At 32.8% G+C, this 72,089-nt stretch overlaps 8 protein-coding genes and 1 long non-coding RNA gene across 11 annotated transcripts; 2 read left to right on the top strand and 7 right to left on the bottom strand.

Moving 5' to 3' along the window:
- Window positions 1-4,429: 4,429 nt before the first annotated feature.
- On the bottom strand, window positions 4,430-6,659 carry LOC110722576 (transcription factor bHLH14-like). The gene has a single exon (XM_021901841.1). The coding sequence runs from the start codon at window positions 6,637-6,639 to the stop codon at window positions 5,500-5,502; it is 1,140 nt and encodes a 379-aa protein (XP_021757533.1). The 5' UTR covers window positions 6,640-6,659; the 3' UTR covers window positions 4,430-5,499.
- A 13,045-nt stretch (window positions 6,660-19,704) lies between these two features.
- On the top strand, window positions 19,705-21,260 carry LOC110722774 (homeobox-leucine zipper protein ATHB-12-like). The gene is made up of 2 exons (XM_021902067.1): window positions 19,705-20,373; window positions 20,492-21,260. Exons 1-2 carry the CDS (start codon window positions 20,068-20,070, stop codon window positions 20,816-20,818), a joined length of 633 nt encoding a protein of 210 aa, XP_021757759.1. The 5' UTR covers window positions 19,705-20,067; the 3' UTR covers window positions 20,819-21,260.
- Window positions 21,261-21,460: 200 nt separating this feature from the next.
- Window positions 21,461-27,541, bottom strand: LOC110722773 (mediator of RNA polymerase II transcription subunit 10b-like). Of its 2 annotated transcripts, XM_021902066.1 has the most exons (6): window positions 27,181-27,541; window positions 27,021-27,101; window positions 26,800-26,902; window positions 25,904-25,993; window positions 25,628-25,723; window positions 21,461-21,742 (listed from the first exon to the last, which is right to left on the bottom strand). In XM_021902066.1, exons 1-5 carry the CDS (start codon window positions 27,390-27,392, stop codon window positions 25,652-25,654), a joined length of 558 nt encoding a protein of 185 aa, XP_021757758.1. In that variant the 5' UTR covers window positions 27,393-27,541; the 3' UTR covers window positions 21,461-21,742; window positions 25,628-25,651. The 2 variants fall into 2 exon arrangements, with proteins under 2 accessions (XP_021757758.1, XP_021757757.1); XM_021902065.1 differs by lacking the exon at window positions 21,461-21,742 and having other exon boundaries at window positions 25,277-25,723; window positions 27,181-27,540.
- Window positions 27,542-40,436: 12,895 nt separating this feature from the next.
- Window positions 40,437-44,641, bottom strand: LOC110722771. 2 transcript variants are annotated; one of them, XR_002511636.1, is made up of 6 exons: window positions 44,303-44,641; window positions 43,771-43,857; window positions 43,275-43,327; window positions 41,509-41,715; window positions 41,372-41,422; window positions 40,437-40,718 (listed from the first exon to the last, which is right to left on the bottom strand). It is a non-coding gene; the product is annotated as an uncharacterized LOC110722771 (long non-coding RNA). The 2 variants fall into 2 exon arrangements; XR_002511635.1 differs by lacking the exon at window positions 43,771-43,857 and having other exon boundaries at window positions 40,440-40,718; window positions 44,303-44,637.
- Window positions 44,642-45,346: 705 nt separating this feature from the next.
- Window positions 45,347-48,683, top strand: LOC110722770 (cytochrome P450 78A9-like). The gene is made up of 2 exons (XM_021902064.1): window positions 45,347-46,614; window positions 47,699-48,683. The coding sequence occupies exons 1-2, from the start codon at window positions 45,607-45,609 to the stop codon at window positions 48,308-48,310; spliced, it is 1,620 nt and encodes a 539-aa protein (XP_021757756.1). The 5' UTR covers window positions 45,347-45,606; the 3' UTR covers window positions 48,311-48,683.
- Window positions 48,684-50,048: 1,365 nt separating this feature from the next.
- LOC110722769 (methionine gamma-lyase-like) lies at window positions 50,049-53,418 on the bottom strand. Its single transcript, XM_021902063.1, has 2 exons — window positions 52,215-53,418; window positions 50,049-50,868 (listed from the first exon to the last, which is right to left on the bottom strand). Exons 1-2 carry the CDS (start codon window positions 53,005-53,007, stop codon window positions 50,288-50,290), a joined length of 1,374 nt encoding a protein of 457 aa, XP_021757755.1. The 5' UTR covers window positions 53,008-53,418; the 3' UTR covers window positions 50,049-50,287.
- Window positions 53,419-61,802: 8,384 nt separating this feature from the next.
- LOC110722575 lies at window positions 61,803-62,795 on the bottom strand. The gene is made up of 2 exons (XM_021901840.1): window positions 62,526-62,795; window positions 61,803-62,431 (listed from the first exon to the last, which is right to left on the bottom strand). The coding sequence occupies exons 1-2, from the start codon at window positions 62,578-62,580 to the stop codon at window positions 62,100-62,102; spliced, it is 387 nt and encodes a 128-aa protein (XP_021757532.1). The 5' UTR covers window positions 62,581-62,795; the 3' UTR covers window positions 61,803-62,099.
- Window positions 62,796-63,195: 400 nt separating this feature from the next.
- Window positions 63,196-68,680, bottom strand: LOC110722768 (embryogenesis-associated protein EMB8-like). The gene is made up of 8 exons (XM_021902062.1): window positions 68,105-68,680; window positions 66,772-66,900; window positions 66,511-66,642; window positions 65,379-65,521; window positions 65,105-65,202; window positions 64,916-65,010; window positions 64,492-64,545; window positions 63,196-63,856 (listed from the first exon to the last, which is right to left on the bottom strand). Exons 1-8 carry the CDS (start codon window positions 68,531-68,533, stop codon window positions 63,638-63,640), a joined length of 1,299 nt encoding a protein of 432 aa, XP_021757754.1. The 5' UTR covers window positions 68,534-68,680; the 3' UTR covers window positions 63,196-63,637.
- Window positions 68,681-70,328: 1,648 nt separating this feature from the next.
- LOC110722767 lies at window positions 70,329-71,148 on the bottom strand. The gene has a single exon (XM_021902061.1). It carries the CDS (start codon window positions 71,029-71,031, stop codon window positions 70,549-70,551), a length of 483 nt encoding a protein of 160 aa, XP_021757753.1. The 5' UTR covers window positions 71,032-71,148; the 3' UTR covers window positions 70,329-70,548.
- Window positions 71,149-72,089: the final 941 nt, after the last annotated feature.

The raw sequence follows: 72,089 nt of genomic DNA, 5'->3' as shown, positions 1-72,089 counted from the left end.
ACCGTCAACGGTCGTAAAGGGGTGGTCATTATTTACTTGGTCGAAAAAAAAATAATTACGACTGTTTGACGGTCGTAGATTTATTGCGACCGTTTTTATTAATTTCAACGACCGTAAGGGAAACAGTCGCGACCGGTAAAAGAAGCAATCGCAATTTTGAAAATTAGCAACCGCTTTTGGCCGTCGCTAAAATAAAAAAAAAAAGAAAAAAAGAAAATTCGTCCCCATCCCTGCTCTTCACAACCACGCCTCCCCCCCCACCACCACCCAAGCCAACTCCACCCACTGCCCCTTCCCGGCCAACCACCTTTACCCACCACACTACACACCTCGAAAACACCACCCAGCCACCACGAAAACCCCAACCAACCACCACGAAAACCCCATCCACCACATATATTAATACACAAAATTAACCAAATTGAAATTAACGAAAATAAAACACAGATAAAATCAAACCCAAATTGAAATTAAACAAAATTATCAAACATAAACCCCAAAAGAACGAAATATTAAAACAAAAAATCAAACAAAATTAACCAAATTAAAATTAACGAAAATGAAACCCAAAAATAACAAAAACCAAACGAACCAGGAAAAATCAACCAAACACGGATAAGATTAAACCCAAAAAATCCTAACAAAAATTCAAATGAATTTTTTTTTAAAAAAAAGACAAAATTTGAATGAATAAAACATGGAAATTCGAATTAATAAAAGTAATAAACCACAAAATCGAAAATAAAACAATTATCAAACCCAAAATCAACAAAAAAAAATCAAACCTAAAATAAAATTAACAATAATCAACCCAAAATTTGAAACGAAAATCAAACATACTTAGTAATATTAACAAAAATCAAACAAAAAAAATCGCTCAAAAATTCAACCCAACAATTATATCCAAAAACAATAAACCCACAACAATCAAACCAACAAATTGGAACAAAAAAATCCAACAAAAACGAAATAAAACCCTCATAAATCGGAAACAAACATAAATTTAACCCACCTTTATTAATATTTTTCCTCTAATGGTTCATGTGGTCGCATTCGACCACAAAAATTCCAGATCTGGAAGAGGAAAGAGATCGGGGATAAGAGGAAACAGAAGTAGAAGGGGAAACAAATCAGGGTAGGAAAAAGAGGAAAGAGAGAGAAGGGGAGAGGAGAGAGGCGTGAGAAGAAAGAGAAATGAAAAACATGAGAGAGGGGAAGAGGAGCGGCTGTACACTGATTAGGGTTAGGGTGTGCTCCTCTTATATATTACCCTTTTTTTTAAAAAAAAATAGATCTTTTGCGACCGGCATTATCAGTTGTAAATTTGCGACCGACTCTTAAACGGCCGCAATTGTGGAAATTTGCGAACGACTCTCAAACGGTCGCAATTGTAGAAATTTACGACCGCTACTAACGCTCGCAACAGCAAATCTGCGACCTCTTTCAAAACGGTCGCAAATTTCATATTTTGCGACCGTTTTGATGACGGTCGTAACAGTCGCAAATTGGCCGAATTTTAGTAGTGAAATTTAACAATTTTGTACATTAGTGGGTAACCGGACCGGTTCCCGGTGGTTCCAATACCAATTCCGATCCTAAATTTTAGGACCCAGTTGAAGTGGTTAGAATTCCAATTCTAGATTTTAGGACCCAGTAGCAACCAATTCCAAGTCCGGTTCCTAAAATTTTGACCGGGTACCCATTTTGCTCGCCCCTAATTATAAGACTCAGAAATGTATTCCATAAAATTAAAAGACTTTTCGACACCGGGGCCTCGAAACCTCCAAAATTTATCAAAAAGCATGGATATAAGACTTCAATTTTGGAATTTTTTTTAACTTTTTTTCGCCTTAAAAATAAAAATTTCCGAAATATTTTCCATGGTCACTAATACCTTCCGGGAATCCAATTGGGTGGGTGGAACCATCCAATTTGCCTTTAAACGGTCAATTTACCATTTTACAACTTGCACCGATTTCATTAAATCAAGCCTACCACGAACATTTATGACAATATATAATGATCATATGTGGATCCAAACGACATTATATGACCCCGAGATGTATTCCCTAAAATCTCAAGGCTTTTCGACACCGTGCCCCGAAACCTCCAAAATTTCTTAAAAAGCGTGGATATAAGCCTTCAATTTTGGAATTTTTTTACATTTTTTAGCCCGGAAATAAAAATTGCCGAAATTTTTACTATGGTCCCTAATACCCTCTGGGAGTCCAATTGGGTGGGTATATCCATCCAATTTGCCTTTAAACAACCAATTTACCGATTTGCAACTTGCATCAATTTCATTAAATCAAGCCTACCACGAACATCTATGACAACATATACTGATCATATATGTTTCCAATCGGCAATATATGACCCCCAAATGTATTCTCTAAAATCTAAAGACTTTGCAACACCAGGCCCCAAAACCTCCAAAATTTCTCAAAAAACGTGGACATGTTAGCCTTTAATTTTGGAAATTTTTGACTTTTTTTCGTCTAGAATAAAAATTGCCGAAATGTTTGTCATGGTCCCTAAAACCCTCCGAGATTTCAATTGGGTGGGTGGAACTATCCAATTTGCCTTTAGACGGCCAATTTATCGGTTTACAACTTGCAACGAATTACCGGTTTACAACGACCAATTTAATTAACTTGCACCGAACCTGACTTGAACCGAAATTAACCCAAACTCGTTTTAACTCGTCAAAACTTGTATTTAACCATACTTGTTACTAACCTGGCATGAATTCAACCTGACTAGTTCCTAACCCGACCCGAATTTAACACAACCTGTTACAAACCCGACCCGAAATCAACCTGACTTGTTATTGACCTGACCCAAATTAAACCCGACTTTTTATTGACCCGACTCAAATTTTACCCGACCTATTACTTACCCGACCCAAAAATTTAACCCGATCTGTTACTAACTGTACTCGAAATTAACACGACTTGTTATTGACCCGACTTAAATTCAACCCAAATTATTCCCGACCCGATTTCAAATCACCTTAAATGCAATGTAGACCACCTTATTATTGTTGATCAAATCATTTTGTTTAGGGAGACCAAGTTAGTTCAAGCCAGCAAAAAAAAGGAGTATCATCCTCAAATTTAAAATTTAAGAGTTAAATATAGTATATATTTGTTGTATGGTCAAAGGAGATAATTATCTTCCTAAATTAAAGACTATAATTCCCTATTATATTGCCATACTATATTATAGTCAAAGGAAATAACTAGCTTGATAAAAATGATAATTATCTATTTATACTTAGTTGAACCCGAATATGACTTGACTTGGAAATGACCCGACCTGATTGTAACCTGCAAATTATTGACTTGAACATAACCTGACTTGAACCCGAGAATGACCCGACCTGATTATAATCCGCAAACTATTGACTTGAATCGAACCCGACTCAAACTCGAGAATGACCCGACCTGATTCTAACCCGCAAATTATTGACTTGAACCGAATCCGACTCGAACCCCAGAATTACCCTACCCGTTTTAATGCGTGAAAACCCGAATTAAACCCGACCTATTGTTCACCCGACCCGAATATAACCCGACCCGAACTCGATAAGAAGTATGACCCAACGTGATCCGACTCAAGCATGACCCAACACAAACTCGACCCGCATAGTTTATGAAATAAATCCAATTCGACCCGAACCGAGTTGACCCGACCCACTCTTACCCGACCCGTTTACCGAAATTGACAACTCTAGTCGCTACCATAAACCACGTAGATTATACGTTTATTTGACGTCAAAAACAAAAATTATGCCAGTTATTAAAAATTTAAAACAGCGTTATGGCATAAATCGAAAGAATTGTTGAAAGGAATTGGCAACAGGAAATACAAGAGCAGATCATTATTGCCATCATTATTGGAGTATATGATTAATAATATGTATTACAGATTTACAGTAATTTAAAGATTGCTTTTTTGTTTGTCTAATTAGATGAATATAAAGAGCAGTTGGACCTCTCTAGTCTCTACCACAATAATTGATTAAGAATCTTAGTGACGTGGGGTGTCGATGGTTCGTTCATCATTATAATTTTTGAAAATTTCATCATTTGGATCTTAATTTTATGTCATTCTCGGAGGAAGTGAGTTTTAAAAGATTGTGCACGCGTTAGGTTAGGTGGATCATAAATGGAAAACCTTCTTCATTTCACCTTATCAATAATTTTTAGAGTAGAAAAATTAAAATTTAGGTGAAAGCCAATAAACCTTGACGAAGATACTCAATAATAATGTCCAGTTATAACTTAGAATATACTCCGTATCTGGATTGGGACTACTAAGCTTGATAAATACTCCCTCTGTTTTTAAATAGTTGTTCCATTTTTTCATCACGGAGTTTTAAGAAAAAATTGGATAAATTAATAAAATATGGAGATAGTGGGGTAGGTGGAAAAATAAAATTGTAAAAATCAAAAGTAGTGGAGAGAATAGAAGGAGAGAGAATATAGAATTAATATTGTTGGGTTCAATATGTGAGAGAAATTAATTAAATATTGTAAAAGTTTTTCAAATAAAGAAATGGAGCAAGTATTTAAAAACGGCCGGAAATGAAAAATAGAGCATGTATTTAAAAACGGAGGGAGGAAGGTGTAATTTCAATGAAAGAACAAAAGGAAACAAAAATTGTAACCTTGCTAATTCACAAAAAATTTCCTATAATTGTAATTTCTATAACATTTCCTAGGAAGTTACCTAATAGAGCACAATTAAGATGGGTAAAATCAATGATGAACTACTCTCATCTTTGTCCATCTTTTTTTTTTTTTTGAGAACCGTCTTGTTCTTAGTTTAAATCACCAAAGATAACACTCTCTCTTATCATCCAAAATAACGAATTATGTCGGTTTTCTTCCATATATGAAGATGGTTAGTTTTTCTTTAATCATGGAAATATTATTATCTCAATAATTATTTATAGGTTGAAATGTTGAATACTCTTCATACTAAATCCATCTAGCTAGAAATTGAACGATCAACAAAAAACAATCCTTTTAATAGTTTCATAATTAAACAGGAGCATAAGCTAGCTAGGATTGGAAAGAAAAACAAAAAATAAAAAACCATAAAAACGTAAATACAATGATTTCACAGTAAATCTTGGTAAGCCCTATTTATATAAATATTTAGGGATGATAAATATCACTGAATTTTATTAAAAAGGCAATTTTATTTTATTTGTATGAATTACTTATTCAGTATTTAGGGGTTACTTACTCATAGATAATCTTTGACCAAACGAATAACCCATGAATAATTACCCTCTACAAGTAATCTCTGACCAAACGAGTGACCCCTGTAACATGGTGTGGCTAGCTACATATAAAAAATTAAAATAGAATAAAAACATGCATAAACATAATATCATTACATAAAATTATAATACAGTACTCTGTATATAGATTGATTGAAGGATCGATTCAAGAAACCATGCATACGTCATAAAAATGGTTACAAAACTTATGAATACTGCAGCCTCTGACGAATAGCATTAGTTAAGCTATCTTGAGTACTAGTTAATTCATCAGGATACAATGGCATCTTAGCAATAATATTCTGAAATACAACCTCATTCACATGTGATATTGTTGCATAACAAATTTCCAAACGTAGGTCTTTCAACACATTCATAACTCTTGCTTCCGGATGATCCAAACCCATCGTTCGAGCTCGAATTACCACTTCCTTTCCTATCGATTTCACTTCAACTTCAACCTCTATTGGCCATCCCTTAGTAGTAGGATGATGAGGAAGCAGATCTTGTAAATGTGGGGAAAAACTACTATTAATAGTACTTACAGATGGCCGTTCTTGAAGTTTCTCTTCCAGATTTCTTACAGCAGATTTCAGCTCGTTGATGTAAGTGACTGCATCTGATAGCAGAGATGCTTTATCCATCTTTGAGACGTAGGGAACCACTGAGCGTAGCGTGTAGAAACATTGGTTGAGCTTGTTCCTCCTTTGCCTCTCTGCCTCTACATGATTGGTACGATGCGCATGCATTACAGGTGGCGTCACAGCTTTGCTGTGAGATCTGGTAAAAATTGAGAAGGCGAGCTCAATTAAGCTCCTATCTTCTTTGATCTCATCCATGGATCCGATTTCAATGACTCCACCTGAAGCAACAGGTACAAACACCAGGGTCCGAACATAGTGCTGCAAAGCCTCCCTCGCCCTCTCACAACCCGAGTTATTGATCAGCCACAGATAAGACCCTGAAGTCATGGCTTCCCCAATTACAAGATTGTAATTGTCCTCAATAATTAGGTGTTTTCCTATTGAATTTGCATAAAACCATTCTGCATCTGACGTCATAACAATCTCCTCGTCTAGGCTGCTCCTTATGGAGCAGCTTCTCAAGTAACCGTCGGAACATGCTAACACACGGCGGCTACTGATGTTGCTAGCCGCCGGTGTTGTCATCATGTTCTCGACACCGGGTGTTGTTTGCCATAACATTGCATATAACAACCCTTGCCTGCTCTCTACTATAGTTTGGAGGCGTTGTTTAAAGGACATTGATGAGAAGTTTATTTGTGGATTAAAATTTAGGCAATCAGGTGAGGATGAATTGGAAGGAGATGTAGTGCGTGGTGCCATAATAAGAATTTTAATAATATTATGATCAAATAAAAATAGATCTAATATATAATGAATTAATGATGGTATTAATTAAGGAAATTTGATTACTTACATATAGCTAGATAGATAGATATAGAATTGTAAATCAAATAGAACTCTTAAATGATATGATGAGGAAGGGATGAAATAGATAGTTCATACTTCGTATCTATTTATATGGATGCATCATGCATGCACCAAAAAATATGTGAATAATTTTCTCGTCTTCACACTTTGATTTTACTTAATTACGAGTAGTATTCATATTGTTGACTTGTACGTGAGCTTGTGAGGTGGTCAATACTTAATTACGAGTAGTATTAAGTAAAATATAATTTAAAAGGTCATTTTTCAAAAAAGTTGATCATTTAAAAGATCTTTTTTCACAATTTTGTCTAAAATACAATAAGATTAGGATAAATTGACAAAATTTGAAACATAATCCTGTGATATCTTGTTAGTTTATATTTTCACATACTATTATTAGAGAAATAAAGAATTAGAATTATGTACTATTATCAAACGTGAGATCCAAAATTTTTTCACAAAAATTGTCCCCATTGTAGTTGTTATAATCATATAGATTATATAACCGTTGAATTATGAAAACGTAATTTCATCCTTAAATTTATAGGAAGACTTTTCAATGGCTACAATGAAAATGTAGTCATTGTAACTATTTTAAATCTTGAACCTTAGAATTTTACAGATAAATCTAGTTCGTCCATTTAATTCTTTGACATAAAAAATATAACCGGAAAAAAACTATTTGTATTTGTTACTCAAAAATATGGTTTTCTGCCATTTATAGTTTCTCTACCTCCTGGACATCTCCATCGATCAAATATGCATAAACACAGATGATTATGTAATTAGAATTAATAAAGTATAATTGGATTTTTCCCCACCCAAATTGAACATTCATCGTCATCAAGGATCATCCTGCCTTAAAAAATAAACCACCCAACTCCCATCATCCCATGCAGTACATGTGACTATGTGAGGAACGGTAATCTATTGTCATAAGATAGTAATCGCAAATGAATGAATGATAAAGCCAACAAACTAGATCTTAGCTCTATTTGTTTTTTCTGGGAAAATCTTGAAAAAAAAAAAAAGCAATTGCTAAGAAGAAGGGAGCAAAGCAATGTACAGACTACAGAGTAAGATAGACTGATGGAGAATTGGAAACTAAAAGAACGTGCAGCAGTTTTTTTTTTTAGTCAAACTATTTTTTTTTGGTTTAAACCACAAAGTCATCCAATTTAAGGTTTGGATTAGTCAAAAATTAATGAATGGTTGAGATTTGATCACTACAATAATTTTATTGTAGCCATTTTGAAAACTATCCTAATTTATAATTCCACCCAAATAAAAAGCTTTGATATTTGGTTAAGTTTTCAACCATTTACAAAGCAGCAGCTTCATAAAAACTACAGAGATCAAAGGAAGTGAAGGGTAGAATAGTAACTGAACTATTTTCTAATAGCAGTATAAAATCAAATACTTATACTTCAATAAACACCGTAGATGAGTATTATTTGTAAGATATAAAAATATTCTAAAATTGCAAAAATATGAAACGAAGGTAGTAAAAAAAAATGTAAGGCTTTGATTTAAACATGATAGGTAACGGCTACAAAAATTACGTGGCTATTATAAATATGTCTACATTTATGCTTAATTGATACTCCGTAATAACTATATTTGTAAGTGATCAATATAATACATGTATGGGTAATCTTTTAGGGATCAGATCGAGAAAGTGGTGCGTTTAATAGTACTCCATAGAAGATTGGCCAATGTCAATGGCTTCCGGCCAAGCTATGTGACCTATGTTGTGACGAAGCAAGTACACGTCAGCACACATATAATGTAGGAAATACATAGGAAGTAATTATCATTGAATGTTTAAAACGTGAAATACATAGGCTGTTATTGTTGATTGTTGAAAGACTTGAAACAATGACACTTAGAAAACTTGAAATTAGGGGCCAAATTTTGTGACAAGTCCGTGTTTCTATTTGATGGCAGCATGTATTATCATGAACGACAGGGAAAATCAGAAGCTTTGTGCTAATTTTCAATTTCCAATTTCCTGTTTTCTTTCAATTAAGTCAAAATAATCAAAAGATGCTTACGAATTAACTTGGACATGCACCGTTGTATAGTTGTATGCACTTGTCATATCAATGTGGTTTATGCGCAAGTGAGTCGTGCTTAGCTAGAATAGGCTAGAAAAAAGTTATGCCTAGTTAATAGGATTACTTAAATATAAACCTCATGTACAGATTATGGACCATAACCACGTGTTAGACAAACTGAATTAATTAAACATTGCAATTATTTATGATAGTTTTAAGAAAAGACAAATATATTAAAGCTTTATTAAATTCCAATTTGCCTCTTCTTTCTTTTGCAAGCGAGTAGGAACTAGGAAGGTTATTCAAGCACAAGTCTGGAGCCCACATATAAAATATGGACAACTCAATCATCATCAACTAAGTAACTAAGAACTATCAATTTGGGTTCCCCTAGTTTAACCATTGGAGCTAGAAAATACAATTAGGTTGCTTAAGCAAATTTGCTTGGAGAAAACTTACCAAAAAAATTGCTTGGAGAAAAAATTACCCAAAAAAAAAAAATCAATAAAATGAAATATAAAACGTTAATTAAGGAGGCGTGATTCATTTAAATTGTATGCTAATAGCTAGCCATTAGAGTTCAAATTAACTACAATGAAAATTAGCTAAAAAATTTATATGGCATGCTAAGCTAATTGTCAAATTAGCTTGTCATTGGACTTGTAGATTTCACACAATTTATGGTGAGTAAATTACCTATATCGAGTAAATATGAACAAAACATTTTTCAAATAAATAAGAACCGACTGTATAATTATACTTTATCCGTCCCAGAATAAGTAGGACGTTGGACTTTTTCACTATTTATGTATTAGATTTGACCATAAATTTTTACTAATATAATAAAAACATACATATATTGTCACATAGGTATTACTTTAAGGAAAATTTTATACATAACCCTTAGGGCTATGTATAAGCATTAAAAATTTCTTCCCCTCCTAGATAGAACAGGCTCGTAGGCAATTCAAACATTTGGACTCCTGCGTATCCCTTTAAAAAGACTCCGGGAAAGAAGAAAGATAGCTTAGCTAAAAAAGGCTAAATACTCTTGATAACTGTTTAAATTTAGAAAATCATGACAAATTTACACTAATACACTGATCTACAAGTGTTTTTGTCATGAATTTCTAATTTTATACAATTTCCAAGAGTATTTTTAATTATACCATTACCCTTAATTTAATGTTTAATTTTTTTTTACGTACTATTTATAAATTAATTTTTATTAATATTTAATTATATAAAACAAAAACAAATTAGTAGATTGACATATGTGTACAGCTGACTGTGTTATTTATTGTGCGACAGTTGAAGTGCTCAAATAAATGACACAACAACCTATCAAAATAAACAAGAGGTTCAAACATCAAATTTGGATTGTTAAAGTTAGGTCGAATCGAATGTTTGGCGAAAAATAATTGTAGCGCCATATATTCCATTTGGATGTGGTCCATGAACTTCGAGTCCAATTAATATATTTGACCCAAAGAAATTCACTAATAAGCCCAAAAAGAGGATATACATTTAATATATTTGGCCCATAAAAATTTACTAATAAGCCCAAAAGGAGGATATACAATTAATATATTTGGCCCATAAAAATTCACTAATAAGCCCAAAAAGAGGATGAATTAATATATTTGGCCCATAAAAAAAGTAGTAATGTCATTCGTTCAGAGCAACTGAGCAAGTGGTTCGATATCAAATTGTTGCCTAAATTGCGCTATCAAAGGAATCAAACATTTGATCGAAGGCACCAAAAGTAACTAAATTCGTATGGTCTTTAATTAAGCTCTACATCATTCAAACTTGTCTGAGATCAACCTTGCTAGTTGTTTTGGGTGTTTTTGTCCCTCGAGAGAGTTACAGCTTCAAGACTGATCCGACTGCGCCTGTACCTGCAAAACAGCGGAGACTTTGACGATCAAGTTAGAACGTGTAGGAGAATGTGAAAAAGGTGAGGAAAGTAAAGAGGATCATTTCGGATTCTGAGATTAGGTGTTTTCTCTGATTTAAGAGAATGTAAGGTATCTTGTAATAAATTGTAGATGTCCCCAAAATAGGGGTAATCTCCCTATTTATAGGTTCATTGGGAAATGTGTCCCTGTTGGACTGCGTCAAATTACGACTTTCTCGGGATTTTGGGCCCTTGAAGGCCGCCTTTTCTCCCAGCTTCTGGAGATGACACGTGTCAAATGGGGATTGGTCTAATCCGGACTAATCGGGGCATAACACGTGTCACGATCTGGTTGGCCCACGTGGCATGGTAAAATTACCCAAAACACTAGTCCTTGATTGATCAAAGTTATAAGTCAAATTCATGTCCCATCACAATTAATTAATTTTAATTATTTACTTTCTATTTAAAATCAGTTGCTTTAATACTTATTAATCGAATAAGGTTAAAATTAACGATCTTGGATACTTCAGAAGGGAAGCTCTAACCACTTGAGCTAATCTCTCACTCTCACCAAAACAAGTGTTAACTTGTCGCAAGCATTGATTGCCTCTTGTCTATGCTTTTTTTGCCCATTCTCTAATTTGAAATAAATATGTGTTGCCACATATTTAAATGCCATTTTTTTGCACTTGACTTCCATCTTTGTCATCAAATAGACAAGAGTGTTTCACGATTCGATGTCAAAACATTGAACGTAACTATAAACCTTTCAGGAAACTTGATTTAGGTAGTCAATAGACATATCACTTTTAAAAATAGCATAAAGAATTTGTTCTCACAATAGATGTGCCATAATTAACCATCTCCAGATCTCCCATTATTTAGGGTTTGTTCACATTTACTGAATCGAATTGAACTGATGATTGAAATTGAACTGAATTGAACTGATTGGAGCTTAACTGAACTGAACTGAGCTGAGCTGAAATGAATATTTTATTAGAGAGGGAAATTAGGAGCTGAACTGAATTGATTAGAGCTGAGCTGAACTGAACTGGACTGAACTGAAATTAAATAAATGTGAACAGGCCCTTGGTCTCATTCTTTCAATATAACCAAACAATTGTCATTTTAATTTTTACATGAAATCAAGTAGTCACTTTTACCTTCCTCCTTTTTACCTTATACAGTCATTTGCAGTTAGCCAATTACCATGGTACGAAGTAACAAATTACCCTGTATATTCGAACCTCCGTGGAAAAACAATGCCAATGTTTCATATGTTCATATAATCATTCAAATCTCTCACCAATTTTTTAAGTAAATGATAAATGCTGGAAAAATGGCATTAAATTAGATCAGCCTTAAATTTGCTCCACACCAACCCTACATGGTAATTTATTTACATTTCTTGTCTTTTTTCTAAATTTGCTCAATTTGAAGGAAACCAATTAAACCTAAAAATGTACAATTGAAATATTGCACTTCTTTGCCTTACCAACAAAACAAATGTTACCTATGAATATATGATTAATGATACTCCCGTTATTAGTTATGCGCCCACAAAATTTAGGTCCTAATCTATTTATTTTTCTTACCCCCCTATTATTTTTGTCCGTTGCTTTTTCCTATCAAGTATCAACACTTTAATTCACGTCGTAGTCATTTATTTATTTAACATTGCAGAAAAACGATGAATTATGCTAGAGTCGTTCATGTGTAACACAACTATGCATTAATGTTGAATTGGATTATTGCACTCGCCATTTATTAAATGTTTAGATAGTTTATGATTTATTCATCATGTATATGCTAGTAGGAATTAGCTAGAATCAAACAGTTTGTGAAAAAAAAAGAGAAATACAAGCCTTGATGATGTTCCATGCATTCCAAACATTTATGCAATGGATCAATGGACAACGAAAGACGAATCAACCTAGATCTACAAATCATGTTCTCAAATCAATCAAGCCATAATAAACATTAAAAATCATTGACAAACATATAGGAAAAAATAAAATATGGTGACCTATTAGATGAGCAAGATGTGATTGTAATTTGGCGTTATGTAAAGAAATTAGAAATTTATTGATCTTATTGTGAAACCCTAATAAAGCTAAGTCAAGATTAGAAGAAGGGATTGATCAATTAAGTAAAAATAAACAAAATTATAATACAGAGTGGTGGATTTCATCTAATGTGACTCAGTTGATCATTAAAGTCTTAAAAGGTGATACAAAGTCTAATATCGTTTACATCATTTATCTTTTGTGAATCACTCAGCACAACAATTTTACAGAGTAGAAAATTGTAATCAAGTGTGGTGAAAATGAATTAGAATGAGTCCATATATAAAGGACAAATAAAAAGTGTTCATTATAAGCAGCAGTTGAAGATAGACAGTAGAAATTTTGATCTGGATCTGATCAACCCAAAACATTATTGGCCAAAAAAAAGCTGAAAATGTATGTATATGATTGAATGAAACTGACAACGCTCAGATTTGGTTCCTTTACTCTCAACTTTGTGCTTTTTTAAATTTTCAAAGCAAAATGATGGAGCAATCATGAAATGTAAAATACTTAGTATAATTTATTTATTTTTCATTTTTTTAAAAAATAAATGTTGGTTGGTGTAAAAATAAACAAGATTCGATCCACGATTCCACATAAACATAACGTAGCAACTGAAAAAGAGAGCAAAAATACAATTACAATTACATTAAACATTGCTATATAAAGTATCAAGTATGAATAAATTGAGGCACTTACCCAATTAAGTAATACAGTAAGATGAGTTGGTGATTCAAAGAAAGAAAACAACGAACTAGTAGTTGGGGGGAATGAAGCCTGGTCCGACAACACGAAATCATCATCTATCTCATACGTTCCATTTAGATTATTATGTAATAATGATAGATGATAGATAGTATTCATGTTAATGTAAGTGTTATACATATATATATATATATGGCTGGAATGAGTAATGGATTGGTGTCGACGAGCCAGACAACATTCCCCTCAACATAACAACCACCTTAGATGGATCATCTTCCGATCCTTCGTTCAGAATATAGATAAGATATGCTACATTTATTCTCCTGTATATGAATATGAGAATATTTGAAATGAATAATAAAAAGACAAATAAAAGACAAGAAGAAAAGTGAGCAAATAAATAAAGGAAGTTAGTCACACTAGTGACTAGTGAGGGTTCAATAATGGAAGAGGTTGCAGGAAAAAAAAAAAAGACAAAATTTAAGGAAAGACATACATGGGATGCGTATATACTATATAGTGAGTTTAGTTAGTAAGACTAAAGAGTAGGTATGTAAAGGCTAAATTATCCTGTCTAGGGTAAACTTTATCGATCCATTATCATATGATCTAGCTAATCTAGTCGATTATTAAATTGATACCTAATCATACCATGTAAAATACAAATTTAATCTCTCCCTTTCATGTTAAGTTGGAATTTAATGTTGTAATGCATATATACACACAAGCTGAAGCCTTCATAATCAAATAAATTATCTGTTGCATATGTAATATTGTATAGACATTATTATGCAATATAATAAGACAGGGTGTTTTTATAGCTCGATTGGTTATTTTTTTGGATGAGTGACTAATTATTGCAAACGCTTCATATATTTCATACGTATAAGAGTTTGTTCTGATTTACTGATTGAATTAAGCTGATCTGAACTGAATATTTTATGAGAAAAAGAAACTAGGAACTTAACTGATTGGAGTTGAGTTGAGCTGAACTGAAAATAAGTTGAAAAGAATAGGCCCTAAGCATATGTTTTGAGAAGTAAAAAAATAAAAATAATAAAATAAAAAATACTTGTATAACTTGTATTGATCCACAAATAATGTTAAAGTTTGAAATATCAACAAGAAAATGAATATATGTTGTGTTGTATAACTTGTATTGATCCACAAATAATGTGCTACTTCAAAGTTTTACTCAAAATATACACAAAACAAATGGTATTCCTTTAATTACTTATTATGTAATTAATACCTAGTGTGAGTAACAAAGCCTTTAAATTTTAAACCAACTTGACAGACGACAATAAGTTATATACCACAATAACATAGCATGAATTAAATTTAATTTAAGTTTTCTGACCACTCTAAGTGATTTGAACATCCTTGTAGTTGAGAAAACTTTGCTTAGATATTATGCTTTAAAATTGGGGAATGAAAGTAAAGATATCAGACCATTGACAGATCGATAAACAATTGGTACTTGAAAACATATATTTCGAATTAAGGCATACAGTATGTACAGACGTACAATACTTCTTTGCTCCTTAAATTCTTAATTACGTGGAAAAAAGTAAACATAACAACGACTACTAGGCACAATAATGAATAATAATTATTAGGTTGTTCTTAATTAAGTTTACCAACTAAATTGGCTCCCAAATTGAATTTTCTCAGGCTTTAAACGTGAATGTTTTTTTTTCCCCAAACAACCGTTTATACATATTAAATTTCCAATTGCAGCAGTTTAGATTCGTTATAAGTTGTTTTAATTCCATTGTAAGGCTGTAATTAAACATTAAACAATTGTCTTTATTAATTAATTGTAAAGGCTAGCTTAAGTATGAAATATACTACTTCATTCTTTTTTTTTTTAGCTGAATTATATTTGAGTTTCGATATTATTTACACATTTTATTTTGATTATTATTGGTTACTAAAAAAAATAATAAAAAAAAAAATAAACTAAAGTCATGTTAGATCTCATTAGATTTCTTTCAATGTCTAATTTTCAAAAAACAACATACATGTTAGTAATATACGCTACTGCATAATACTAACAGTATATGTTTGACTTAAAATACGTGCAATATAATGCACAATTTTGACGTCAAATCATACAACATAATGTATATTAGTCAAAGTTAATATACAAAATTAATTATATACTAGTAGTAACATTAAGGTGTCGATCCTTTATTCAGAAAGGAAGAGTATAGAGTAATACGGAGTACTTGGTATTAATGATCTTAATAAACGTAGTAAGAGAAGGAAGAGCAGTTGTAAAGTGGAAACGTAAAGCCACCTTTTTTACGCGAGCTTTTGCTCCACCCAAAATTCAGCTTTTTCTTTGATGATATAAAAGAAGATTCTCTGCACAAACACAAACAACCCAAAAACCTATACCTAATGTTTGTGCATCAATTAGTGTTTTGTCATCTTATTACAATTATTTGCATACATACATAAAAAGTTATAAGCAACTAATTATATTGATTTACTCGTAATATTGTTAAATTTTCAAAAATTATACCATAACATACTACTAATGCCATTTTTATGGACATATGTATACACCTTAGGAGTGAGAGCATCCCTAAAGTGCCTTTAATAAGTTCCTTTAATAGGAATTGATCCCACAACTACGGAATTCTGAGATATGATTGATTAATCTATTCTTACCACTAGACCAAAACTACTTACATAATATTCTTTAATATGGTGACATTCCAAGGCTATTAATTAATTACTCGATAAGTTACAACAGGAAATTAAACTAAGATGAATCATGCATAACGATAAGAGCAAGCTGCCACTACCATAATTGAGGACTCATAATAATGAACAAATCAGTACTTGACAAACCTAAAGGAAACAAATTCCTCCGAGAGACGTACGGTGCAGCGTGCAAATTGTATACAACTATACAAATATAAACCATTGAGAATAATTTTCAAGTTTAATCGGTCTAGCCCTATTAGACAAAACTAAACCAACAAGATACAAAATATACTATTCAGTAAATTTACTACAAGTATGGTGCAATGTGCACCCTGACACCCAATTCAACATGTTTATATGAGCAGAATGCCAGAATCATGCATGCACTGATGCTGTGATGCACATATAAGTGTACGTAGATTATGGGGCAAATTTTATTTTAGATAATTTCAAAGTTAGAAGCAACTTTTCAAATTTACTAGTTCAGCATCTTTGTTTGAATTAGTTTATTTAATATTAATATGTTTATTTACCCCTCTCGAATCTCTTCCTTAAATTGTGTGTTCATGTAATATGTTAAATAAAAAGTAAGAAGTATTTTTATTACTATATTTTTTTTCAGGGTAAAAGTGAACCACGTGGTCACCCAATTGCACAAATTTACATATTAAATCACTAAAATAACAATAAGAATAAATTTTAACATGCTTAGATAAGTAATATTCTTGTGAATACATAGAGCACAACCTAAACACCCCCTCCATCCCTATACTGTATGTAATCTCAATTTCACTTTTTAAAGTCCAAATAATTAAATTTGTGCACCTTGGTAGCACAATTGTTGTTGAGGAGATAAATAGATAATGGTGTAGTAAGTTGAAAATATTACCAATTAAGGGACATCCATATATATTAATTTAGTATATATGAAACAATGCAAGCTTTTTGGAATGGGGTGAGTAGGATAATGAGACATGTAAAGGGAGTAGACATCTAACACTTAAAGATTTTATGCATAGCATTAGGGATTGAGGAATTGGTCCAAATACTACAGCGAATTTTCACAATATTGTTAAAACAAAACTAAATAAAATTCCCTTTGTGTATTGGTTTAAAAATAAATTTTCCACAAATATCGTCCAAGTAGTATCGGTGTTGCACGTCAATTTTTTATTTTTATTTTTTTTCATTTAAGCTTAAATCCGCTAATGGCAGTAGAAGTTTTAGTTTCAAAACCACTACTACAATTAGCGGTCTAATAAAAAAGACCACATTTTAGTAATACTCCGTCATTTGCCTCCTTTGATAAGTTTAAAAAGATCATATTTCAATAATGACTGATCTTTTTGCCTTTTTTTTTATTAACAAAAAGATAAAGCTTCTAATATTGTTAATGGTTTTAAGTTTAACAAAAGACCAATCCTATGTGAACAGTATTTTGAAAATTTAATTTTATTTGAATCAGTGCATTATAACAATTTATTTTTATTTCAATAATATTAAGAGAAATCGTTAAAAAAAGACCAATATAAATTTTTCTTGTTTTTAATCATTGACGGAAGGAAAAAGATTTGGTGTTTGAAGTCATGAAGACGTCTTTCATTGATAATTATTCAAAAACGTGTCATGGCTACTCACGAGACCTAGCATATGGAGTATTATCTAAATAGCTAGGCTTTTATTTAGATTACGTACATGTAAATTGAGGATTTGATTTTGTGTTTTGATTGGTTTCCCACTTTTATGTTACTTACTCCCTTTGTCCCAATTATCACATTCTTCTTTCCATTTGCCCCTCTTGGCAAGTAAATGTAACCAAAAAGATCCATGTTTCTAAGAAAAATCATTTGGATAAGAATCATTGGGTAATACATTATTTAAATTTAAAAAAATGCATTTAAAAAAAATTAAAAAAAAAAAAAAAAAAGTAAGTAAAACCAATGTGTCCAAAACCTTTATTGACACAAGTCAAGGTTAAGTCAAGAAAGTAGGATTTATTAAGCCCCACGGAAAGAAAAACTAGTATGTAATCTTGTAGCTCACGACGGAGAAAATTAGAAGAAAGAATCATCTTTTCTATGCACACATTGTCCATCAAATTGCTTTTAAACAAGTGTTTATTTTCCATAAAGCTTTTCTAAACTTGTCCACTCATAATCTAAGTACTATACTGTGAAGTGTGAACCGTGAATATTTCTTCCAAATAATTGTTACGAGTGAAGAAAGTCTAAACCTATCTTACTCCAACGAGTAACGTCATAGATATCCACATCTTCAATCTAAATTCATGCTGGTGTCAATTATAAATCATCTGAACTCATTGTTGATAAACTTACTGTACGGGTGTAAAATACATCTTCTCATCCATCACCGTAAACGAGCCACGACAGGCGATGAATGTTAGACTACAACCACCATAGACACTGAATAACGTTCACCTGATTCTATATGTTATCAGGGGTAGTTATATCACGCAACATATTAATTAGAATCAACCTTATTGCCCTTATGTTTATCAGGATCAGCCCTCTTAAGAGTCTCAACTACATACAAAGCGTATTAAACATGATTATTCCATGAACGTTGTATGAATAGACAAACAAAGCATCATAATCAAAACGCCTATGTGTCCTTGTAACCTAAAGACGTAAAAACGTAAGCACAAAAATGACTTGCCAAATTGTCAAATGGTATATTACCAATTCATCACAAGCTAAAAACACAGAGGCAGGACCATGAAGATGAAGGTTAAGGCATAAGCCAAAATTCTTGCTGGGTCACCACGAACACGTGTCACTCACCCAGATGACAGATAACCTGACAGCTCAACCAGATAAGGTCTTTATCAAATCTGTCAATTCACTAAATAGTTTATAATGACCCCTCTTGCTTCATCTGCCGCTGCTTTCTAGAGATAACACGATGTGTAATTGTTATTAAGACTTGACATGACTTTTTCTTGACCGCTTCTATTTAACAGATAGAGACACACTTCTACCTAAAAACTGAAATTAGGGTTCATAATCATGCACCCTTAAACAATAGGAACTAGTTTATATGACACTAGTTTCTCCTAAGCATGATCTAATAAAAATCAAGCCTATATCTAAATTCCGGGTTTAAATTGGAGATGATTAAAAAAAATAAAAAATCAGAAGAGCTCCATAACTCCAATTCCGCCAGCAACCAACCATAACTGAATTGATACTATATATAAGTGATTCACAACTTGGAACCAAGTCATAACGACATAACTAATCCCGACATTAAAACCATTTATAAATTAACAAAGTCCTTTCCAAAAAAAGGCAGGGAAACACATATGAATGATAGTTAATTAATAAGCATAACTTGTTTCTGGATCTAACCGCAATTCCCTTCCCATTGTTCAACCTATATAACGACCCGATTAGTAGATAAATTAATAGCATCAAAGGACACGGAGGAATGGGGCTGGGGAGGGTAGTTTTAATGTAGCAAGATCAAACCCAATTGATTGCGAACAACAGTGTATAAATGGAGTCCCAGACAAGAATCTCCCACTCCACCAGAATCTCCTATGACACGGCACTAACATCGTAATCTAACTCAGGGCCCAAGACCTTAGTGATAAATCCATTTGGCATAATATATATACTTAAATCCCTTGATTTTCATATATTCACACACAATCACAAACTCACTGTTTCTGTAAAATACAGCTATATCCATCAGAGCCAGAATTTCCTCGAACCTGCACTCTTTTTTATCCAAAAGTAACACCCATCCCCAACAGCCTATAAATTGATATCAACAACAGAATTTTATCTGCAATAGAAAAGCCAAAGCAAAAAAAGAAATTTTAAAAATTCTCACATGAGCCACAGGTATGGACATTGATCCTGTAGCAATAACACAAACAAACAGCAGCAAGAAAAGATTTAGTGACACGCAAATTAAATCTTTGGAATCAATGTTTAGCTCCGAATCAAGACCGGGGTCAAAAACAAAGCAGCAGATAGCAGACCAACTTGGACTTCATCCTCGTCAGGTTTCTATATGGTTTCAGAATAGGAGGGCTCGAAGCAAGTCAAAGCAGACAGAGCGTGATTACAGTATCCTAAAAGCTTGCTATGACAACCTCGCCTCTAAGTTCGAGGTTCTTAAGAAAGAAAACCAGAGCTTAACCATTGAGGTATGATACTAACCAATCAGCTTAACTTTTTTTTTTTTTTTTTTTTTTTTGACAAGAAACAAAAGAATTCACGCTCTAACATCCAGTTTGCACCCTTTTCATCTCTCTGTTAAAACAGATTAAACGATTAAGGAATTTAAAAGAAGGTCCTAAAGACTGCACAAGTGATTTAGCTCCTGTTACATGCAGCAGTAATGGAGAATCTATATCTTTAAGCTCACCGGAAAAGCACAAAGCTCAACCAGAAGATTACATTCAGGACAGCATATTATCCAAGGATAAATCCGAGGGGTTTATGAGTTTTGAGCAGGAGACAGACAGTCAATTTAACATGATAGAATCTGCAGATGATTCATTAGCTTCATTTAGAAACCACGACGGTCTAGAATCAGCCTATCTTATGGAGCATAATTGTATCTCAGACTGGTGGGACTTCTGGACATGATACAATCCATTAGCATATATTTTTAGCCAAGTTATTCTTCCAAATGCTGGGTTTACTTCCAGCGGCTTTGAGCCAATATAAGTAGCGGTAGGAACTCTACCACAGTAACAAACTTGAAAATGCTCTCTCTATATATATATCCCATTCATCTACCATGCAAACCCCCAGCCCCAAAACAGAAACCTCAGTAAAGGACCATCAACTCCATGTTAGACACAGGAATGAGTGCCGGGTACGAGGAACATATCCAAGTGTCAAGACATACGTAAGTGCTCAATATTTCAGACATGGAAGCAGCCCTACCATTGGACACAGTTACTGACACGGCATTTATATATATATTCCTGATAAGAAAAGACCAGTTACATAGTTTTCACGCTACAAATACTTGTACATGTATTTCACATTACTTGTCTTATACTACTTATTAAAATGATATCAAGTCCATTTGTGTTCAATCAAATAAACTTCTCCTCTTTCATTTCTCCTCAACAATTACCTGGGTACAAAACTACAAATACAATTGAAGTATTTGTGACATAATCTAAGTGCCGGGTGTGTGTATATATATATATATATATATATATATATATATATATATATATATATATATATATATATATAATGCACCTAAAACCAAATAACACAACATCAAAATACACTGCACTATTGCAAAAATACACAAGAAATAACTCTTCTCATCAAACACCTATAAATTCGACAAGAAAATTCAAATTTTATGGTTTGCTACAATGCTACACATACAACACAAGCATTTAATGCACAAAACATAGATCTCGCTCTACACACACACAGACAACAAAAACTGTATAAATAGTCCAGACAGGACAGAATATTCAAGTAACCAGCCAAACCAGGTCCTCTTCTGCTTGTGATAAAATTCAACCTGTCATCCATATCTTCCTGCCATTTATAAAACTATTTTAAAATCTCTTCCTCAACAAGTCTACAATGAATGACTATGCACCAGCTCCAAAATCAAGCAAAAACGGGAGATAGAGTTCAATTACAAGTTCCCTATAAAAGAGACACGGCATGAAGCTACCAAAAGCATAGGTCTAAAGTGAAGCTGAGATCACAACCTACTCCTACAAAGAAGCTTGACTCCCAAACGATCCTATCATTCCTTTCCCACCAAATCACCAACAAGACAGAAAATGGATATTCCCTTTCCAAACTCACAAAATGGTCTGGCAAATGCTCTACAATAGCAGGTGAGCTACACCACCTCATACCACAACTATTAACCTTTTTATTGAGGTGATACACACTTTTTAGTCTAGGGCATAAATCCTAGAACTCATTCTACACCATAGCACATAAATCTCAAGCAACGAGCAGTCAAGCACAAAAACTGAAGATGAAGACTAAATCCTACATTCCACAATAAAAACTGCTGATTCCATTTGCATTGGCATGTCAGCTACTTAATACTAATTACCATTTCTCTTTGGGAAGGGGGCGTTGAGGAGGTTATTAAAATCCTGAATTACGTTCTACATAGATGTTAAGCTACCACAAATCTCCAACACTACATTCACTCAAAGCTATGCAAAAAAATAACCCTCCAAAAAAGCCAGATACTATCACAATGTGAGGATTGATCAACAGCAGCTAGCCCAGCAAACCTAATATACTTCATAAATTTCCCAAAGTAACAAGATTGATAAAGGCATCAAACTTATTGAATCCAATTAGTCTTAATTACTTCATGATGTAAGCAGGACTACAGCTAAGAAGCTAGTTATAGGATTGGAAAATTTCTCAACAGCCACAGTGTTATCTCCAACAACTATGTAATATAACTCTTCTATACTGCTCACTGTACCTACATCACTAGCAGCAATAATTTCTTAGTATCCTTACAGCCTCATTTCTTGCTTGAATTCTAAATATACAGATTTCTCTTTTCTTCTCGCTAACATTAATCACATTCCTAATTCTCTTGGAAGCAAAAGATACTATCTCTTGGACCAAGGAGGCTATTCTTGTAAGATTCCCAGAGCAACAGAGGAAAACACCATCTGATTTGAATTTGTCATCTGTCCATTAACAGCACCCCCACCCCCACCCTCCAGGGCAGTCACATGGCCAATCCTGACAATTCCCCTTTTACAGCCACAAGGTTATATGTACCTAACTACAGATCACATCCCTTCTTGAACTAGTGTTTTATTTATCTATCCCTTTACTAAGCTCAAATCAAATATACAATAAAATTTTCTGTGCGTTAAGGCAGTTATTGCCTTTGAATATAATGAATTTGCCTACATATTATCTTACCACAACCTAAAAAAACTAACTAAAAAAGTAAAAAGTGTATACACGACAAGCCACGAGGTTAATTGTGCCTTTCTACGTATCATATTTCTTCTTGAAACAATGCTTTTACTATCCCAGTACTAAGACCATATAAAAAAAACACAGCAGAATTTTCAGTGCATTGAGGCCAAGTAAAAGGAAATTAGTTCCTTTGAAGATGATGAAACTGTATATTATCGTACCACAAGCTAAAAGAACAGCAGCAACAACCACAAGATATGGACAATTAGACAAATTTTTTTTAAGTTGTTTCAATCAATCAACTTATCAAAGATAAAGGTTAACTTTTTAATTTGCAATATGTTATCTCACAACAAAAGAGCTCAAGACAAAAAGATTAACGTCCATTCAAGAGAGACATGAACACATTAGTACATATGATTGGCTTCATACATGGGCTAAGTTCGCTCAGAAGATTTGTCAGCTCTTGTTATGGACTGGGTCAATGGAGTCAACACCTCAAGTCAACCACCACTTTTGGTGTACACGAGGCGCACAAAGATGGGGCAGCAAGGGTCAAAGGTAGCAAGGAACAATGAGCAACAAGACAAAGCCAATTAAAGAGAAATTACAGAAAGAAAGCAATTCACTTCAACAATGTCCATTGATGGTTTTTCTATTTTAGCTAATTATGTCACATGTATTATCTAAGTCTTGAGTATAAGTATTGCAGTCTAGCATTAGAAAAAGGTATCCAGAAAATTGAGTGAAACCTTGGTGAGATTTGTGGCCTAAAGTCACTGTGAGACTCATAGCCTAAAGTTATGCTTATCCTCCTTAATCTGTAATTCGATTTGCTAATTAATAGAAGTACTCAAGCTTTTTCCTTAATTGTGTTGATTTTCATATTATCCAATTGTGCAAAATCTGGTACATAACAGCTCTCATGTCAAAACTAAAGAAATAATACATGCAAATTATTTCTTGTTGAAAATTCCACCAATTCAACTAGGGGCAGGATGTTGACATAATAGGTCTGATCACACTCACTGATGACCTAGCAAATTTAATCCATGTCCACAAGCTGCATACGTCACTGGATGCCATGTTATTAATTTGTATGAATCAGTCAGTAAGGGTGTCCAGCACTTTATTGTTTAAAGAATTTCACTTTTTCTTCTTACTGTATATCCATCAACTTCAGCAATAATCTACAAGCTTCCTCAGTTCCTAGATTTTCCACACTTATTATTGCTTAACCTCTAGGAAAACAGATTATTTCCGGAGACAGTCGGTAATCAAGTATGTAATCCAAATACAAAGAGACTCCATCTGCTCCACCATGCAAAGCCCTGAGGGCCCAGACAATTTTCTATTGACTAGTTGCTATCAGTCCTCAAACATCCTCATAAAAGATCTCTAATTCCAACAGCTAAAGCAGCATTAAAATCCCCATCTCAGCTGCATTGTTCACAGCAAACTTCAAAATAATCTCAATGCCAACAGCAGCACCCTATGCCTTCAACTCTTAATGCCCAAAGAATAAATCGTTTAAGTATCCAAACCAGCCTACTCTAAACCCAACTGAAAGAAATCAAGTTACAAAATTTGTATTGAGTGACCCGATTTGCCACATTCTCATACAGATAACAAGGGCATCAATTAAGTAAGTTAAAATGAAAATTACTGCATAGCCTGTCCTCAAGCTAATCTCACTGAGTGATCTGTACAATATTCAACCTCACAAGCATGTAGCAAATTGAATTTTTAACTCTTCACACAGTGTTCAAAATTACGCATTTGTACACATGCGGCAAACAAATTTGTCGTTACAATCTCAAACACACCTCAAATTACTTCAAGAAAACTTGCCATCACATACTACGTATATCTTTTGGCTCAACCATGGACAGCATTTAGGGATGCCCAAATTTATGCTTCAAACCCCATGTAAGTGCTATGTTCACAACTACTAAGTTTAAAGACTAACTACAAGATGCTAACCTAGCCAACCTGCCAGACATCACATGCTTATCTTATAATTACAGAGCAGCTGCAGTTTATGAGTATCAACAGACCTAAAGCTTGTTACAACTTAGAACGACAACAGCAGCAACAACATCAGCAAACCAACAAGACATCAAAAATCAAAAGCTCTCACAAGACCGTCTCATCTTGTGTATAAATCATGAGTAACCAAGTGCACTGATAATTCTTCATCTTGTTTCAGGCTTACAGATGGCATTCATAATTACATTGACAAGTCCAAACAAGTATATAAGCCATTATGCACAAAAGAGCATATTTGAAGATTATATAACATCATTGACAATTTGACACCAAAAGATACAACATACAGGTAATCGCATATTCACATGTTAAATAACAGATAAGTTGAGAGTCTTGAGACTATTAGGTTACAAAAACCTCCACCGTATAAATGGCCACCTATACTAACATTTAAGCGAATATAATACTCATAGACACACCTTGAAGCTACACGTATTGTAAGAACAGTCAAAAAACCTGATTTTTCTCGGATATCAGAACCTATAGCTCACCCTTGACCTTCACATCTCCATTAGGCAGTGCATTCTGGTTTTGTGCCATCCTTTTCATATCCTGTATAAAACCTATCAGTTAGATCCTAATAGAATAAGACACACATAATCCCTCCAAAAGAGCTTATCAGATTTAAAGACAGGCATAACAATATAGTTTGTACAATCAGACTCAGTTACATTGTTTCTCTGGATTAAGAGGAGGGGGGATTTGCATATAAATAACAGTGTACAAACTTACAGCAGCAGCCGAGGCACGTATATCTCTATATTCCTCCACTTCAGCGGGAAAAGCTTGTTCAAGTTCCTCAAGCATATGCTTTCGCAAACTCTGTGAAGCAAATAAAAACATTATTATTCATCACTTAATCTCATTAACCATTAAACAAACGTGATTCAATAAGTAAGAGAGAAACGGACACAAAGAGGGAAGAAAATAAAGTCTAGATGTTAACGCATCAAAACCACACTCATTGAGTCATTGATGCCATAATTTTTCTATGGCCATGTAGCCAACCATTTAAAGAAATAGATTTCAAGAACAAACCAAGAAATAATAACCTAAGGCTAACTTACAATATGTTCTCCCCGACTTGTTAAAATAAGTTTTAGCAAATTTAAGTAAAATTTGACAAATATAAGTTAAGCGTAAACCTTCATTCATCTTCTCTGCAAGAAGAAAGCTACATATTTCATTTATAGTAAAATTGTCAAGTTGCAACAGCCACCATGAATCAGCACAACAATGCACTTTTCCTGAGAAACTATCAAGTGGTCTTGCCGGAGAATTGCACAAGTCTTTCATTCAGTGTAAATGACTGAAGGATTACCCACCAACATCCAACCTTATTATAAATCAAGTTTCAACGAAGCGATTTCAAACTGGCTATTAAGGGTATAAATGACTGAAGGATTACCCACCAACATCCAACCTTATTATAAATCAAATTTCAACAAAGCGATTTCGAACTGGCTATTAAGGGTATAAATGACTGAAGGATTACCCACCAACATCCAACCTTATTATAAATCAAATTTCAACGAAGCGATTTCGAACTGGCTATTAAGAACATCCATGGTGAAATGTGCAAAAAGTTAAAAAATGTAATCATACAGAAAAGGGATCAATTTGATTACCTTAAAAGCATCAGTTTTGCCTTTAGTGATCTGGTTTTTGGCAATACAGCTATTAAGAACATCCTTGGTGAAATCATCAGGATTCTTCCCATCATCAATTAAACTAACAACACAAAATAGATTCAAGTAACTAATACAGAACGAAAATAGTAATAATTAAATACAAACAAATAAATCTAAAATAATTGAAAACAATTACAAAATTAGGAAAAAATACTGACTTGAGAACCTCCATGGGAATCTGAATATTGCAATTTCCAGACAATTTCATCATATTATCAAGCTCCATCACCAAAGAATTTCTAACAAAACAGAAAACCCTAATTCTTTAGAAAAATCGTCAAAATTGGAAAATTAGGGTTTAGAGGAGAGAGAAAGTACATGCGTTGAAGGAGAAGAGGCTGAGAGGTAACATTGAAGGAAGATACAGTGAGGTAAAGCTGATGAAGAAGGCCCAAAGTTTTGTCAATGGAGTTGGTGACGTCACTAAGGTTTTGCTTCGCATCATCCGAGGTTGTTCCTTCATTGTTGTTGTTGTTGTTGTTGTTGTTGTTTCCAGCTGCTGCTGCTGCTGCGTTTTGGGCGGAATCCATGGATGGTTTCGATTTCAGAAAGTTGTTACAGTACAATTTTTGCACAACTTCTTCTGGAATTCTGGTTTTGATTTCGGGTTTTTTTGGGGCTTACTATTGTTTTGGACTTTGGATTCAAAGGCCGTCAAAGGGTTTTACGGTAATCTGGTAGACAAGAGATCAATACAATTTGCTTAATTAGATTATAATTTTCCAATTTAATCTAATCTGATTAATCTTTGAAATTATACTTTTTTTAAAAAAAAACTTTTACAATTATGAGTTATGAGAGTGAGGAATTAGTTCAAGTGATTAAAGCTTCCCTCCCGATTTCAGAAAATTCTGAGATCGATTCTCATCCCCGTCCTACTTATGTGATATTATACTCCCCTTATTTCATACGAGTAATTATTACCTTTTTCGAAAGCCACAACACTAAAGATTACACCATAATCAAGAGGAATTTAGCATAATCATATAAGAAAAGACTCACAACTAGACTCCATCTCTCAATGCAAGCATAGGAGTGACTACATGAGCAATAAGTGGTCATCCAATTACACATGTAATTAACCAATTCTTCAACAATCAATCATCAACCCAAAATGAACATGTAAGCACAAACATCAATCAACCCATGGCTTAGTTGGGTGGGTCTTCACCCAACCCCTAGCTAATTAACTACTCACTAGTCATGGTGAAGAACATCATAACAACAAATTCTAATTCTAGCATTAATCTAACAAGTTGAGAAAAGTAATAAGAACAAGGTAAATTGAACATGCAACAACAATTAATGAGAAGATCTAAGAGATAAAGGGCCTAAGAAGATTAAAGGGAAGAAGATCCAAAAAAAAAAAACTAAGGGTCGTATTTATACGCCCAAAAATTACATCATAAAATCCGTCAAAAATCGGGTTCAAAACATTAGGAGCTCCCGCTCCTTCTGATAGGAGCGCCCACTTCTCAGGCTGGAGCGCCGCTCCTGGTCTCTCTGTGTGCCCGCTCCTTGCTGCAGCATAGAAGGCAGAATATTGGAACACGGTTAGGAGCGCTCGCTCCTCTGAGTATATATGCACGCCCGTTCCTGCTTGGAGCAGGGGAGGCAGAATATGGTGCTGGGAATAGGAGCAACCGCTCCTTTCAAGGTGCACGCCCACTCCTTCCTGGTGTATGCTTCCTCAAGAAAGTCCTCAAGCTCATGCTACTTACCCACATTCTCATTACACCTACAAACACGAGCACACACATAAAAAGAAACGGGGAAGCCAAAAGATGCAATTTAGCGCAAAAGAAGTTAGAAAAAGGGATTAAAGTAGGGGAAAGAGTACAAAAATTGTGTTAAAAATGTCATGATAAGTGGACAAATAAAACACTTATCAAGGTTCTAATCTCCTTCAATTGCTTGTTGTGGATAATTGAACACACACGGTTCCCCCTATCAAGTGCTCCAACATCATATCCATATGGTGATAACTAAATATACTCTCTCCGTTACGAATTACTCGCAACAATTACTAAAAATGGTTGGTACACATTACTTGCAACAAACTTTTTTCTTTCCTTTTTTAGTAAGTTTTTTGTGTGAATTTTACAAAATCACCTTTACTTTTTTTTAAACACCCTTATTAAACTATTGATTTTATCTTAAACTTCAACCCTAACATTGATTAACTTAACCATTTCCACCTAAATCATTCACCTTCCATCTAAATTCACCATCACCTTCATTGGTATCCTCCTCCACCACCAATCTTTATTCTCTATTCATCAACCCAAAAAATTCCCTATCTTTGTTCATCTCCCCTCAATTCGACCGCAATTTTCCATGGAGACTGCCACCGTTGTCAGAATTCAGTTACGCCATCCATCCCCTTTCTTGTTACCGCCTTCGTTTTCTCTCTCTTCCTTTTCTTATTGTCTCGTCGTTGCCACTGTAGCTCAAATTTGAAGGTTTTATGGTCAAATTTAACCATGAAAACTCTAAATCTAGAGTTTTGATCGTTAAATTTGACCATTTATAGCTTTAATTCGAGATGGAGAAGGCATTAGTAGATTGTGGGTTCGTGGTTGTGGGTTTAGGGGTGCGGGGTTTGAATTCTGGGTCGTGGGTTTTGGGTTTCTGGTTTTGGATTTTGGGTTCGTTGATTGCGATTTGTGGTTATGGATTTGTGGGATGGGTTTTGAGGTTGTGGGTGTTCCTGCTAATGGGTTGTGGTGGGTTCGGTGTTTCGTGGGTTTGCGCTACTGCGAGTGGTTTCGTGGTGCTACTGTGCTAGGTGGTGGTGATAGGTGGTGGTTCGTGAATTGTTGGGTTGTGGTGGTTTGTTAAACTTGATTTTTTTTTGGTTTGTTAATACTTAAGTATACCCTTATTTTTCATTAATCAAGCTGGTCTTTTGCCTAGGAGTCCGCAATTCCCTCCTTTGTTTCGAGTAATTTGTGATGGAGGGAGTATTAGTGATTGAAGTATTCTATTGACAAGCGAGAAATAAAAAGAGGTGGATTTTTTTTTTTGAGAAATAAGGAATGAAGTATATGGGAAGTAAATTAATATTTAACGACAAAAATGGTCCCATTACATATTTTTACATTTCTTGTACTTTTGAAAATATGAAAAAGTTATAAATCAATTTTTTTTAATGAAAATAAATACGTAGTATTTTATATGTATTTAGTGTTTATAGTGTATTTTTTTTCTTTTTTTAATTAGTCCATTTATTTTCATCTTTACAACATGGTTGTGAATGATGATTATGATATAATGAGAGGTCGAGTAGGTGATGTGTCGTATTAAAAGGTTCTATGTGTCACATATACATTTTAAGAACGCCTACAAAATTTTGTTAAAAAAATATAAATTATTAAAAATTGATATTTTTAGAAAATAAATTATAAACCGAATTTAACAACAAGCATATTGTAAATTACTACTTGATCGAGTGTCGAGGCTAGTCCTTGATTATGACTACTAAACCACAAAAATTTATGGTGGAAGATGTGTTCAGAGAAGCAAAAGCCTGAATACCTGGAAGCCTGAGATGGTCAAGATAAATTGTGATGCTGCGATTATTGATGGTGGCTGGGTTAGCCTTGGTGTCATACAGGGGCGGATCTGTGTTGGTGCACACTGAGTCACGTGACTCAGCAGCACCAAAATTTTTTTTTTTTTTTTTTAATAAAAATATCAAAGAGACCGCTTTAGTCAAGCTGACGCAGGTTTCCTTTTATAAAAATAATATCAAAGAGACCAGCTATTAAGGTAAGTGGTCTCTTTGATGCTGCTATTACATTTCACATTTTAGAGCTGCTTTCTTTCTTCATTAAAGAGACCGGTTATACTTAATAACAGGTCTCTTAAGTTATTTCATTTTTTTACTTGATAATTTTTGCTTCTATTTATAATTTTATATCCTATATTTATGCAACCAATTTTAATATTTTCCCACAAATCTAAATAAAAAATCATAAACTTAATGTAATAGTTTTATATTACTATTTGTTTGTAACATGTTATTTGTAATATTTTCAACTTGTAAGATTGAATTTTTAAGTAGTATGGAGTATTTGGTTGTATTATGGATTTTTGTGTCCTATTTTAGATTGAAATCGATGTGGTGAAATATAATTATATATATATATATATATATATATATATATATAATTTTTGGAATGAAATTAATTATGAACAAGATTTGAAAAAATTATTTGTACTTTCACAAGTAATCAATAATTGATAGTGACTCATCAAGTCGGAAATCCTGGATCCGCCACTGGTGTCATAGTCATGAATGGGCAAGGTGAAGTTCTGGTTGCAGGAACAAGAAGAGTGAGGGGCTGCTTTCCACCAGATATTGCAGAATGTATGGCAATTCGTTTCGGTTCTTTGCTTAGCAAACACTTTGGGTTTAAGTGCGTGGTGATGGAGTCTGACTCCCAAGTTGTGGTGGATCGTTTGGATAAAGCTGCTACGTTCTTCACCGACCTAAATAATATTTTAGGTGATGTTTTAGCTATTTGTAGCAATTTTTACTTTGTAACTTGGTATCATGTTAAAAGGGATGGGAACTTTGTTGCCCACCACCTTACTAGATTAGTGTCGTTTGGGGTCGAACAAGTATGGGTGAATCATGTTCCATACGAGATTTCACCGTATGTATTCTCGGATACTCTATCCTTTTCTTAATTTAATATAGCAATACTCTTTCATTCAAAAAAATCTAAAAAGATTTAAAGATTTTTTATTTTAAATAATTTAAATAATCTAATATATATATATATATATATATATATATATATATATATATATATATATATATATATATATATATATATATATATATATAAAGCTAAACTTTTAGCCAGGTCACGAAATAGCAACACTTGGCATTCCAAATTTTCACCAACTGTCACGCCACCTTGGATAGATTTTAATAGACTTCATACATAAAAATCGCCAAATGTCGCACCACCTTGGATATATTTGGATAGACTTCATAAGATAAAAAAATTAATTTAGAATAAGATTGTTAGTTTAGAATTTTATTTTCGATAAAATACCAAATAATAAACTTATAATTAGGCCATAAGGCAACATCATTTAGTGTTTTAATTTTTCACTTTGTAGCAAAAAAAAAAAGAAGTTAATTTAGAATTCTATTTTCAATTAAATTGAATCATAATATACTTTTTATCTTAAAAGTCTATAAACAACTCGGGCATCGCACGGGGCACAAAACTAGTATATATATATATATATATATATATATATATATATATATATATATATTTATATATATATATATAAAGGGAGTTTTTTCCCGAGTTTTTAGAGAGCCACGTAGGATCTAATTTTCTCAGCGCGCCATGTAGGATTATAAATCTTAGTAGTAGCCAATTAAATAAGAGATTATTAATTTCTTTTAGAATTAAATAATTTAAATGCCATGTAAGCAAAATTGGCGAATGAGATTTTTAAGTTTAAATTAATTAAATATTATATATTATCTTTTAATATTAGGAATTTTATCTAAATATATAACAAATTTTAGACTCATAAATACAAAAAAAAAATATTAAAAAAAATCAAACGGTTTCATCTAGTTATAAATAGATTAGAACCAATAAACCATTGTATCTATTCCTATTAAATAAAATCAATCATACAACTACTATCAACCTTTTTTTTTTTTTTTTGATATTTCGTTTATAACCTCCAATATTTTTTTATCATATAAGTATTAAACACTTTTTTATTGATTAAATTTACTCAAATTTAAATCTTGTGGATAATATTTACGAAAATAAAGTTTATCCGTCTTTTTTTCTATTCTAAATGGTTAATAATAATGTTCAATCATCACTACTTTTTTCTATTAATTCTTTGTTAGTTGGAACATTTTGATAAAATGAGAAATTTTTGATTAAATTGTCAATAATAGAGGAATTGCTATTATTTTAGGTTATGCACATTAAACAAGTATATAGAACGTAATAAAGGAACTATTATTATTATTAGTTATATATATATATATAATATATTAAGCTTAGAATTCATAAATGCTTGATGATTGACTCATTGCCAATGGTATTTGATGAGAAATTTAACCATTTTGGTTGTATTGTTAAACACTTCAACTGAATACATGCCCTAAACACAAAGAGAATAGCTCAATTTGTGTGTTCAGATTGTTAAAGATACTATGGTTTAAAATATACAATAAAAATAAAAGCCTTTGATTTATAGTCAATCTGATGCTCGTTTTTATATCACAATTTTAAAATAAATGCTTGTATCAAGCACATTACAAATGTTCCATTTGTTCCTTTTCTATTCAGACAACTTGGTGTCTTTTTATTTACAAGTACAATATGTTGTGGCTTGTGATAAACCAACACTTAACTCACAAAAGTAGAAATTTTTTGTAATTATTATTTTTATTTTATTACAAGGGCAGGGGTGAGAATTGATCCACGATCTTGTGAAAGCGAGAGGAAGTTCTAACCGCTTCAGCTATCCCTCACTCTTGTATAAACTAATGATGGTAGATAGTAAAAAGTAATACCCGAGAATATTACTACGATAAAACTTTCTGCAGAATTTGATGCCTGCCTACATGACCTCTTTATTTTTTATTTATTTTTTTAGTGTTTAGAGATCCACAAGGGCAGGTGATGAGAATCAATCCTAGCCTCCTAGAATCTCCTAAAATCAGGAGGGAATCTCTAACCACCTCTATCTCCCACTCTCTACCTAGCATCTTCATGAGGAAGTATATATGCATCTAATAATGATTTTGATTGTAAACTCTAGCTAGCTTCTAGCAGAGTAGCTAGCTAGCATGCAAGGGACCAAGCAAAGGCCTTCGATTACATTGATTACTAGCTAGTTGTGTGCCTCATTGACCAATTATCCTCACGCAAATCCTATCCTATGCTAAGCTGAATTTTATATAAGTGGAATTAACATACCTATTACCTAGTAATTTAGGATACAAGGTCGTCTTCTCATATGATAATTATAGGTTCACAATTGTTAAAAATCCTATATATAATCCTATTAAAGCCTATATGTGTTAATCATTAATCCTCGAATATACAGTAATTAAATTAGATTAAGTTGATCTATATATAAAAAAAAAAAAATTAATAAAAAAATAGATATTATACTGATGATATTTGCAATAGAAGATATAAAAGCTCTCTTAAACCCAAAGATCAACTAACATAATTTATTATTAAAAAAAAAACCTCAATTGCATTTCAGAAAAAGCTTGATTATTAGTCAAAGAATCTCTTTGATGAGCAAGAAGATTTAATTTGTTTTAGTCTCGTAACAGAATTTTGTTTTGTTCTTTTAGTAACTTGACCTATATCGGCTATATGCCTTTATGGCTATATGGCTTACTTCTTTAATACGATTTAATCTTTCCTTGAATGGACTTATTAATTTTCAGAATTTAAGGAGCTAGGAAACATTATGCCTACATTGATCCTATGTTATCCTAGTTTACTTTGAAACATAAAAATAAAAATATTGCTAGAGAACCAAATAGTTGAGGCCTAACAATATGTTTTATACTCTATCACTAATCTACTCCCTCTGTTTTTCAATACTTGCTCCATTTTTCCATGCGGGGAGTTTTGGGAGAAATTGGAGAAAGTAATAAAATATGAAGGTAGTGGGATAGTTGAGAAAATAAAAAAATTGTACAAAAACAAAAGTAGTGGAAGAATAGGAGGAGAGAGAATATTATGTTGGGTCCACTAAGTGTGAGTAATGAATTAAATATTGTAAATGCTTTCCAAAAAAGGAAATGGAGCAAGGATTTAAAAACGACTGGAAAAGGAAAGTGGAACAAGTATTTAAAAACGGAGGGAGTATCACCCTTCCTCACATTGAAATGTGGATACAATACACGTCCACCCATATACTTGCTGCGAACTAAAGGGGGACGGATGAGATTTGAACCGGTGACCTTTGTGTCACGCTGACTCTTATACCATGTTAGAGGACCAACTCAATAAAAAACTTAAGCTGATGATTGAGGCCCGGAAATATGTTTTATACTCTATCATGGTATAAAACATATTCCTGATCAACCCAACCAAAAGCTTAAGGCTTAAGCTGATAGTTGAGACTCAGATATATGTTTTATATATACTGTATCAAATATAATATAATCATCCATCAAATTAAGATTTTATGTTAATCTAATAATAAGTTGATCTCCATATTGCTATAGAATTTGTCGAGTCAAAGTTGTACGTACCACGCTAGCTTAATTAGCTAAGGTTCGTTGCAACTATATCAAATTCTCTAAAATATCGTGTGGCAATCAATGATGTTACAAGACTTCATTAGACAACATTTGATGCCGTCAACCAAAATGTGCAACTCTCCTAGAATTGAGTTTTAATTAGCAATTTAGCATCAAACATACATTTGATTAAGTATATTATAACATTGCTACATAAAAATAAACTAGGAAGATTTTATAGTTGGTAGCATTGCTTTCAACTTGGCATATAGATAATTGACAGTCATTGTCTTTATTAGCAATTTAGCATCATCAATCTTTTCGTACAAAAAGAGAACTCGTATAATTGTTTGAATCCAATTCCAAAAACAGATTTAATTATTTCTTCAAACGACGACTTTGACTGATCCTTTGTTGTTGAAAACTTTTAGCTCCAAGCAAGAAAAATTAGTCGATTATTAGAGTATAACTAGACGAGGTTTATTTCCCAATCAGTTTCTTCTTCTTTTATGTTATTCTATCATACAACTAGAGCAATATGCTATATTTCTAAATTTCTAAATCAGATTCACTTGTTTTAATACAAAAAATAGATTAGTATCTCCTTCAATAACGAATCATAATGTAATGATGAGCACTAAGATATTGCCACTAGTTAAAAATCCCACTTGTTTGCCAAGAGAAAAATGAAAAATAAGTACAAATTAGTATTTTAGTTGATGACTCTATCACACTTTGAATGAGATAGTCCACTTCATAAATTTAAGGAAGTTTCATTTCAAAAACATATAACAATAGCAGGAAAAATAGCCTCTTACTACAAAGTGTTTAGCTCTCTCATATTTTATCAATGTAGGACATTACCTGTATTGTTTAGAATGGTTACCCTTCAATATGGGTTTTAGATTAATTTCACGAGTAACAAGCACCAGGCCACCAGTCCTTGTCAAATGAGAGATTTGACTACATACAAACGTGATCACAATGCAATATTCAATATTAGAATTTATAAACATGATCACATGAGCTTGTCATGTAGATAGTACAAGAAGATAACAATATATTTGTAACACTATGCACACGGGTATGCTTATACATGCATTCACACGTACACTTATTTTTATTAGAACAAATTACAATTAGCAATACATATTATAGTTTATAGATAAAGATGGGGAATAAAATTTTGTGGCATACCCTTAATCTCAACAACTAATTCAGGACCTCATTGGTACATCCACACGCATGTACACACACGCACTCACACCTACTTATGTGTGTGCATTGTATTATCCTGAATATAGCTAGACACCTTGTTGCTGGCTAAGGTAATGCCTTAATTCTCTTAAATAAAAAGAATTAAGGCATTATATGTTGGCCATTTGCCCTTTGGTGAGGCTCATAGTTCATATTGGATTCTATTATACTAAAACATCGTCCCTTTTCATAGCTTAAGGGGAAAAGAAAACGCTAAGCTAATCCTAATCATAAGGAGTCAAACCAAACAACAACTTGCTAATAACTAGGTAATAAAAACCAAAAAATAACGGTCACCCATCGATCGACCGAGAGGCAAATACGAGGAAACCTAGGTTTTAATCGAAGTCATTATATGTTGCATCAAATTTTGAAACAAGTGCAAGTTGGAGACTTGGGGTCAACTCTTCATACATCTTTGTTATTTTATTAAGGCTAGTAGGCTAATGGCATGTATAATGGGAACTAGTCTACTGATACCATAAAATATTACTTCAACTCCATAAATTAATTTTGAAACATTCATAAAAACTATGGGTGCCCCTAAGTCCCTTCGTTAATTATAAAGGGTAGTCAAGCTTTTAAATTCTAATCCAGTTTAGCTACTAATTAGTATGTAATTACCCCCCCCCCCCAAAAAAAAAATACCATGGACAATCAAAAGATAAAAATATTCAAATATAGGGTAATGTTAAATCGTCAAATTTTTATATTAAACTAGTTATTCATGTTTATAATAGTTGTTATAACAAATGCAAGAAAGATTATAGAAATCAACGAACAAACAACACATATTTTATGTGGTTCACTAACAGTTAGGTCGTTAGTGAACAAACGAGATGTGAGTTTTTGTTGATCTTGACAAAAGAATAGTAGCTAGGCTAAACCCTGCCCAAAATCTAAATGGTATATATAGTCTCCTAAACTAGCTAGTGTAGCGAAGCCCTTTTCAATTCATAGCCGTTCAAAAAGAAGGTTAACTAATTTAAAACATATTCTAACATTAACTTTTAAATTTTCTATTTTGTGGTGTTATGCTGTGTTGATAAGAGAAAAAAATAGTGATAGTATCAACTGTTGAGAATGTCATGTTTACATATGAAGTGATAGCTCATTGTGATCATATATAGAATAGGACAAACATAAAAGAGACACTTAAAATAGAATTCAAAGCAAATTTAAAGGGACAGATGAAATACCCACCACAAATTTTGCTCAAAAAGTAATTAATTTTTAGGCCAGATCAAATCGAATTATGGGATGCCAAGCTACAAGCGAGCCTACAACGACCACGTTAAAATAGATCAATAATATTCAACAAACATGTCCATTGACTTGATTTCTCCATTGACCACTAAATGTACAAGTGATAATCAATAGTTAAGAACAGAATCAGAGCACAGTGAAAGTTTGAATTGACCACCACATGATGAACAAGCGATAGCAACTAACATATATAGTCATTTTTCATATAATCATATTTCCTAACATATTGTGTGTGTTGGACTCACAGCATTAGGCTATGTTTAATTTATTTGCACTTTTTAATTTGCAGGTAGAAAGAAAAAGTAAAGGGAAGTTCTACTGTACTAGTTGTAGTTACTCGATCAAGTAGTTAGTGCGGTAGTGTAGTCAATGAAATATAATGAAATTTAAAATTATGTGTCCAACTTTAGGTTAAAATTTAGACTAAAGTGTAATTGATGAATGGGGGTAGTGCGACGGAGACGAATCAATAAGGTTAGGTCACTTTCTGTGTTAATAATGGTGGCTTTAGCAATAATATTGCCAATAAGTCTAGAAAGCCATAATCATTCTGTTATACCAAGGTTATAGCTTCAACATAGCAATGATTCATCTAGTAGTTTTTATGGTGCAGAATCGATTGTATCGTATATATTCTTGCTCGAACTTGGCCTCTTTTATAAAATGGTACAAATATACTTTTACATATGATTTTCAATGATCATCTTTGATAACTTTCAATTGCACTTGATGTTCTTTATAACTAAAAAGAGTAACAGGATTTACACCTCGTGAGCATCATGTTTGAGATTTCGATCTCTACCTTTGTTTTTTTTTTTTTTGGAAAGGAAGCTAGATGAGATTCAAATTGTAAGATTATTATCACAATGGCTCACCATAACAAAGGACCAAGTTAAACAAAATTCTAAATTGATTTCATGTTCTATAAAAATCTAATATCTAGAAAAGTTAAATTATGGGCTTTTTATTTGGAGATCTCCAATTAATTAAAATGACAAAAAGTATTACAATAATTAAGTCTTTTAAAAAACCACCCTATGTATCTATCCCCAAAAGAATGAAGGATTATAATTTTATACTACGTAAGTAGGTAGTATTGAGTATGTTGGTGGACGAGACTCCTCCTAGCTCTCCTTTGTATATATACACGTGATATGAAGATGCAAATCTCTTATGTCCCAAAGAATAAGGAGATTAATTACGATAGAATATTGTTAAAGGAAAGCTAATTGAGCAGCTAGATGGTTAGCTAATTATAAGGTGCATTTGAAGCAAAAACCCGAGTTTTTAAAGGTCTCTAAGTATTTTCATATTGTTTTATTGGAATATTATGACCTTCTAACTTTCTTGTGCTGGTTAGCTGGTTGGACTTTTAGATATTACGTCAGTAAATAAAAATGGAAATGAAGGTAGTCTACGGAAGTTGCGGTGAATCAGCAAAACTAACAGCTTCATATGTGTTACATGACCTTAATGGTTAATTAAGATAACATAAAATAATTATAATAAAATTAATAACCTTTGCATGCATTTTGCATGACATTCATATCAACGTAAATTTAGCTAATCACTTTCCGTATGTCGATCTTACTATTGTCAATGGCGGCGCTTAGAACACCTCTAAATTAAACTAACTTACCGAGTTACCGTTATACGATTTCTCTAATTAATTCTATATCACAAATTCACAATGCACAACTTCAACTACATAACTAATTGTTTCAACTTGACTCGTACTTTTTATGGCCTAACAAGTACTTTGTATTATTTATGAGTATCAACAACTAATCCGTTTATTAGTTGCTTACGTTATTTACATTTGTTTCTTCTTTTTTGTTGCTTATGGTTTTCTTGACTTTATGTTAATTATGTACTACTAGTATGATTTATAGGGTAGCATCTATTTAAAATCATCAACTATGTGAAGAAAATGGTCATTTTAATTTTTGACAAATCAAAGTCACACTCATAGTACAATTTGACGGATCAAGCTAAGATAATCAAGCTATTATCCATAAGGAATAACTTCTTCTTCTTCTTTTTTTTTAATAGTCTCTTAATTATATTATGAACATGAAAAACCTTTTATCTTTTTATTAGAACGTTATTGACGGTTTTAATTTTCTATAATTATTTTTTTTACAACATTATATGGTACCAAAAATGTTAAGACTAACAAGTTAATTACGTCAAATAAGATTTCATCACCAAACGTAATAAGATTTCATCCTAAAATCAATGAGTACGTGATAGGATGGAGTAGCACACTATATTTATTAGGGGTGAGCAAAAATTCCGGGTACCCGGTATTGGAACCGGAACCGGCGGGTCCGAAACCGAAATTGGACCCAGTGGTTCCAATTCCGAGTAATAAATTAAGGACCCAGTTATAACCAATTCCAATTCTCAACTTTTTGGAACTGAAACCGGTTGGGTACCCGCACTACTACATAAACGAGCAAATGCAACCCCTAAAAACCGTTGCAATAGGGCAAAAAACCTTTACTATACTGCAACGGTTGGTGGACCGTAGCATTTGCGGCCGTTGCACTAGGTTTAATGCTACAGTCTTTTGACCTAATGCAACGGTCATATACTATCTATCATGAACCGTTGCATTATGTCCTAATGCAACAGTCTTATATAGCTAATGCAACGATCATCATAAATCTCATAGACCGTTGCAGTAGATTTGATGCAATGCATATTTAGATCAAATTCTTCTTCTTCTTCTTCTTCTTCTTCAATATACAAATGAGGTAAACAAAATTGAATAACAATCATTTAATTTTGATTAAAAAAGTATAGTATTTAATTTAATTATATTGTATAATTATGCAATTAATGCTACATTGAAATAACTCCTAAGCCAAAATACATTTCTTTACAATGCATCATATATTCTCCTAATATATCTACCTAAACAAGGTCATTAAGTAATTTAAAACTACCGTAAACAAAAGTAACTCAAAACTAAGAAGTACGAGTCTGACAATCCTCGATCAAGAGTGTCACAACAATCATGTCAATTTTCCTGTTCTACTCATTGTGGTTCATCGTGTACCTATACAAAAAAAAAAAAAAATGACATTAGGAATATTTTCATTTCTTAAAAAAAAAAATAGGAATATTATCATCATAGACTACATAATAAATAAAACAAATACTAAATAATATTTATAGCAACATTAAATTAAAATAGAGAGGAAATAATAACCATACTATATGGCTAAACAAAATTCTTTATCCCAACACAACAATCAAACTAACTCTGATAGACAAATAGCATGAAGCTTCTCTTTAAACATAGATTGTAAATACGTTATCACCTAAACACAATTTATTCAATCCTCCTATGCACCAAGAACATATATATTAGGCTATTAGAGAACTAATCTTAAGGGATTCAGAATAGCCTCAACTAACTAGCTACTTGAAGCATTGGAGTGACACTAGTCCCACCTAAACATCCAAGCCGCCAAGCGGTATAAGTAATTAGATAGAACTTTCCAAGGAACAAACACATGATCTTGCATTATTCTTATGTATAAAGATCTCATTCACTACCCTTTGAGATTTGGCCTGGCTTGCTCACCCTATTAATAAGTTCAATAGGCAAATTAAAAGGTATGACAGAGGCCTTGTTCTTTTCATCTCATAAGAATAATTCATATAAAAATAGGAACTAATTAAAAGGTAAGAGGTCTTGTTTCTTACCATGCCGATGTGTTTCTTCATAATGGGAGTAAACTAAGCTTCTCAATGGGTCTGTACAAGAATTCAAATAAGCAACTTGATCAATAACTGCACTAAAATCCTAACCGTCACTAAAAAAATATGGCGGAGGAGCTTACCCTTTCACTTCTACAACATCACCAGGTTTGATTTTTGCAAAATGCTAGCTCATCCTACTTTCTGGATATATCTGTTTTTAACCAAACATAGTGGCTAGCTAACAACTAAAGTATAAAATGTGGAAATAAGTCTACAATAAAAGTTGACGGGCCTTGATCAGTAAATCAAAGTATCCTTTGGAATCAAGAACGAATATGGGAGTGTACCTGAAAACAATTTGCATATAAATCAGGAATAACAAAGTATACGCAAATATAAATAGAACTCTTTATACTACGCAAAATACAAACAAAATTCCATAAGCATGCAATATTTAACAGAGTATTGTTTTGCTTGGGGTTTTTCTTTTAATACTATTAAATCTTTGCTCATCTAGGAATTGATGTGTTATGTTCAAGCTCTGCCCATTCATCTATCTAAGCAAATAGAAAGAAATTTCTTTTATGAATTATTTTAGGTGGTAAGGAGCGTAAGGTAATAAACAAACTTAGCATCGTAAAAGTTTGAGAAACTAATGAATAAAGCATTGAGATTGGATTGGATTTCAATAGGATGTAAATCTGTCTAATGTTTGTGGAAGATACTCAGGGCCGTATTTGGACCAGGGCAGGTGGGGCGCCCGCCCAGGGCCCCAAATTTTGAAGCCCGCTTCTACTAATGCAAGTCTAAAAAAAATTAAACAATTTAATTATATATTGTACATTGTAAGCGCATGGATTAATTACGGAGCAATTCCTTTGAAACTTCAATCACATTTAATCATCTCCTAGAAAATAGCTCCTTCAATTTTGGGAAGTAGATAATTCCAAATAAATTCTCCCATTCAATTTAATGTTACACGTATTATCTTTTTTATTTATGAAATCAATTTAATTTATCCTTACCTTTGTTGTTTCTGATTCATCTTCCTTCCCAAATTTATTTTTCAGAAAATGGAATATCTATCCCATATACTTACATAATTTGTGCACCAAAAAAAAAATATCCTTACATATTTTCCACTATAAATTAATTAAACAAATTTCAATGGGATTAAAAGATTTAATACTTACAAATTTTCTGTATATTTATACTCTATCAAATGTTCTTTACATCTCAAATTTTCATTTCACTGTTTGAAGGTCTTCAATATTATTTTAATTTTGTTCGAATTATTCAGCTATTTTGCTTGTCAATTTTCAATTTTGCTATTGTTGATATTGATGATTATTTCGATTTTTATTATGAAAAAGTTCAATTTATTATAAGAATTTGTTCTATTTTCTATAATACTAATATCTGTTTTAATTTTTTTTTAATTATTTGTGTTTTTTATTTTATAAATTAAATATGTAATACTCAATTATACTTAATGTCTTTTCTTAAAATAAATAAAAAATTACATTTAATTTCTAATATGTGTCATTAAATTACTTGCTTATACGAAATTGTAGGTATTAATCATTGTACATTGTTGAATTGAGTATTGTAATCGGGAATTCATGATTGATTTTATAATCTTTGATAGTTTTTGGCTTTAACAAGCGGGATAAGGTGATATAATTCTTTAATTTTTATTACGTTAGAGCATATTGATGTACTACTCATAAAAAACACGCACATACTGTATTACATTGAATAAAGTGTTATATAATTTTTTCCATTTTGCACACCCAAATTTTTTTCCTTATTCATTAGTAAATTCAAACATTAACCTATTAGGGCCCCGTTTTTTTATTTGCCCCTAGGCCATCAAAATATCAGAAACGGGCCTGAAGATACTCACCTCACTGATGTTCATTGGCTCAACCAATTGAGGTGTTTTCTTTAAGTTAAGATCTGCAAAAAGTTTGCTTCATCAGGTAAACAATGCAAAGATTATTAAAATTTGTCTTTTTTTTTTTTTATAGATGTAATGTTTGTACATTATGCATAAACTAATGACTATCTGGTAATAATTATCAATTGAAGTGGAAAGACAGAGTACATAACAGACAACAAGCATTTATAACATGATTGTAAATAATAAATATCCGATCTCCCACACTAGAAGATAGTATGGTAGATGCATACCTTGATGATTTGAGAAATTAATCCCACTGTAAGATGACGTTGTGGTCATACCATTAGTAATATAAGTATTTCTAGTAAAAATTATACTACAATAAGTAAAATTTAGATAAATATGATTCAAGAAATATAACCAAATATTAAAAACCAAACATGAGTCACTAATCAAAATAGAGAAAAACTGGGGGGGGGGGGGAAAGAAGAATAGGCACCGTGGAAAGTCTTAATGGGCAAAACTTAGGCTTCCCCTTCCTACTGTACTTTATGAAATGAGTACTTTATTTCAAAAAAATCAGTGCCTACATAGTTTACAAGAATTCAGATCAAAATTGATTTGAGGTAGGAGAAAAAATGAGATTACATCTTGTAGAAATGATGACAATGAATGGCCCAATTGATGAGAGTATCAATTACCAATCCCTACCCATCAAATGTTTTGTAATCAACAATTGAACAAATATCGTAAACCCAGAAAAAATCCAATAAACCCCACAAAATTAGAATTAAACTAATTAAGGTCAATATTTCAAATTTCCAAAATTATCACCATTTTTCTCAATTTCTTGAGCAAAAATGAACAAATCAAACAAAGAAACAAATTTAGAATTGAAACAAGCTAAACAAGAGCAGTAAATTAATCGTGCTTCAAATCAAACTTTAAACCCTAGATTGAATATAATGATGCAAGTAATTAGCGATAAATCCTAGATGACGAAATTGATATTCATTGTTTGAAAATATTACCTCAAATGTTGCTTCAAATGAAAAAAAAAGCTCGTAAAGCTGCTTTAATGAACGAAAAAGCCCAGAAGTCACTTCAATGGAGGATTTAGACTACGAACGGTACCATGGAGAATTCACACTTCAATGGAGGAGAGAGAATGCAACGAGTGAAAGGTTCATAGAAGAATAGAGAGTGTGAGATTTTCACTAGAGGAGAGACCGAGAGAGAGTTGCGGGCTTCAATGAGGAAAGATGCGAGCTTCAATGGAGGAGAGCCCCAAAAAAAAGAGACGAGGGTTGTCTATTTTTGAGATTTAGAATTTTCGAGAAAGTTGGAAAAGTTAACATATCATCAGTAGTTCACCGCGCACATGCGTGATAATAATACCGAGTAACTAGTGCAACAGTCATTATAAAACCGTGGCAATAGGCTGGAAATTCGTTGTATTTGAAGAGCTACTGCAACGGTTATTTTAAAACCATTACATTAGGCAAAAATTCCGTTGCATTAGCTTCACCTGTTGCATTAGACCATTGCACTAGCTATGACCGTTGCATCAAACCATTGCACTAGATTTAACTATTGCATTTGACCGTCACTTTTGCTCGTTTATGTTGTAGTGCCGGTTACCTAATATATGCTAAACTAAATATATTTTAAATGATAAAAATATGTTAAATGTATCTAATTTGTAAATTAAAAAAGTATTATTAATACCTAACATAAATACAAATAGCTTAATGCATATAAAAATATAAGTATTAAAAACGCTAAAAATGAACCTAACTAAAATAAGAATTATAATTTGTATTATATTTTAACAATTACAAACATAAGTGGGTACCCGGAACCGGAACCGGTATCCAGTGGTTCCAATACAAATTCCTAAATTTTAGGACCCAATTGAACCAATTCCAATTCCAGATCCGAATTTTAGGATCCGATTTCAATCAATTTCAAATCTGGGTCCTAAAATTTTGACTGGGTACCCGGTTTGCTCACCCCTATTTATAACTTGGCCAAATTCCTCTCATTCTTGAGAACAAGCAACTTGTCTTAACTCACGCACATTATATACAACATATGGGTTTTTATCTTAATTTTTTTTTAAAAATACAAGTGTCATTTTACAGCTATCATTTATCAAACCACAAATAATAACGCATGTATCAATGTTAATTGCCTGCCACTCCTCTCTATATAAACCCACCTCCTTAGTCCTTACCTTTGAACTAAACCATAAATAGAAAGCCGCACAAAATACTCAACACCCGTACACTACTCAGCTCTCTAATACCTCCATTAAACAAAACTCCTCTTTTCCATGGAATCCCAAACTGAGAGTTTATGGTTAATAGCCCTCGCTTCCAAATGCACCGCCTTTTCACCACAAACTATCCTCTTCCTTTTCACCCTCTTATGCTTAGCTTCATTAACCATGGTTTTGTTCCACTGGGTTGAACCCGAGGGGCCAGCTTGGGGTAACTACCGCCACAAATTCACCCCACGAAACACCCCGGTACTACCCCCTGGACCCCGGGGTTATCCCATCATAGGAAGCATGGACTTAATGGTGGGCTTAGCCCACCATAAGTTAACCTCCATGGCTAACCTCCTAGGAGCTAGGAGGCTTATGGCCTTTAGTATGGGTGACACACGTGTCGTGATCACATGCAATCCTGACGTAGCTAAAGATATCCTATGTAATTCTGTGTTTGCTGACCGTCCGATTAAGGAGTCTGCTTACAGCTTGATGTTTAACCGTGCGATGGGGTTCGCTCCGTACGGTGTTTACTGGAGGACGTTACGGAGGATTGCTTCCACCCATATGTTCTGTCCGAAACAGATTAATCTCGGCGTAAGACAAAGAGCTGAAATCGCGTCACAAATGGTGAACATGATTAATAATAATGTTGGTAAAAATACAGCAGCATCAGCATTTTCTGTCAGGGAAATGCTGAAGCTAGCATCTCTGACCAACATGATGGAATCAGTGTTCGGAAGGCGGTACGAGTTGTCCACTGCCTCGCATAATAGCAAGGCAGCAGAACTTAGTCAGCTCGTACAAGAAGGGTATGACTTGCTAGGGAAGCTCAACTTGTCTGACCATTTTTCTTGGCTTGGTTCCTTTGATCCTCAAAGGATCCGAGAGAGATGTTCTCAGCTCGTTCCTCGGGTTAATCGGTTTGTTAACCGGATTATTTCCGAGCACCGGGTTCGGGACCATAAGCACGAGACAGGTGACGAGACTAGCCATGATTTTGTTGATGTTTTACTGTCCTTAAATGGACCTGATAAATTGTCAGATTCTGATATGGTGGCTGTTCTTTGGGTAAGTATTTTTAATTTCATACTTCTATACTTCGTTATAATTATTAATTTAAATTATACTATCAACACGAGTAGTCGAGTACACAACAATAATATTTAATTTAGTAGTAAAGTTGTGCCACTTGAATTTTGTTAAGAACATACCACCTCCGTTACATATTATTTGCAACGATTTGACATAAAGTAGAGAGGAAAAATGTCTAATCGTTGCCATAATATGTAACGGAGGTAGTATATAAAATAGGGGCTTTATCTCAACCTAATATACCTAGGCATACATGAATGAAGTAATCACGACAGTTGCAACCAATGATATTTCATAATTATAGTATATGCAATTGGAGGGTCGATCATCTCATTTTAAATCATACACTATTTTTGTCTTAAAATGAATAAATAAACTTGTTGGTGGTATTTTTCTTTTTTTGGGATGTGGGGACAACAAATCCGATCTCCTTATAATAATGCAAGAATAAAGATGTGCTACCAAATAAACAAATCTAACAGTAACATTTTTGTAGCTATTATCATGTATAATGACGTTTACATTGAGAATAAACATTCTTCATATAGTAACACTACTTCCATCTATCTCTATTTAGAACAAGCTTCCTTCCCCACTCTCATAATGTCTAACCAGCTAATCCGCGCTAGATTGACTCATAAGAGGTTGCGTATTAGTAGGACAGTTTTGATGCTAGTACTAAAGAAAATTAGGATAAGCTAATCATACTCTTTTAGTAACACTAATAATTAATAAGTTGAACGTCATTATTGATAATTGATGTAATGATTATTGATATATGTGACAGTAACACATAAAGCTTTAGACCACCTTTTTTTCTAGGGTTAAAAAAAAAAAAAAAAAAAAAAAACAAGTGACAAATATTCACAATGTTAAAAAAAAAACAAGTGACAAATATCCAAAACAATATTCACAATGTTAAAAAAAAAAAAAAACAAGTGACAAATATTACTCCGTACTCTATAATACTTCATATGTAATATCAAATCATCGATAAATTATGTCTTGGAAATATTTTTTATGTATTGTAATTTTGAACGAATTTGTTTACGAATGGCAGGAGATGATATTCAGAGGAACTGATACAGTAGCAGTCTTAATAGAGTGGATACTAGCAAGAATGGTCCTACACCCTGATATCCAATCAAAGGTCCAGATTGAATTAGACAAAGTCATTGGCAAATCTAGACCGTTGATGGAATCTGATATTCCTTCATTGGGCTACTTACAGGCCATGATCAAAGAAGTTCTGAGATTACATCCACCCGGCCCACTTCTATCATGGGCCCGTTTATCAATAACTGATACAACCCTTGACGGGTATCATATCCCAGCAGGTACAACTGCTATGGTTAACATGTGGGCCATAGCTCGGGACCCCGATATATGGGCTGACCCGCTTAGGTTTTATCCCGAGAGGTTTATTGGTAAAATGGATGATTTCTCGGTGTTGGGATCGGATCTTAGGCTTGCTCCGTTTGGGTCCGGGAGGCGGTCTTGCCCCGGAAAGGCGCTTGGGTTAACTACCGTTACTTATTGGGTTGGGACTTTGCTTCATGAGTTTGTGTGGACACAATGTGACCAAAATCCTGTTACTCTTAATGAAGTCATGAAGTTGTCATGTGAAATGGCAAATCCCCTTAAAGTTATGGTCCACTCTAGGCGTAATTGAGTGTACGACTAAGACGTGAGAGTTTAATTAGTTTGTTTGGTTGATATTGTACAAAAGTGAGTAAAACCAAATTATACTACTAGATCCCCGAAAAAAAAAAAAAAAAAAAAAAAAAACCTACTAGTTCGGGTGTAATGTGTAAATATACTCTTTGAGACCTTAACTAACTAAGAACAAAGTTTGCCGTGTAAGGTAAGATGTAAGTTTCATAAGGGGACATAGAAGTTAGATCGTGAATAAAAGTTTGTTGTACACTCTCCGTATGTTTGAATTCACACAATCGATGTGATCAAATATAAAGTGTGAATTTGTATATTTTCTCCGTATGAAATGTATTTTCCTTGATAGATAATATACAAAACGTGTTAAAATTTTTGTACTGTACTTAACTATAATAATAAACTTGTTCAATACGTGCTAACCTAGTTCATCTTAATTTGTCACATGATTACTCTGATTTGTAATAACTTAGTTAAACAATTAGAGACTATAACAAAGGACTATCAATCGGACTATGCATTTGTCTAGTACTACAGCATTATTGGACCGCGATTAAGTACAATGTGGCATCATAATATGGTCTGAAGTTCCGAGCATCTCATGGAGGACTGACTATGTGAACATAGGCCGAACGAGTCGTATGAACACAGAAGAGGCTAATTAGCTTGTCTAAACTCTTTTAAGTAGCATAACTTTGTAAGAAAGTGACTGTTGGTTAGCCTCATTGCTAAGTGAATTGCTGAATGATTGAAAATGATGAATACTGCAATAGACAAATAATTGTGGCCAAATATTTGTAGGGTACTGATATAGACCAAAAAAGGGCATAATACTAAGTAAGTAGTGATCATTCTTTCAATCTATGTCGGCAAGAACTAGAAAACCAAAGGAATGACAAATGACAAGTTAATTATAGATGAATTGCCTAAGAAAGAGGGTCTTTAATCCATACTCTGCCTTGCAAAGAGGGACTTTAAATCTATGTTCGAGTTGGTAAAACAGAAAAACAACAAAAATATTGGTTTTAATGTGTAATGTTGTTATCTTGTAGCTTTCGCCTTCAACTCTTTTTGCACCGGCAATGAGAATGACCTGAAAATTAATTGGAGCAATTACATTTACAAGAGGTACTAGACAATGGTGGTAGGACGTTCATTAATTTCGGATACCTTGAATGCACATTACAATTTGTCCGTATACATCCTCAATGTTTGCCAAAAAATTCGGATATTAAGAAATGATTCGATCTCAAAGCTTGTGTGTTTGGTTCCGCAATTCCTCGAAGGTGTCCTAAGGGAAAGCCTTTCAATACCTAAGATAGCTCGATTTCACATGTGTTTTCCATAATATTTGGACTAATGGCAGGGGATGTTTACTCATAATTTGATTTGTGATGGTTGTATATGGGCAACATCTCCTTAGGATACACTGTCAAATTCCACTGCTGCCAAATCATCAGTAAATCGTAGTTTTAATCATTATCGAATGGACTTCATGTTATTAAGCATAAACTTCTGATGTCTTATCAGCCTTAAGCGTGCTCCACCACAGTGCATTATGCAATGGTGCTAAGCAATCAGTCATGTTCGTGTGAGTACGGACTACTCACTTTCGTTCTTCCTAAATGTTCACTATTTGGTAATGCAATTCCCCTGTACCCATGTAAGTCCCACTACATACAATATAATCGTACATATAATTACATGTACTTTACTCTTAGTCCAAGAGGCTTAGAGGCGAAGCAAGACTTGATTGTCAAGTCTATCTAGGACTATAAAAATACGAATAGACAATCACAAGGATAATAAAGACAGAACATGTAACGAAATATGGCATTGCCACAGTTGAAAATGCCATTTATATAGACAATATAGTATGAAACCAAAGTTACTTGCAGCATCATACTAATTGATGAAAGTTTATTTTAAGGCAGAGCTAATCAAGATTCAAGAGTGCAACAAGACCTTTTCTCTTGGTTCATTTATGGCGAACACTAAACTTGACATCCTGCAATTTACCCAAAGCCTTCTCAAATTGGGCCCACTTCTGCTCGAGCGTGCCAGTATAGCCAATGGACATCCTAACAAGGCCCGGTGAGATGCCTGCGCGAGCCTTTTCCTCCTCACTCATCTCACTACTAGTGCTGCTACCGGAGCATGACATAAGGGTCTCATAGTAGCCCAAGCTAACCGCCATGAACCCGAACTGGGTGCAGTTTTGGAGCTGGTACATCAACCGGTTGGCGCGCTCTTCGGTCTCCATATCCACACAAAGGATGCCACCATACCCATATTCTTGGCTGCAAATGGACTTCAAAAGCTCGTGTTGTGGATGATCTTCTAGCCCAGGATATATGACTTTTAGGCCCAATTTTTTCATCCTTTTGGCAAACTCCAAGGCCCGTGCACAATGCTCTTTCATTCTGAGGCCCAAATGAGGAAGCCTTTCAGATAGTTCAAATGCCACTTTGGCGTTCATTGTTGGGCCTAGTAGCATTAAGGCCCCTTGATGTAAGTCCATCATTGAATTCAATAGGCTTGCTGGCCCACAGACAGCACCTACATCAAGTCAAGCAAAATATAAGTATGTCTATTTATTTTTCTAAATTGGTACGGAGTACTCCATTTATCGATGAAAAACTTTAAATAACTATAAACAATGTGCGATATGGAAACTTGAAAAGTGTTAAATAAAAAAAATCAGAGAATTCAAGTTAATCTCTGAGATTGACATTTGTTGACATAAAAAGTTAATCTCCTCTCACAATATATTGTTTTACTTTTATTTTTTAAATAAAAATAAAATAGTAAAGTGGCACAAACAACAAATGCATAAAGTTGTGATAGGAGATTAATTGAGGCTCCCTCTTAAAATTTTGCGGAGTAGATATTGTCGTCTTTTTACAAGGGGACTAGTAGTGGATTTTTACAATTGATGAAAGGTGAAATTTAAAGTTCAGAGTAGTACAATGTTGACATATTTGTCGTAACTTACAAAAGTCATAAGTAAAGAGTGAATGAAATGAGGGAAACGTGACTATGTGAGTTGAAGCTTATCCTATACCCAAAGTGTTGGAAGTTTTTTTTGTGGGCCTGATAGGTACAACCCAAAGATGGGCCAGATGGCAATTTCTATGACACACACCACAATTGAGGTTACTAGTCTACTAGAGGCATCTTATGATGGAGGTCGAAAATGTCATTTGGCATCTTTAACATGTTAAATTGTCACCAAGGTTTTCCCTATGTTTCAAATTACACTTTGTGTACTCTTGTAGTCTTGTTCTCCAATTAGTTTTTACACTTTTTTTGTTCGTATATTATACATAAGAGTTCATAAATTAGTTGTGTATGAAGAGTTTAATTCAGCCTATATCAAGTGGAATTTAGGCTTTTGCGACTTTAACTTTTGTTGGGTGGTTCATTATTTACAATAGTATTTTTTTTTTTAACTGGATTATTTACAATATTTATATGCACCCTTCTCATAAAAACTCATATGTACGTGTTTAGGCAAAAAAGGTGACATAAGTGCATTGGGAACATCAATTTTTATCACGAATATTAACGGGATACTCTAACCACTTTAAGTATCCTTAATGGAACATTGAGTAGCATATTAACACGAATAATTGTGCATGCATGTTTCACTGGTATTTTCTTAGCAAATTTCCAATCAATAATGTCCCCCGTTTAACCAGTGCATGTCATACCAATTAACCACAATTACACATTAACAAAAGACAGATAACAAATTCCAATAAAAAATCATGCAGTAAATTCCAATCAAAAATCATGCACCAAAATTGCGACAAAAATAGGCAGAAACAACAAGACACATGTATAATAGGTAAATTAAAAAAAAAAAATTATACGATCAAATGACAAATTAAAGATGACATTACCTGCGATAATATCGGCCCCACCACTAATATACTTGGAAATACTATGCACAACCACGTCCGCACCAAGCCTAGCGGGCGATATCACAACCGGCGCAAAAGTATTATCCACCACCACAATCACCCCTTTTTCGCGTGCAATTTTGCACACCTCAGGTATATCCGCCACCGTAAGAGTCGGGTTCGACACCGACTCGAAATAAACAACTTTAGTCATTCCCTCTACGATCGCCGCCTTAATGGCGGCATGATCACATATATCAACAAACGTAGTATTAATCCCGCTAGTACGCGGGAGAAAATGCGTCAACAAAGCGTGAGTACCGCCATATAGAGTTTGAGACGCTACGATATGGCCGCCAGCGCCTACGAGCTGGAGGAGGACGGAGGAGATAGCGGACATACCGCTAGCCGTGCAATAAGCGGCCTCCGTCCCCTCCAAGGCTGCCATAAGGCGTCCGAGGTTTAGGACCGTAGGGTTAAAATGACGACTATATATGAAATAGTCACGGTCAGGTCCTAATTCACCTGAAAATAACCGCCTCATAGTTTCTGGCTCCATAACCGTAAAGGTTGCGGATGCTTCTATTGACATATTTACCCCTCCGTGTTCTCCGAACTCGTGGCGTGCGCTTGCTAGCGCTGCCACGGGATCTTCCTTGGCCGCGATTGCGGCCTTCTTTGTTATGATCATTGAGTTGTAACCATAATCTTCATTGTCACTTGAACGTTTTTTATTATTATGGTTTAAGATTGTGTTGTTAATTGAAGTGGTTGGGGGAACTCCGGTTGCCATTGAGTTGTTAAAAATTCAAGCGTGTTTTTTTTTTTTTTTTTTTTTTTTTTTTTTTTTTGGGTTGTTTTGTGTTTGTAAATGTAATGAAGTTCGAGTGTTTATATAGAGGATCGGAGTAGAAAATATCAAAGGGGAATTGTATTGAAGTTGGGTTAGGAAAGTTATTGATATGTTACCATACTTACGTCAGTCATTAGAAAGAAATTTTATCTCTTGTGCTTTAATTCTAAGCTAATCACTAAATTTAAACACGTTATTTGGTTGGGATAAATATCAATATAATATTGATGATCATTTTTTCCGTGCAAAATTTAGACTACCATATTAATATATGAAAGGGATTGTAATAATGATTGTTATAATGTCCAAATACATTAGGTACTTGGACGTGAATTGTTATTTTTCTCATTACACGATTTTATCTCTTTGTAATTTACACAATTTTATTTCCTTGAAAAGAGGAAAAAATATACTTGTGCATTTTATAGGACTAGCTAATCCATCACTTACACTACTTTTTTTAATTTGTTCCGCAAAATTATTTCTACTCTTTGTAACAAAATTGGATAGGGGAACGAAAGTGAAATCTTGGGTTTGTTAGAAGAGAAGAGAGTGTGCATTAAAATTTTATTCCATAATTTATTTTTACTGAACTACAATGATGAGATCAAAAAAAGATTACTCAAGTATTGCAATATAATGAGAATATGATACTAGAGTATCACATATGATATTATTCTCAGGGATTGATGTTAAGACTTGGGAGATTACTATGAGGAAATAAAATTAAGATAAATAAAGACTATTGTGAGATTTTTACCAAGACAAGAAGTAAGAGTTGGAAATCTATTTATGTGGGTAATATTAGGAAAGTCCTAAAGATTATTTTTTTTTTATTTTTTTTTTTTTTTTTTTGGGTGCATAGTCCTAAAGATAATAGGCGCAACCAATATAATATCTAGACTATTTCATAGAAGTATTTCATACATTGAAAAGGAATATCGATTGCACAATTCTACTAATAATCAACTTTCGGTATTGGTAAAACATTTTTAAAAGCAATCCAAGATTCAATTTTGTTCATAATCATATGAAAGCATTAACAGATTATATAATTTATTTATTTTTTTGACAGAATCACAGAACTGCTTAAACTTTAATTTTACATATAAGTGAGTGGTCAAAACATAGTGATTTTACTATTTTAGTGGATGCAATGACGCAAAAGGTATATTAATAATAGACATAATTATCCAATGATCAACCTTGTGCAGTTAATAAGGATAAGGTATATGCCACGTGGTCTAGTGTTGGAGATTTGGAAGTAATTGTTGATAATTGATAGATGGATGATCCGACTAGATGATATGGAAAGGTAAATCGTAATCGATAAATTGTAGCATACATATCATATTTAGTTGGAGCCCAATTAATATAAGGACTAATAATACAAGTCAAGGTAGCTTAGGATCTTTGGTTTACATATGGCTTTGTAATGTTCAATTATTCCTGAAAATGACCTAAATTTTGACGGTTCTTTTAAAAAAGACTGGTGTGGACATGAACTGCTTTGTAACTACTATTGGTTTAGTAGTTTTTTTGTACTATTATCGTGTTTTTAGAAAGTCTTATACTTGCGTATATAGTTGCATGTATTTACTAATTTTATTGCAGAAAGTTTTAAGTTTTAACTTTTCAATTGAATTGATTTTTTAACCTGGCATTGGAGCTAACATGATATAAAATCACGAGTTTAATTAAAATCATCTACCTTTATTTTTAAGTGGAATATTTCACGTTGGGTATGAAGAGGACCATTTCTCGTCTAATTTTCACCTTACAAGGCTAATTTTTGGCCCATGTGTTCACTAAGTTTAACTACATGGATGGAAAAAATAACATTAAATCAACAATTCTACCATGCATATACAAGTTATATGGTATATTGTACACAGAAAGTTGCCTGCTCAAATTACCATGGTTGAGGTTACCAAATTATGAAGCTTTCTCTAATATATCGCCCTATCAACTAGTTTAAGTAACTGGTATATGTCTGTGTTTATGCATGTGCACGTGAAATAACGAAATGCTAAGTGGACAGTGGAGAATTGATGATTTGTGGGAGCTCCATACTTTGATATTCAATGCTCACTTTTGTCTATTACTCCCCTCTCTCTCTTTATCTTTACCCCCATTGTTACTCTGTATTTTTTAGATTAAACTTTGTAAAGTTTTACCTTAATTACCGTTAATCTATAAGAGATAATATGGTAATGAGTGATATGATCTTGTTAGATTCGACTCATTGTATATTTTACTAATATATATCACACTTTTATAATTTTTACGTGTATAAAAATAAAGATATGAGCATTCTAAGATGCATTTTGGAGACTGTAAAAAGTTAAATGGGGCAAAAAAAAATAGGGATAGAGGGAGTACTCTGCAGTAGTGACTAGTGAGTAGTAATACTACACTCATCATTAAAATTAAAGACCATTACAAAGAGGAATAACCATGAATGTATATATATTATCTATTGAACAAATTTTGCTGAGGAAAAAAATATTCGCTTAGATATGCTCTCTCAACTCTCAAGTATCTACATCTCGAAAATGTTATCCATTTAAATTTTTTGTTTTCTTCATTCTTCAAGAAGTATCAACTTAACATACCCGCAAAGAAAATATATAGCAACTTATAAAAATTCTTCATTTTAATATCTTTATCCTGTATAAGTTTGAATATATAATGCCTTTCATAACATAGAGTTGTATTATTGATAATTGATAAGTAATACTTGTATGAGTTATATGGGTATTTATGTATGGTTTTTTTTTTATGGAAAATATATGATAAAAAATATATGGTTGAACAATCATGAACCATATGATCGAACGATGATGATCGAACAATGATGATGAATGATGATGATGAACAATTTTTATCACGATTATTTCTAATTATAATTATAAATTTCAAAATTAATTTATATTATAAAATACATTTTCATAATATATAATTATGTATTTCTAAAAAATTACATGTATTTTAAATAATACAAATATTTTAAATAATACAAAAAAGAATACAATTTTGATACATTGTTGACATTAAAAATAATTCAAAATGAAAATAAAAATACAAAATATAGGCTATTATATTTTGCCACATCAACATATTGTGGTGTCATTATTTAAGAATGACATTGTAGAATTTTCAATAAAAAAATGTTGAAAAAAAATAGAAGACAATAATGGAAAATATAGAAAATGTTAGAATTATTTTGGAATGAGTTGAATGAACTAACATAAGGGATGTTTAATTTGGAGTGTCGTAATGAAGTTGTATTATACATTTATAGATAGACAATATGTAACAAATTAGAGCTAAGGCACACGTATGTAAAATGTTCTTGTTAGTTCATGACGAAATTCAACTCAAACATTATTCCAATTGAGTGGGAACTAGGGAATTTGTTATGGTCCCTTTCCTACATCACTAGACAAAGTGAGATAGTACTTGCACTTATCAAATTCAATACATTATACACATTTGTTTCATTGATTTTTGCGTGCTAAAGATTCAATCATCCATGAAAGTAGGGACGACTTTCATAACTTATCTAGTAATAGTGAATAGTGATGAACATCTTATCGCATAAATACATATAATACACATGCATTTAGGCGATAGGTTTTGTTGTGGGCTCTAGTGTATAATTAAGGCACACGACATACTCGAATGGAGTGATTATTAGGTACTATCTTAGTATTTATTACTTGTTAAGATTGTTATAAGAATTAGCCGATATGTAGGTGGCTAATGATATAAATACATTTTAATTATCATTGGACGAACTATAAGTTATAACAAATTAACATTGGCCATCATCATTCCACAAATTTCAAGGGGGCTAAAAGTAAGATCTAAAACTTTTAATTGGATTATATTTGTTGTGCTGACATCAGATATATATTAGGATAATTTAGTGTCCAGATTCTAAATAAGAAGAATAAAAATGACAATTTAATTTTTTAAGGTTAGATTTTAATTTTCACAATTATTTTGGTTCAGTTATGTTTTATTGGTGAGATGTTTGAAAATAAGGGGGGCAAGGTAAGAGAATTTATACATCTGAATATCCTCACTTAGCAGTAGTTGAGTCTATGCTTTTAGGAAATATCAAGTGAGTTGACACTTTATTTATAATTATATTATTGTTTTTTTTTTTATAGTGTCAGATCACAAATCAAAACTTGTTATTAATTTACTACTACATCCGTCCTCGAAAGAACGATCCATTTGGCCTAATTTTAGTCTTAAAAAGAATGACTCATTTGCATTAAAATTTCCACCAATTTGCAATAATATTTGTGCAAATTTAGTTTCTCCATATAAAGTTTTGTTTCTATGTACTTTTATTACTTTCTCTCTCTACTTTTTTATAAATTCCATGTAAATTTATCTTTCCAATATACATTTACTTCTTTTTATTTAACTTTCTTAATATCCGCGAAATCAATCTAAATGGGTCGTTCTTTCGGGGACGGATGTAGTATGTAATTAATAACTTAATTTTAAAAGGAGGAAGAATAGCATAAAGGTGTTTAAAGATAAGCTAGCCAGTTAGGATCGTTAGGGGGTTTATCATAAGTCCTTGTCATCGATGTTAAAGAGGAATTCGGCCCATTCTCTCCATTTCTCCCTACTTCCCTATGAACTGCATCCAAACCAGATTTTTGTTTTTTCTTCTTTGCACAATGCACACAAAGAAATCTACACATGTGACTTAGTTCTTCCCAAAAGAAAATATAATAAAAAAATAATACGGAGTAATAATAATATGGGTAATCTTATATGCAGCTAAAGGTTGCATATAAGCATTTAATATACTTCAATTTTTAATAGTAAGAAGGAAATTTATCAACAATTCACAGTAAATCGGTGTAATAAATGTTTATTTATTGTCAATTCTTTCCATTTTTAATAAGGGCTACATATATCTTTTCCTAATAAAATTCCTTTTAAAGGTAAATTTGGTTATTTAAATTTCAATTAAGAAATGCATATATTTTTAAGTGAATACTTATGGAAGAATAGGTTACTTGCAACTATTCCTTATCTAGCACTTAAAATATGTGTGTAAAAAATATATGCATATATTTTCAATTAAAAAGTTTTTACTTTAAAATTTATCATAATAATAATAACAAAGTCATGAAAGATCGGCCAAATATTTATAACTCCATATACATACATACATATACATATACATATACATATACATATACATATACATATACATATACATATACATATACATATACATATACATATACATATACATATACATATATATATATATATATATATAAAAGAAACCCCTTTCACCATGGTCACCTTTCAAATATATATTTCTTTTAAGATTAATAGCTATACATGTACTTTTTCGTAATTTGTACAGACCTCCATAAACAATATTGAGTAGCAATTTGTATTATGTTTTCACATAAATGGTATTGCAATATGACGTTGTCGTAGAACGGTAGAAGTCTCAAACACAAAGACATATTTCTTCCGTTTTTAAAATACTTGCTCTATTTTTTAATTTTGGCATATTTAAATATTTGCTCCATTTCCTTATATAAAAAGCTTGTACAATATTTTAATTCAAGTGAATCCAACATAAATTATATTTTATTAATTTCATAATCTCTCCTCCAATTCTCTTACTTTTGCTTTTTTTTTTTTTTAAATTTATTCTTCCACCAACCCTACTACCTTTATATTTTATTACTTTCTCAGTTTCTCCAATTTCTCCTAAAACTCCGCGCATGGAGAAATGGAGCAAGTATTTTAAAACGGAGGGTGTAGAGGGTGTACAAGAGATTGTTATAAACACCCTCTGCATCGTACTTCCATGAGTATTTGTTTTTTTTTTTTTTTTTTTTTTACAAGACATGAGTATTTGTTCACATTTTGATGATTGTTTTTCAATTATTCATCAAATGAACAGCAAAAAACTAATTACTTTGAATAAATTAGGTGTACATCTGAGTGTATATAACAAATTTTTGAGACACATATTAACATACGTAAAAAAAAATAAAAAAAAATACATAAAAGATGAAACAATTCAATCTTAAAGTTGAAACATATACTAGTAGATAATTATCAATAAAATAATTAAATTGCAATATGAAACAAATGTTGACTTTCTCAAATAAAATAATTTTTCAACTATAAAACTCCGTACCATTTTAATTGAAAAAAAAAATAATAATAAATTATTTTCTAAGCATTTGGCCAATTACCCTCGTTTATAGTACTACTTACAATTCTGTGTTTAATGTTTATGACTCTGTAATTGTTTACTTCATATGAAATCTAAACCAACATGAACTTTTAATTTATTTACATCATATTCATTGCTTATTACGCTTTATGTTTAGTAGTACTCCGTATTATAAACGAGGGTAATTGGCCAAATGAGTTTTGTTTAATTTAGTAGTATCCTATGTATATAAGTTAATACGAGTAATACTTTGTATTTCATATGGGATACAACCATATAGATGGGACATTTCACATTTCCAAACAAATAAACTTAATACAGTAATTAGTTTTGTAATTCTTTCATTCTCTTTTCCTTTTTTTTTTTTTTTTTTTTTTTTTGTGGTTCTTGTAATCAAGTGTAGTTATGTACTAGTACAAGTACTACTAATCGTCGATGTATCCTTAATTTATTTTTAATATGGTTCTTTGTAAATGTGAATTTATTAATTAATGTCCTTTTCCCCTAATACAAGCTGTCCAATTTTTTTCCTGGCCTCTACTCTTTGAATCTCTTTCACTAGTATTATTAGTCGTCTATAAGTTTAACATAAATTTAAACATTAGGCTTTTATTAAAGGGGTAGCATGAAAAATGCAAGAGTTGAATCCTAACATTTTCTGATTATAAACATAGTAGTCTTGCTTTGTGTGATGGTTATATCTAGGGCGTGTATGACATCTAAATATTAGTGAATACTCCGTATTACGAAATGATTATTTGACATTTGACTTTACATCAATTACATGTACACACGACACTAAACAAGCTACTTAATTTATAAGAAGAATGTACACACTTCACAATCTAAACAAGCTCATCAAGCTAGAACGAAACGTTTTTGTGACCTTAGTGTTTACTAAGCTTAGACAAGATTATACTCAATTAAAGCTCAAAATATTCACACAGCACATGCACGATGAACATACGTTGTTGTCATTGTAGTAATATTGGTTGCTAACTTCCTATGCGTCATGTTAGCACCACATTTGATAGGAACATTGACGTGGCCGCCACAACATAGTCCAAGAAGTACAATCAAATTTATGAACATTTTGACTTGAATCTAATTAATTTATGAACATTTTACAAAGAGAAGTTGTTATTGTTCTTACTATAAAAAAATTCGTACTTGCAATATCCAAAAAGTTGAATGTTTAATAGACTCTAATTATAATAAATTAATAATTGTATATAAAAAAATTAACATGTAGCTCGTGTAATATGTATTTTTTAAAGATATTAAAGCTTCATTGTGTGTATTGCAAACTATGAAAATTTTATTTTGCCCCTTGTATTTGATAATTAGGGTTGACCGTATAATTTGAATTAGCTACGTGACAAGATTAATTAAGAAATATTTCATTATAGAAAAACAAATGTAAGCATGTGATACAAAGACTGATGAGTATTGTTTTTTGTTTTGTTTATTAATTTGTGATACTATGTAGAAGATGACCAATTAACATAAAATTATACTTACATCATCAAAATTAAAATATAAAATAACATGTTGGCTTGTTGTAGCATATATAAGGAATGGTTTACCTTGTCTGGCAATTAGCAATTAATAAGATGTATGGTATTATTAATTAAGTTCTTAACTAGCTAGTTACTGGTCCAAACTGGATCCCCAAGTCATTGCATATAACTTGAAACTATTTTATAATATTTCAATTACATATTAAATTAATATATGTACTTTCAGAATAAAATTACTTAGTAAAACCAATAAATTTGATTTAATTTGTATATAAATTGACTTTTGAAAAAAAATTTAAACTAATAATTGAACATTGTGTTCCAAAGGCATCATATAGTTTCAATTACATATGATACGAGTATCTTTTTACTGTAATTTTTTAGTTACCCATTTATAGTTTTAAATATGATCGAAGTAGCTTTAAACACTTGATATGGGGTAAATGAAAAAAAACAAATTAAGAATTTTTGCTATCATAAATTGTTACTGAAATACAAATTAAAGTAAGTATTTGGAAATTGTTGGGTTTTTTTTTATTATTATTATTATATTTTAATTGGTAAGGTGAACACTCACCTTGAGAGGGGAATAAGGCAAATCCTCCCAAGATAAGTTTGATGAGAATGGAACCCATGTCTCTCACTTGAAAATCAGGAATTCAAGAGACTTGGTCAACTGAGCCAAGCCTCCTTCTCATCAATTTTGGAAATTGAATGTTTACCAAATTCTTAAATGAGCTTTTTTTTACAATGGTCAAATCTCTAAGCCCAAATGCCCAATAAGGTAAAAGTTATCCAAAAAAATCTTTTCCAAACTATTTTCCATATTTGTCAACGATCCATCAAAACGAAGGAACAAGCAATTGCTTGTTTTAATTGGCATTGGCCAAGTGCATTGCGGAATTGCAAAATTGTATCCATATTTCAATCTGCTAAATATTATATTCTTATCGTATTAGGTTTCCTAACAAGTTTAGCACTAGTATTGTAACACTATATATATTATTCATTGGTACACACTCCAGGCTAAGGAGTTTTCCCAAAATCTAACACAAACTGTCATCTTTACTTGCAGAGCCTAGTTTTGGAAGGATGATCAAAACCAATTACAAGCAATGTTTCTCAACTCTTTACATCTCTTCTTGCTTTAATAGCCTTACATAGTTACATACTTACATTACTGAATTTTACAAAAGAAAAAAATAAAAAGTTTGCAACATCTAAGTAGATAGATTAACTGTTAACCGAGGTTACAATTAGTAAGTTGTTAAGGCTTAAAGAGTTGGTTTTGACAACCGAAAATGACAAAAAGATAAGAAACCACCAAAAAACACGAAAATAGCTAAAGTAATAACCAAGATCAAACCAAATTGGTTAAACCTATTAGTCTTTTTAGCAGGAGGATTAAGTGTGCATGTAGTGTTGAACATCTTCATGCATTCTTCTTTACAGTTATACCCGCAATCGAATTCTAGAAAACACCAGCAAGTTCTTCCAGTACGGCATGAACGGCATACATACTTTGGATTCAACCATACTTTTCCACAAAATCTCGGCGGTTGCTCACCACCGTTGCTGTCATTTACAGCCGAATTCGCGGGTCCACCTAATGCAAGAACATTTAAGCTTTAAAAAAATTACTAGAATTACAGAAATTTAATGAAAACAAAAGGGCATAGAATTTGTTAAAGAGGACTTACAGTTTGCCAAGATCATTACAATGATGATAGTAGAAAAAAGGGTGATTGATGCCATTGTTTATGTTACTCTGTTTTGAAACTGTTTTTTTTTTTTTTTTTTTTTTTTTTTTTTTTTTTTTTTTTTGAAATTAGAAGGAGAAAAGTGGAGGATCAGAGCTGAAAGAGTGATAGTGAAGAAGATAATGGAATTCATTTACACTTTGTTTGGATAGGAAGAAATGGAAGGAAAAGAAGAGAAGAAAAATGGAGGGGGACAAAATCTCTTGTTTGAGTAAAAGATTGGGGGAAGGAAGGGGAAGGAGAGGGAGGGATCCAAAATTGGAGAGATTTGAAGGGAAAATGGAGCTCACCTCCCCCTCCCTTTCTTTTCCCTTCCCTTCCTCCATTTTCCCTCCCCTTCTTTTCCTTCCTTCTTTGCTATCCAAACAAAGCGTTAATCTCTGTATAAGTAAATCAATCAGGAAGAGAAACTAATTATTTTTGGTAAAAGCAATTGCAAAACTTAGCTTAACCCATTTTTTCCATTTTTGGAAACACTCTCTTTAATGGAGGGAAAATTTGGGAATTTATACTTTCTGATGTACTGTTCTGTTCTTTACAGCTTACTATTCATACAGTGTGCCCAATTTATCTTTTCAAAAAAAAAAAAAAACTAATATAAAGTGAGAAAATTTTTTTACAGAAAGCAGGAATGATTTGCCCCAAATTGGTATTAAAAAATAAATAAATTACTAAAATAGTGTTCACTTTAAAAATTACAGAAAGCAGTGGCTAGGAAAGTATTAGCAATTTAGCATGCTTTTAATTGTGTGTGCATTGGTTCACCTCTATACAGTACAACACAGTAAGAGGGTAACTAATTTTAATGCAAACTTCAATACATTTCCAAAATAATATTACATTTGTGTCATTAGCAATTACACAATGGTTGCTGGAATCGTATCAGCCAATAAATCATGCCTCGAGCTTCCTAAAAGGAAGTCTAGTGAAGGAATCGAACTATCTACAGAATCTTGGGTGCATCAGAAAGAATTGAGCAATTTGTTTTTCAGAAGCTATGTATTGCTAAATGCTAACAATCTACACAGAAACAGCAATCATTTAATCGCCAGCTATACCTCGGCTGCTACCAAACCACCCTCGGTACACATTGGTGCCTCATTCAATTGGCTATGTGACGACGAGGTTTCGGACAATCTCCTATCAAGATGTTGCAAAAAATCTATCACACATGGATCAGTCCATGGTGCTCCAAATGGAGCTTCATTACCAGCAACCCACCCCAAATGACCACCATTCGGTGTAACAATCAACAAACAATTCTGATTTTCCTGATAGAAGAGAACAAAGTTAGATAAAGGACAGTTTGATCACCATTGTACAGACAAACACCCACCTTTCAGAGCTAAATAATCACATGTTCTAGAAAAAAGCAAACAGCAAACTCATTTCCCGCGCAGATCAGACCACCAGAACAGTGAAATCAACAATATTAGCTCAATAGTATGTTCAATACTGGGTTATATCAAGGGGCTGCAATAAATAATTACGAGTAGCAAATAGCAATATTCATAATAATAGGCGCCATCCCAGCACATAGTAGACCTGCTACTAGCCTACGAGAGTACTAGGTAGTATGAATATACTTGTATTTCATAGAAAACAAAGAGACCACACCCAGCTATCCCAACTAACTGCATGGAACATTCAAAATCTAACAAAGTATGAAATTTTGTGGCAAGCTACTTCAAAATACACACTTCTTAAGATGCAGTATATAATAACCATTCACAAGGATCCAAAATTAACGTCCAAAATATAAGCAATCAAAGACAAGTGATTCATCAACTCTCAGTGTGAGAGATGAGAAAATGTGCAAAAACACACCAACCTTATATAGTTTTTAAATAAAAAATAAAAAATTTTGGAGTAAAATAATGAACAAAATTAGCAAAATAACACAAACCTCGATGTCTTTGCGAGGAATACCCCTGGCTGGAGCAATGGGATCATTTGCAGCCTGCAAATTATGAAAATTCATATTGTTTATCGACTCCTGTAAGTAGTAATCCACTAATCTATGCAGTCCACATCTCAATTTTCACACTCAGGCTTCATATTCTTGACATAGAATATATACAGTATACAGAGAATATATACAGTATACGGCTATATCTCCCTCATCACTAATTCAAGTACTTTCCACTCTTCTTTATTGTAACATACTGTACTTGCAATTGCAGCAAAGCAAGCTATTTACATTCAGTTTTTTTTATACCCATTATTGGCAGCTTATTTAAGTGCTTGTAAAAATGATGCCCTACACTTTTCTGTCATTCTCACACAAATGTTTGACATATACAGATGCATACATGTCAACAAAACACTACCTGAATACATAGCAACGGTGTACAGACATCCTTAATTGAGTCTGCACTGCTCGAATGCAAGTAGTAGTCATCAGCTGACTTGAACCCAAAAGATACTGCAAGATATTATTAGATTAGGCAATCAAATTAGAGATGAATAACACATTGCATTAAGAAATTTTTTCTTCTACAGATGAGAATCGTACTGACCTCGAGTCAGCCCTTCATCAAACTCCCTTACAGTCTTTGCATTTGCAACCATTGGTATGTTATACTCTCCACCAATGTCTTCAAAAAGAGCTGCATGCCTGAGAAGCAAGCAAACTGGTCTTATAAAAAATAATTCTGAAAAAAAAACTAACAAAAGTTGCTCAACATAATCGAACACCTCAAATAGTATAAGTAACTATTATTCCCGGGAGAAGAGAGTGTATATATATATATAACAATAAAGAGACAGCTAAAAGTCGCAGATTGTCATTACTTCTTAAATATTCTTCTAAGGCTATTTGCTAATGCTTTGTCGTAAATATTATTAAAGCCTTTGTGGAAGTCCTCATCCGCAATTGGTAGATTGAAAGGGTTACACAGGCTCACAGCTCCAGCAAGGGTGCATTTATGAGATTCCTACAAAAGGATAAACACAGTAATTAGAGAGAAACTGAGAATATTTAAAACAAATATTTAGGTGCCTTTAGGTGCCTTTGCAAATGAACATGAGCTGAAAAACACAGAACGGTAAGCAGCAATCTTTAGGTGCCTTTGCAAATGAACATGAGCTACAGTCAAAACCGATTCACAACAAACACACATAATACTCATTTAAAATCTTACAGTTGATGGAGGTAAGTAAAGACTAAAGAATGTAAAAGAGATACACCTATTATTCTCATCAGCATGGCAAATTGACAACTTTTGATGACAAATCTGCATGATTAATAAGGTCTGTTTTGCTAAGGGTTGGTCTGAATCTTTCTATTGTATGTTTACACTACTATCTAAGAAAAACATTGTCAAGTAGAATCTAGTATAAACAATCTCAAAGTATAATTTCTGTATATTTCATGTTCATAAATATTATTAATACCCAATTAGAGATATTTAATAATAAGTAAATGGAAATATGAAGTTTAATGTTGATGTGGTTTGAATCTTTTAGTTTGGTGTATCTAATTCTAACAAGATTAATTCATAAGTTTCTAAAATAAGGTGAAGAAAATATGGTCTTCCTCTATTCAATATATACTACAAAAGGAGGGGGGGGGGAGGGATAGAGAGACCTACTAGCAAAATCCAATAATGTTGCAATAACTGTGAAATTTCCTTAAAAGACGGTGTTGAAGCTATTACTGTATACAATTGAAGAACGATATGCCAGTCCTACGTATTGATGAATTGATTTATCTAGGTTATGGCTACGATTTCCTTAACCTGATCAAGGAATCTACATTATACATTGGATGCACTGTACACATCACCTTGAGGAAATACAAGTCTGATGAGTGTTAAATTAAAGTAAACAATTCACAAATAACACAATAACAGTTATTAAAGGAGCTAATAGAGTAACTACATCATGTCAGCAATCTAAAAGCATAAAATGAAATAGAACATACCTGACCCAAGTATCGCACAAGTATATTAGCTCCAAGAGACCAGCCGACAGCATATAACTTGGCTTCCGGATATCTACCACTGACGTGTGCAATCACTTCAGTAAGATCCCCAGTGAATGATGCTGAATAAAACTGCCCATATCAACACTTATATCCTTTCAAAATCTGTAGTATCAATCTTTTTCTTTCTCTATCTATAGTTCCTTCTGTTTTTGGAGAGGGGGAGGGGAGAGTGAACACGATGAGTAAGGAAGAAATTACCTGAGGAGTAGTAACGGGGCTATTACCACAACCACGGCTGTTAAAGACAACCACTCGCCAACCCAGCTTCCTGGCTCTAATCAACATGTGTCTCACATAAGTATCACCACTTCCTCCTGTAAGACCTGGCTGCACAATATGTTCATTATTCATTAATCTCTATTACCATGCTTCATCATTCTCAACACTCTTCTCCAACCTACTTAAGCAATAGTCTTTGACACGGCGTTCCATTCATGGGTATGAAATTTGTTTGAAAAAAGAAATCAAACAATTGGAGCAAGAGTGGGATCTAATGTTTAGGAACTACTTCAGTCACAAACTTTCCCTCAATTTATCAGTAAGATCACTTCCTTTGCCAATTTACACATTTTCATTAATATCTTTTATTAATGCTCTCCTTCAATTTTTGTCAGCTAGAAATTTCTACTACACCTTGCTTGTTATACATTATGAATTTATGATCCCCTTATGACGAAAGATATTCTCATCAGAAGCACATCAAAGTCAGAAACCAGCAACCAGAGTTCAAGTTAATATGTAGCAGAGTTTGTTTTGGTTGCACACTTTAGCTTACATTCTAAATAACCTATAATGTTTCCATATGACAATTATCAATGACTTGTGACCGGAAAAGGTTGTCATGAGCTAGAATAGTACGTACTAAGGTTGAGTATTGAGAATTTGAAAATAAACCAATTCATATATATGTGACTTTCAGTAACACTGTGTCATATCCTAATGGGTTGGAACAATGCGACAATTAACACAGATACGTGCATTAGTTTTCCTTCTTTATGAACAAGAAACACCGTAGTTCTTACTTACCATTCTCATTTGGTCAGTTTGCTGACTTTGCTCTCATTCTCTCAACCAATGTAAGAGCAATCTAAATATAGAGAAAAATAGAAATTCCTAGCTAATAAAGAGGTCATTAATTATGGAGTAAGAAAACACTCTCTTTTAGATGTTTTCACCCACTTAGCAAAGATGGCATTTGAAATTTGGGCACATAAACTTCCATTTTCAACACAATTCATTATTCTAGAAAGTCACAATTGAAAGTAACTAAGACTAAATTCCACCTTAGTTCCAAGTCCCAACTACCATATTAATTTATTATACAATCGGGTGTACAGGAATGTCCTGTAAATTACTAAACTTAATTTTTAGTTTCTATGATGATTGGTACTCCCGGGTGTATAATAAAACTCGACAACCTCCAATTATTTCCCTTAAACTTATACTATCAAATAATTTAATAGAATCAACAAATTAGACTGAATTAAATTAAAGATTAGAATTATAAACTAAAATTTAGAAATCAACTTACTAGCAAAATGAGAATCGGAGAAAGAGGAGGAAGCTTTTTATGATCACCGGCAACCCAATCAAGAGCAACAGCACCATCATCTTTAGTCCTTAAACACTCACGCCGGAACTTAACATCCGGTAACGACCGGTAAAACGCTGCAAAAATAGTCTCCACGTGTCGGTTTGACCCGATTAACGGAAACGGGTTATATGGGTGCTCCAGATTCTTCTTCAAAGCGGGTAAATACTTGTCACGACCTCCTCCGATGACTTCGAGAGATGGGTGGACTTGAACTGTATGTGGGGCCCCATTATCTGACATTTGGGTTGAAGATGACACGTCGGATTTGGTGACGTGGAGGCGGAGGTAACGGTGGGTTGAGGTGGTGGTGAAGGTGGAAGGAAAGTGTCGGAAACGGAAGAGTGAATGAGCGTCTAGACGGGCCATGGACTTGAGTGGTTGGTTTTGTGGGGGATTAGTTAAAGTATAATGTGGTCAAAGTATCAAACTAATTTTAAAAATCATTGACGAATTAGCGGGTTTGGATTGTCCACGTTATGCATTGGTTCGTTTTTCTACTCCTTTAAATATTAGTTGGAACTTTGGGTATTATTTGTAAGATATAAAATATTTTAAAGTTATAAATACGGAGTAATTTACTCCCTCCGTTTTTAAATACTTGCTCCATTTCTTCATGTGCGGTGTTTTAGGAGAAATTAGATAAATAATGAAATATGGAGGTAGTGGGGTTGGTGGAAGAATAAAAAATTGTAAAAAATCAAAAGTAGTACAGAGAATTGAAGGAGAGAGAATATGGAATTAATATTGTTGAATCCACTTGGTGGGAGAAATTAATTAAATATTGTAAAAGCTTTCCAAATAAGGAAATGGAGCAAGTATTTAAAAACGGCCGAAAAAGAAAAGTGGAGCAAGTATTTAAAAATGGAGGGAGTATTGTTTTACAAAATTTCATTTTCATGACACATTTCAAAACGTTTTTAAAATTTATAATCAAATATCAATCTCTTTGATTATTTTGAAGATGAAAATGAACTTTATATCTAATAGAACTTCATATAATCATGGTTTTTTTTTATACTGACTCCGCTTTTGAATACTTGCTCTACTTTTTTATATTCCGATTCCTTTAACAATATTTAATTCCTTTCTATCAGCTAGTAGACCCAACATAAATCATGTTTATTAATTTTATATTTATATTCCCTCTCATCCAATTCTCTCAATTACCTTTACTTTTTACAATATTTTATTTTTCCACCTACCCCACTACTTCCATAATTTATTAGTTTCTTCAAATTTTTTTTAAAACTATGTGCATGAAAAAATGAAACAAGTATTAAGAAAAAAAAACGGAGGGAGTAAGTCACAAGAAAATACTACGGAGTACAAATGACTAAATGAGAGTAATATCAAAATTAAAACGCGTTGATTGATATAAAAAGTATGCTAAGCTTTAATAAAGGAGTGGCAAGGTGACAATGCTAACTTTTTTTTTTGAGGAAAGGTGACAATGCTAACTAGTCGGTGATGGAGACTATAAAATTGATTTTGGACATGTTTTGATTTGCTGAATTGATTGTAGCTGAACTGAATTGAAATGAATTGAATTGTTAATGAGAGAAGGAAATTTAAAACTAAATTGAATTGAATTGAAATTAAGCTGAAGATAACAAACCCTTTATCTATCAAGTTAATATATTTTCTTTTAAAAAAAAAATAGTGAAACGCTTTGGCTTTATGCATTATTTACTTAATTTACTTTGACTTATGTTGATGATTGGCTATAAGATAAAATATACTTTGTAATTGTTTTGTGAGTACAAATTAGTATCATCTCAATTAATAGTTATTAATATTGGATTGCTATAATAATAATAAATAAATAAATCGTCTCAATAATGCTCGAATGGTATTACTATTTTGGGAAGCATTGGGTACATACTCTTGTCCCATTATGGCATTATCTAGCCATCAAGTCCCACCAGCCAAGCCCATACATTTCCCCACTTGAATAGCCAACTTAATTAATGATCGATTTTTATTCTTTGTAACACCCTTACCAAATGTGCTTGTTTGGTAATTGGTACTCCGTACTCCACTGTTCAATTCAAATTCTTTGCTTAATGACTAATCTTGTATTCTTGTATTGGTGCAACAAAACATTATTTCTAGCATAACATAGAGATTGGAACAACAAAAATAAGATAAGTAATGACATATATTTATACTCGATACTCGGCTTCCATTAAAGTTCAAATAGTCATTTTATTTTTGAATAAATAAAGGCTTCATTCAACCTTCAATTTTCAAGAAGCCAATACCATATTACATACATAAAAACATAGAAAATGATACTCGTAACATAAATTAACTAAAACGGGAGATAGAATTCAAACATATATATAGTCGAATTTTATCAAAACAAATAGAGAAATTATCAATCACTTCTTGTTTTGATCAGATTTCTTATTCTCTAAATACTTAACCTTCTCTTCAGGATCCATAAAAGCAGTAATAGGAAAAGACTTGCCAATACCAACAGCAGTCTTGAAGTGAATCTTACCGGAACAAGGATCATCTACACTCATCTCAGTAATGGTAATCCACATTAACAATTGCTTACTCTTAACCCCTGTCATCTTCTTCATCTTTCCTTTCTCTACATACGACGTTACTTCCGTAGCGTAGCTAGTTAGTGTCTTGCTCTCTTCGAAGTAATGTTCGGAGGGAGCCTTTTGCTTCATCCACACGAACCCGGTTTCGCGTACTCTTCCACACTCTACAAGATCCTTTAAGGGCATTACACCCTTAGGGAATCCCATTTCTTGTAGGAGCTCATGGGATTGCTTTTGGCACTCTTCTGCCCCGTACACGATCTCGGCCCCGGCTCGCTCGTCTTTCACTTGTAGGGTTGTGCTTGCCATTTTTGGGTATGTATGTATGTGTTTGTTTTTGAGGGATAATATGGAAGAAAGATGATGTGTGAAAGAGAAGTGGGATGGAAGAGGGGTATTTCTACTAATATTGCATCAAGGTGAGATATTTAGTTGGGTAGGGGGAGGTTGAACAAATTAAAATGTGTCGACTCATTAAATTAAATGGTAGCTCACCTAATATTCAAAATTTTAGACGTAAATTCAAGTTACATGTCTAGATTAATTAGCTTGATTTGCTTCCCAAAGTGTGCATATATTCTCCGTTAATACTCTTTCCGTCCCATAATACTTGACATAGTTATTAGAGCAAGTTTAGCCCCAAGTCTTAAGACTGGGTGACATCATCATTTTGAGTCTTAAGATTTATACTTAAGACTTTTCCGATTTTTCTTCAAAAATCTCAAGCAAGTCTCAAGTTGAGTCTTGAAATTTCAAGACTCAACTTAAGACTTGAGATGGGACCCACTTCACCCACCTCACTTTTATTTTTATTATCCTTTTTTTTTTATTTTTACACTTTTCTACATATAATATGTCAAATATTTAAGTCTTAGAGCTAAAGTGATAAATTTGTGTAAATCTTAGTGAATCCTAATAAGAATTCGATGACATCATTTTCAATGGGGACCACAAAAAATGATGTCATATCCAAGTCTTAAGACTTGGGGCTAAACTTGCTCTTATATTTGTCCGTCTTAAAATATTTGACATGCACATTAATACATATAGAATGAGACCACTAATAAAAAAAAAATCTATACTCTATTTGGGACCACAAACTCCAAAATCCAATTAAATCCATTTAATTACAGATTACATAAATTTCATTTCTCAAGATTTCAAATAAGACAAAAAAAAAAGGGAGGAAGTATCTTATTTTAATTAATCAATAATATCTTTAAATTTTAGTTAATGACGAGTATTAAAAGTTGGTAGTCTTGGTATATCACTATATTGTAAACTAGATTACTCTTGTGCAATGCATGATTTTAGAAATTTCTTTGAAACATGGAGTTTATATTGTATGTACTCATATTAATTAATTA

The sequence above is a fragment of the Chenopodium quinoa genome, unplaced genomic scaffold (genome assembly GCF_001683475.1).
Source record: "Chenopodium quinoa cultivar QQ74 unplaced genomic scaffold, ASM168347v1, whole genome shotgun sequence".
In the NCBI taxonomy this organism is placed as follows: domain Eukaryota; kingdom Viridiplantae; phylum Streptophyta; class Magnoliopsida; order Caryophyllales; family Amaranthaceae; genus Chenopodium; species Chenopodium quinoa.
This window is presented reverse-complemented; position numbering and strand designations above follow the sequence as displayed.

Coding starts and splice junctions, on each gene's coding strand:
- LOC110722767 (XM_021902061.1), bottom strand. CDS start 71,031: ATGGCAAGCACAACCCTACAAGTGAAAGACGAGCGAGCCGGGGCCGAG.
- LOC110722770 (XM_021902064.1), top strand. CDS start 45,607: ATGGAATCCCAAACTGAGAGTTTATGGTTAATAGCCCTCGCTTCCAAA. Junction 46,615..47,698: donor ATATGGTGGCTGTTCTTTGG/GTAAGTATTTTT, acceptor TACGAATGGCAG/GAGATGATATTCAGAGGAAC.
- LOC110722576 (XM_021901841.1), bottom strand. CDS start 6,639: ATGGCACCACGCACTACATCTCCTTCCAATTCATCCTCACCTGATTGC.
- LOC110722774 (XM_021902067.1), top strand. CDS start 20,068: ATGGACATTGATCCTGTAGCAATAACACAAACAAACAGCAGCAAGAAA. Junction 20,374..20,491: donor ACCAGAGCTTAACCATTGAG/GTATGATACTAA, acceptor CTGTTAAAACAG/ATTAAACGATTAAGGAATTT.
- LOC110722768 (XM_021902062.1), bottom strand. CDS start 68,533: ATGGCCCGTCTAGACGCTCATTCACTCTTCCGTTTCCGACACTTTCCT. Junction 66,901..68,104: donor CTCCGATTCTCATTTTGCTA/GTAAGTTGATTT, acceptor CATATTGTGCAG/CCAGGTCTTACAGGAGGAAG. Junction 63,857..64,491: donor TTCCTCGCAAAGACATCGAG/GTTTGTGTTATT, acceptor CTCTTCTATCAG/GAAAATCAGAATTGTTTGTT.
- LOC110722773 (XM_021902066.1), bottom strand. CDS start 27,392: ATGGATTCCGCCCAAAACGCAGCAGCAGCAGCAGCTGGAAACAACAAC. Junction 26,903..27,020: donor ATTCCCATGGAGGTTCTCAA/GTCAGTATTTTT, acceptor TTGTGTTGTTAG/TTTAATTGATGATGGGAAGA. Junction 25,994..26,799: donor GCAAAACTGATGCTTTTAAG/GTAATCAAATTG, acceptor TTTGCTTCACAG/AGTTTGCGAAAGCATATGCT.
- LOC110722575 (XM_021901840.1), bottom strand. CDS start 62,580: ATGGCATCAATCACCCTTTTTTCTACTATCATCATTGTAATGATCTTG. Junction 62,432..62,525: donor TGTAATGATCTTGGCAAACT/GTAAGTCCTCTT, acceptor TTCTTGCATTAG/GTGGACCCGCGAATTCGGCT.
- LOC110722769 (XM_021902063.1), bottom strand. CDS start 53,007: ATGGCAACCGGAGTTCCCCCAACCACTTCAATTAACAACACAATCTTA. Junction 50,869..52,214: donor TGGGGCCGATATTATCGCAG/GTAATGTCATCT, acceptor GACTTGATGTAG/GTGCTGTCTGTGGGCCAGCA.